The 70,181-nt window shown below is 53.4% G+C and overlaps 1 protein-coding gene, 1 non-coding gene and 1 pseudogene across 2 annotated transcripts; 2 read left to right on the plus strand and 1 right to left on the minus strand.

Moving 5' to 3' along the window:
• The first annotated feature begins 4,772 nt into the window (after positions 1-4,772).
• LOC142821510 (zinc finger protein 688-like) lies at positions 4,773-48,593 on the plus strand. The gene is made up of 5 exons (XM_075912657.1): positions 4,773-5,239; positions 34,375-34,434; positions 40,302-40,502; positions 41,732-41,845; positions 44,075-48,593. The coding sequence occupies exons 3-5, from the start codon at positions 40,316-40,318 to the stop codon at positions 44,167-44,169; spliced, it is 396 nt and encodes a 131-aa protein (XP_075768772.1). The 5' UTR covers positions 4,773-5,239; positions 34,375-34,434; positions 40,302-40,315; the 3' UTR covers positions 44,170-48,593.
• On the minus strand, positions 43,670-43,884 carry LOC142821666 (small nucleolar RNA U3). The gene has a single exon (XR_012898354.1). It is a non-coding gene; the product is annotated as a small nucleolar RNA U3 (small nucleolar RNA).
• Positions 48,594-63,007: 14,414 nt separating the features above from the next.
• LOC142821511 (E3 ubiquitin-protein ligase TRIM39-like) overlaps positions 63,008-70,181 on the plus strand; it is a 7,403-nt pseudogene continuing 229 nt past the window's right edge.

Below are 70,181 nucleotides of genomic sequence, written 5' to 3' on the forward strand. Positions count from 1 at the left end.
CATTTGAACTGAGGCGGAGATGGACATAGGAGACAGACTTGTCGGGAGTCTCTGGATGAGGTTACAAGGGGTAAAACCCATCAAATCCAGCCCCCTGATCTAGGCAGGACCAATCCCAACTAAATCAACCCGGCTTTGTCAAGCTGAGACTTAAACACCTCTAGGGATGGAGACTCCACTACTTCTCTAGGTAACGCATTCCAGTGCTTCACCACCCTCCTAGTGAAATAGTTTTCCCTAATATCCAACTTGGACCTCTCCCACCACAACTTGAGACCATTGCTCCTTGTTCTGCCATCTGTCACTACTGAGAACAGCCTCTCTCCATCCTCTTTGGAACCTCCCTTCAGGAAGCTGAAGGCTGCTATCAAATTCCCCCTCACTCTTCACTTCTGCAGACTAAATAGACCCAAGTCCCTCTGCCTCTCCTCATAAGTCATATGCTCCAGCCCCCTAATCATTTTGGTTGCCCTCCGCTGGACCCTCTCCAATGCGTCCACATCCTTTTTGTAGTGGGGGGCCCAGAACTGGACACAATACTCCAGAGGTGGCCTCACCAAAGCCGAATAAAGGGGAATAATGACATCTCTGGATCTGCTGGCAATGCTCCTCTTAATGCAACCTAATATGCCATTAGTCTTCTTGGCTACAAGGGCACACTGTTGACTCATATCCAGCTTCTCATCCACTTTAACTCCTAGGTCCTTTTCTGTAGAACTACTACTTAACTGGTTGGTCCCCAGCTTGTAACTATGCTTGGGATTCTTCCGTCCCAAGTGCAGGACTCTACACTTGTCCTTGTTGAACCCCATCAGATTTCTAGTGGCCCAATCCTCCAATTTATCTAAGTCACTCTGGACCCTATCTCTGCCCTTAAGTGTATCTACCTCTCCCCCCAGCTTCGTGTCATCTGCAAACTTGGTGAGGGTGCAATCCATCCCCTCATCCAGGTCATTAATAAAGATATTGAACAAAACCGGTCCTAGAACCGAACCTTGGGGCACTCCGCTAGAAAATGACTGCCATCCTGACACTGAGCCGTTGATCACTACCCGCTGGGCCTGACCTTCTAGCCATCTTTCTATCCATCTTACCGTCCATTTATCCAGTCCACATTCCCTTAACTTGCTGGCAAGAATATTGTGGGAGACCGTATCAAAAGCCTTGCTAAAGTCAAGGTATATAACATCCACTGAGTTTCCCACGTCCACCGAGCCAGTTACCGCATCATAGAAGCTAATCAGATTGGTCAGGCCCGACTTGTCCTTTGGGAATGCATGCTGACTATTCCTAATCACTTTCCTCTCATCCAAGTGCCTCAAAATGAATTCCTTAAGGACCCCTTCCATGATTTTTCCAGGAACTGAGGTAAGACTGATGGGCCTATAGTTCCCTGGATCGTCCTTCTTCCCTTTTTTGAAGATGGGCACTACATTTGCCTTTTTCCAATCATCCGGGATTTCTCCCGATCTCCACGACTTTTCAAAGATAATAGCAAAAGGCTCCTCAATGACATTTGCCAACTCCCTCAGTACCCTCTGATGCATTAAGTCCGGACCCATGGATTTGTGTACGTTTAGCTTTTCTAAATAGTTCCTAACCTGTTCTTTACCCACCACGGGCTGTCCATCTTCATTCCATCTTGCGTCACTTAGCTCAGAAGTCCAAGAGCCGACCTTGTCCGTGAATACAGAGGCAAAGAAAGCATTGAGCTTTCCCCACATCATCTGTCACTAGGTTACCTCCTTCATCCATGAGGGGCCACACACCCTCTCTGATCACCTTCTTCTTGTTAATATGCCTGTAGAAATCTTTCTTGTTATCCTTCACATCCTTAGCCAGTCGCAATTCCATTTGCGCTTTCACCTTCCTGATAACCCCCTGGCATTCTCGAGCTATACCTTTAAACGCCTCCCTGGTCATTTGTCCAAGTTTCCACTTTTTGTAAGCTTCCTTTTTGTGCTTAAGTTCACCAAGGATTTCCCCTGTAAGCCAATCCGGTCTCCTACCATGTTTGCCTCTCTTGCTACGCGTCGGGATGGTTTCTTTCTGTGCCTTCAATAAGGCTTCTTTAAAATACTGCCAGCTGTCCTGGACTCCTTTCCCCTTCATGTTAGCATCCCAGGGGATTCTGCCCATCAGATCTCTGAGGGAGTTAAAATCTGCTTTTTTGAAGTCCAAGGTGTGTATTTTACTAGTCTCTTTTCTTCCTTTGGTCAGGATCCTGAAATCTACCATCTACCATCTTTGGTCACTGCTTCCCAGGTTGTCACCCACCTCCACTTCCCCTATTAGTTCCTCCCTGTTTGTGAGCAGAAGGTCAAGCTGCGCACGGCCCCTGGTCAGATCCTTCAGCACTTGTGTCAAGAAGTTATCCCCAATATTCTCCAAAAACTTCCTGCATTGCCTGTGTACTGCCATATTGGTTTCCAAACAGATGTCAGGGTGATTAAAGTCCCCCATGAGAACCAGGGCCTGCGATCTGGAAGCTTCTCTCAGTTGTCCGAAGAAAGCCTAATCTACCTCATCCACCTGATTCGGTGGCCTGTAGCAGACACCAATCACAACATCACTGCTGTTGTTTGCTCCTTTAAACTTAACCCACAGACTCTCAACAGGTTTTTCTCCCTCTTTATACTGGAGTTCAGAGCAATCGTAGTGCTCTCTTACCTATAGTGCAACTCCTCCTCCTTGTCTCCCCTGCCTGTTCTTCAGGAACAGTCTATACCCTTCCATGACAGCGCTCCAGTCATGCGAGTCATCCCACCAAGTCTCTGTTATCACAATTAAATCATATTTCTTGGACTGGGCCAGGGCCTCCAGGTCTTCCTGTTTGTTGCCCAGGCTTCTCGCATTAGTGTACAAACACTTCCGGTAACCAGTTGATTGCCCTATCTCCTCCATTCGAAACAGGGGTCCTCCTTTCTTGCCCCTTCCTCTCTGCATTTCTTCCCGGTATCCAACTTTCCCACTCCCCTCAGGGTTTTGGTCACCGTCCCCCGACGAACCTAGTTTAAAGCCCTCTCACTATGTTTGCAAGCCTGCCCACGAAGATGCTCCTTCTTCTCTTCGTTAGGTGGATTCCATCTCTTCCTAACAATCCTTGTGCCTGGAACAGAGTCCCATGGTCGAAGAAACCAAAGCCCTCTCTGCTACACCACCTGATCAACCATGCATTTACGTCCTCAATTCGACGATCCCTGCTCTGTACTTTCCCTTCAATATCCCTGCAGCTGCTCAAGGCTGCTTTCTGAAAGGGCCACTTGTGAGACTGACACCCATGGGCCGGCTAGCTCGGAGGTTTGGAACGTGGTGCTCGTATCACACAGACACGTCTTAAGAGCAAGCCCCTTATTCAAACCATAATGGGCTCGCTATTCCGACATCCCTGTAAACCTCAGGGCACGAGGAGGGAGGGATGTTTTGGAATTGTGATTTATTTCGAACTAAGTGCTGTGTAGGCAGCGCCGAATTACAAAATAAGATATTTCAAAATTGACTCGAAATAAGCTACACAATGTCATTGCTTATGTGGAGCTGTGGGACGCACCCCTAGTGAGTTAGAGCCCAGATCTGCCCCTAGCTCCCTGCTCCACATACTGACTCCCTTGCTGCCATGGGGCTGTTTCCATTGGCCTCTTCTCTCATTAGTCAGGCTTCAGCCAGGACTGAGACTCAGGAAGGAGAATGTGACCCGGCTCCCTGCACCTGGGCCCTGCATTTCTCATCCCTTCAGAGACACTTGCTAGTGGAGGAATAAATCACAGTCACATGAGTGTAGATTATGAAACTTTGTTGTTGCTGTTGCCTTGGAAACTTCCCACAGACCTTCCCCTGGGGACCCTGGGCAGCCCGCTCACATTGCACAGCTCACTTCAAGGTGAGGGTGCTAAGTAAATGCACCCACCCTGTTGAGGACCAGCCTACTGGGGGGAGGCTCTGGCCACTTCCTTTCCTCATCTCTCTCAGGCTGTGTCTACACTGCAGGGCTACGTCTACGCTGCAGGCTTTTTGCGTAAGAGCAGCTGTTCTTGTCCAAAAACTTGCAGAGCATCTACACTACAGGGATGTTCTTGCACAAGTAACTTTATAGTACAGCATCAGACAACAGGGCTTCTTGCGCAAGAGTTATTCCTCTCCCCATGAAGAATAAGCCCTCTTGCTCAAGAACTCGTCCACAAGGAGGCAGTGTGGACGGGCCACAGTGGTTTCTTGCGCAGGAGAGCGTCCACAATGCTATGCGTGCTCTTGCAGAAAATGGCCATCAGAGCTTTCCTGCGCAGGAGAGCGTCCACAATGCTATGCGTGCTCTTGCAGAAAATGTGGCCCCCTGGCCTTTCCTCCTGGCTGTGCACGGGGGTTTATTTCCCTTCTGCAGCTGCTGGGGAGCCCGGCGCTGGAGCAAGATGGACACATGACCAGAAGTAAACGGTGTCATGTCACCCCTCTCCAAGGGCTTTTCCCACCATCCTCCTACCAACAGGGATTAGTTTGGCCCCCACCAAACCCAACTATCCTACAGTTGCATTAACCCAACATGTGGGACATTAACTCGGGAGAGGGCAGAGAGGCTGGTCACTGGCACATGTGGGGCCAGCAGCCAGCTGGCTCCCTGGGCTGTCCGTGCAGTTAAAACAAGCATTGCTCTGGCAGAAATGGGGCTGGGGCTGGGCTGTGGGAAATATTGTGGGGTGGCGGCTGGTGCTGACCCCCTGGGACTGGCTGTGCCTGTGGCACTGGGTGAGAGTTCGGTGATTCTTAGGGGCTGGATGAGGGTTTGTTATGACACCAGGACCAGCCCAAGACCAGGAGATGGGAAGAGGCAAGTGTGAGACCCTGGTGTGTCTGTGGGGATAGGGAGGGGGCATCTCCTGCCTGGCACAAGAAGCTCCAGACCCCAGAGAAGCTAGGCAGGAGAATTGTGAGCAAAATACTCTGTTGGTTGCTTCCCTCCCTCCTCCTTGTGCCCTAGAAGAGGAGTCGTGCCCCGAACATTCCTCTTATCAGTGTGAGCTCTGGGGGAGGGAAGGACAAGCCAGGGCAGGAAGAACTTTCTCTCTACTGGGCTTAGATGCTGGGTGTGGGCCAGGGAGGGAGGGGGATGGTGCTGAGCGGAGGGTTAGGTACAAACTGAGGGATCTGCAGTGGCCCCACACCGAGCTAGCTCACCAGAGGCGCCTCTATTCCCAAGGACCAGGCAGGAGCGCACCGTGTGTGTGTCCGGCTGCTGTGTTCTCCTGTGAGTAACTTTCCTTCCCTTCTCTGGGCCAGTAAATCATTGGTGACGGTGCCATAGGACTGGCTGCAGGCACTGGGTTTGCTTTCGGCCGGGAGGTGCCAGTGACTTGGGGCAAATGCTCCTTTGGGATGGGCAGAAACCAGAGTGTTATGGGGCTTGGGGAGGGGCAGATGTTATGAGGGCAGGGGAGGGGAGCTGTGAGGGGATGGGGGCAGGGCGAGAGGGGGAGGGATGAGGGAGGCAGGTGTTTGGTTTGGGACTGGAAACCCCTGGTCCAACAGGCTCCTGGAGGCGCCAGGCAGCACCGCTGGCCGCGGTGTTGAATGTCTGGTTTGTGGCTCCGCAGGCTCCCTGCCAGCCCCTGCACAGCCCATGGGGCAGCCCCTGAGCCAGCATGGCCAGCTCTTAGCATTGGGGTAGCTGGAGCGGGGGGCATGTGCTCCCCATTGGCTGGGCCAGGGCCAGGCAGTAACTGCTCCTGGGCAGTGTGGTGAGCAGGGCTGGCCCCTCTCCAGGCACCCTGGGGAGGCACCTCCAGCCCCTCCCCTTGCACCCAGTTCCCCCAGAGCCTGGCTGGCATGGCTGCCCCACTGCTAGCCCCACTGCTTGGCATGGTGCAGTCATGGGGCCAAGGGAAGGAGTGTCCTTGGGTGTGGGGATCAGATGAGAGTTGGAGGGGGCCTGGAGTGCAGAGGGCAGGACGGAGGGATACGGGATGTTCCAGGCCATGTCTGGCTTTAGTCACAGGTATCCCCAGGCTCCCTGACCTGCTCTGCACCCCATTTCTGCTTCCAGCATGACCCTTGGTCCAAAAAGTTTGTCAAGCCCTGAACTAGCACCATGCTCATCCCCTTATGACCCACAGTGCACCCCCCCCATCCTACCCCACCCCCTCTCTGCCTGCTGGGATGTCCTGAGACAGGCACAGGACTCTGCCTCCCTGCAGCCAGCCCCATCCCACGGGGTTCTGGCAGAACAAAGGGGGGGCTCTGGTCACCCCCCTGAGTTTCTGCCCCCCCTCAACTTGGCTTTCCTCCTCTGCCCCCGCTCTTCTTTGGGCAAGTTCCTTGCGAGGAGCCAGCCCCATCTGCCAGCCTCCCAGGGCAGGAGAGGCCAAACCACAAGCTTACCACAGGTGCCTGGCCTGACTCATCTCATTTCCCCAGACTGGCACCCAGGGGCATTCTCAACTCATGTCACCCCCCTCTATCACACAGGAGTTGGGTTTATCCCAAGTGCAGGCTGGGCAGCAGGAGCTGCCCTTACCTGGGCACCAAGGGGAGCCACCACAAAGGAAGACCCTGGCTATGTCTAGACTGGCATGATTTTCTGGAAATGCTTTTAACGGAAAAGTTTTCCATTAAAAGCATTTTCAGAAAAGTGTGTCTAGATTGGCACAGACACTTTTCTGCAAAAGCACTTTTTGCGGAAAAGTGTCTGTGGCCAATCTAGATGCGCTTTTCCTCAAAAAAGCCCCGATCGCCATTTTCGTGATCGGAGCTTTTTTGCGGAAAAGAAATCTCTGCTGTCTACACTGGCCCTTTTGCGCAAAAGTCTTTCGGAAAAAGACTTTTGCCTGAACGGGAGCAGCATAGTATTTCTGCAAAAGCACTGACAATCTTACACGAGATCGTCAGTGCTTTTGCGGAAATTTAAACGGCCAGTGTAGACAGCTGGCAAGTTTTTCCACAAAAGCAGATGATTTTGCAGAAATCTTGCCAATCTAGACACAAGCCCTGTGTTTATACCTGGCTTTGAACCAAGGACCTTTTGCATATTAAACAAATATGATAACCACTACACCACAGAAACACACTTCGGCTATGTTTAGACTGGCATGATTTTCCACAAATGCTTTTAACGGAAAAGGTCTTCCGTTAAAAGCATTTGCAGAAAAGAGCGTCTAGATTGGCACGGACATGCCAATCTAGACGCGGTTTTGCACAAGAAAGCCCTGATCGCCATTTTAGCCATCGGGGCTTTTTTGCTCAAAACACTTCTTAGCTGTCTACACTGGCCCTCTTGCGCAAATACATTTGCACAAGAGGGCTTTTTCCTGAACGGGAGCAGCATAGTATTTGTGCAAGAACACTGACAATCTTACATGAGATCGTCAGTGTTCTTGCTGACGTCAGTGTTCTTGCGCAAATTCAAGAGGCCAGTGTAGACAGCTGGCAAGTTTTTCCGGAAAAGCGGCTGTTTTTGCGGAAAAGCTTGCCAGTCTAGACGCAGCTTTGGGTGTCAAGAAACACCCCTTTATGGCCTTCTACTGCTGGATTTAAATTTGGACTAATATTCTGTTACTAATTCTTTGGCCAAGGTCTTGGGGAGAAGAGGCAGAGCAAGAGCAGGGAACAAGATACCCCCCCACCCCCACTACTTCTCTAGACATTCACTCCCAACACTGGGGAGGGGGGGGGCGCATGTCATATCCCCATCATTTTCCCCTTGCAGGGATGGACCTTTGGGGCAGGCCCAGACTCCCTGGCCTCTCACTGACCTTCTGTCACCTGCACAGAGAAACCCTGCTGGATTTTTAGTCACACACCTTAACCACTTGGCCAGCACAGCTGTGAATGCAACAGGGCCCCAGGGCCAGGGAAGCTGGTAAATAATCCCAGTGCCCAGGCCTGACGTCATCTGCCCCACAGAATTCACACAGCAAACCTGGCTCCCAACACACAGGGGCAGTTTGGGGGCTCGTTCCTGGGCCATGTGGGTGAAGCATCAAATCAGCCCCCTCCTGTGGGGCTGTGAGTGTTGCTGTCCCTGCTGTACAGACAGGGACATGGAGGCAGGGAGAGGTTCACTGAACAGACCAAGGTCACACAGTGAGTTAGAGCCCAGCTCTGCCCCCAGCTCCCTGCCCCACCCACCGATGTGCTGACTCCCTCGCTGCCAGGGGCTATTGGCATTGGCCTCTTCTCTCGGTAGCCAGGGTTCAGCCAGGACTGAGACTGGCACATTCCAGCCAGGGGCTGCCCAGGTCTGCAATGAGAACAGCGGCCAGGCCTCGCCCAACCCAGAGTGACGGGTGCAGGCCTTAGGCCTGCTGACTCCATGTTTCTGACCCTCGAGTGCCGTACCTCGGTGTTTTCGTACCTCGGTACCTTCAGTGGTCTGGACTGTCAGTGTCAGCGTCGTCTGGTCAGGGTTGTCCTGGTGCGCTCCTGACAGGACCTTTACTCCATCGGTGATAATAAACTTTTGGCTGCGTGCGTAACAATCGGTACTCCCTTTATCTAGAGTGTTAGACCCCGTGCACTTGGGTCAACACAAGAGATATCTGAGAGGCCCCGGAAACCACAGATGCAGGCAAGGATTGAAATCAATTGAGCAGGTTTATTGTCAAATGCGAAGCTCTACCAGTTGGTAACAGAGATCAGTACAATGTTACACCACTGGGCACTATGTCCCACGTTGACAAGGTACCAACACCAGGCAGGCCTATTGCCATATAACAGGTATTAACAGCAGTTAGTCAAAGTTAAGCTACTGTGCATTCTGTAAGTTTAGGCAATGACACCTGCAGTTCAGGCGCCTAGTGCGCCCCCCCCCCCCCCCAAGGTCGGCCGGAGAGCACCCTCTGCGGTGTCCTTTTATAGACAGGTACAAAAAACTTTCATCATTTCTTTACGTACCAGGTTACCACCCTCTGTTGCCTAGTTACTGTTGCATAAATTGCAAGGTTCGTCCCCTGGAGGCTAGTCTAATTTGCCCACAGAAGAGAGTCACACTTTCAGGCTGGGTCCAACTCAATTTTATTGTTTACAAACAATGGTCAGCCAAGGAGCTATTGCTCAAAGCAAAGCCGACCCCGGGCGTTGGCTAGTTAACTTCTTATATAGACTCTTAAAACTGTCGCGTATGGTGTGCTAAAACATAATTGGCTGTTTTAACTTTGCTCTTAACTTCCTTCTCAAGCTTGGTTCATTACCAAATAAGGCTTGGTACAGCATACAATAGCGCTTATAGAACAAGTATAGCAATTCTCGGAAGTTGCAGACTTAACAAGTACAACAATTCTCAGAAGTTGCAGACTTAAACGTGGAGCGTGCAGTTCTATTTTTACTCAATGGAGATGGGTTTAGCTTTCTGCTACATTACCACCCCTCATCTTATGGAAGGGGGGCTTACTTACTATCCTTCATGCTGTCAATCTCGACCCGGTCCTGAACCTAGGTCGGTATGTGCATTAGTTTTTAGGGAGTTTTTGTACCAAGACATTTCTTATTAAGATGTTCCATTACTCCCCTCTGGCTTACAGTCTGTACCCAGTGCCTCCCTGTGTCCTTCCATGCTCGACCTAACTTACACAATTGCACAGTTATCAATAGGGCTTCTTTCTTGGCTCCTGTTACTGAACCAAAGTCTTGCTCACTAAATTGCAGGCCTGTTGCTGTTTTAGGCCTGCTGACTCCATGTTACTGACCCTCAACTTACTACGTTCCCCCACTTTTTGTCCTTTTATGGGGAGGATGTTTACCCATCGTCCCGGAAAAGCATAATGTATGAACTGAAGGTGACCCAGTGGGCTAAACACTGTCATGTGGACACCTTTGTTGGACCATTCACACACTCATGCCCCATCTGTCCCTTAGTCTGCACATTCCCTCGTACGACTGATGGACAGATTTTATTTTCCAATTCTGTTAGGTCCCTTATGGTGGGCTTGGGAATGTTAGACCCGGGACCATACTGAAGAATGCAGGGTTTTTGTTTTGTTTTGTTTTGGTTTTTTTACTGAGTTTTAACAGGTCTCAAATAATTAATATGGAAATGGTGTATTTTTTGTAGAATATTTAGGCATATTTACACAGTGTGTATATGTATAAAAAGCATAACCTTATAACCATTTGTAACTTGGTATTGTGATTTGGCTCGTGTGGTATTGCTGATAGCCACACACACCAATTAGGGCATGTATAGTTACCGTTTTTACTATTCTTAATAATAGACTGAGTGTTTTTTAGTGATTTTAAATGTTGGTATAAGCATTGTTAGAGTGTGTCTCACAAGATTATATATATAAGAAGCAAAACAGAAATTTGGAGTAGTGACATTATAAATGAGGCCTTTTATAATAAATGTTTTGTACTCCATTACTACCCAGTGCTGTCCATTCATGTTATACATCAGCCTTACTGCTGGTGGTCACCCTCTGCAATAGACTTTTCTATGCAGGAACCAGGAATGGCTAGCATCTCTGTTCCAGTGGTTGCAGTGCTCTGTGACACCAGTCAATTGTTTCTTATGGATTATGTCTTCCAGACAACTTACTGAATGGACAGTAACCTGTTTATTAATTATTGCTGTGTCAGGATTCGGTATTGGTCCCAGACACCGAACAAAATTGTTTGGAATAATATGTGCCTCAGTTTGGGTCCAATGTCACTGATCCAAATCATGACGGGTAATAACAGGGTTTTATTTTTTAACTCAAGTTGTAGTTTTATACACTTAATTTTCTTTTGTGATTCTTTCTCTATTTTTTTAAACCCTTTTTTATGTTTGCTTCTAGTTGTTGATTTTTCACCTATTATGGCTAAACAATTTAGTAGTGCTATGCACATTGTAAATTATGTACAGCAAAAAAAAAAATACAATAATAATACAGTGATACAGCAACAATAGTGGTACAGCAAACAACAATTGGTTTTACATAATAGCTAAGTTTAAATGAACTAACAATGATTTCGAGCTGATTGCCAACTTAATTGTCCATATATGGGACATTGAAGTGAACCATCTTTTATTTATAAAGTACTTCATTTTTCTTCTCTTTTCTTGATGCTTAGGCATTTCTTCACTGTGTCCTGGTATCTTTTAGGGTATGTCTAAAAGTACAGCATCAGACAACAGGGCTTCTTGCGCAAGAGTTATTCCTCTCCCCATGAAGAATAAGCCCTCTTGCTCAAGAACTCGTCCACAAGGAGGCAGTGTGGACGGGCCACAGTGGTTTCTTGCTCAAGAAAGCCCTACAGCTAAAATGGCCATCAGAGCTTTCCTGCGCAGGAGAGCGTCCACAATGCTATGCGTGCTCTTGCAGAAAATGTGGCCCCCTGGCCTTTCCTCCTGGCTGTGCACGGGGGTTTATTTCCCTTCTGCAGCTGCTGGGGAGCCCGGCGCTGGAGCAAGATGGACACATGACCAGAAGTAAACGGTGTCATGTCACCCCTCTCCAAGGGCTTTTCCCACCATCCTCCTACCAACAGGGATTAGTTTGGCCCCCACCAAACCCAACTATCCTACAGTTGCATTAACCCAACATGTGGGACATTAACTCGGGAGAGGGCAGAGAGGCTGGTCACTGGCATATGTGGGGCCAGCAGCCAGCTGGCTCCCTGGGCTGTCCGTGCAGTTAAAACAAGCATTGCTCTGGCAGAAATGGGGCTGGGGCTGGGCTGTGGGAAATATTGTGGGGTGGCGGCTGGTGCTGACCCCCTGGGACTGGCTGTGCCTGTGGCACTGGGTGAGAGTTCGGTGATTCTTAGGGGCTGGACGAGGGTTTGTTATGACACCAGGACCAGCCCAAGACCAGGAGATGGGAAGAGCCAAGTGTGAGACCCTGGTGTGTCTGTGGGGATAGGGAGGGGGCATCTCCTGCCTGGCACAAGAAGCTCCAGACCCCAGAGAAGCTAGGCAGGAGAATTGTGAGCAAAATACTCTGTTGGTTGCTTCCCTCCCTCCTCCTTGTGCCCTAGAAGAGGAGTCGTGCCCCGAACATTCCTCTTATCAGTGTGAGCTCTGGGGGAGGGAAGGACAAGCCAGGGCAGGAAGAACTTTCTCTCTACTGGGCTTAGATGCTGGGTGTGGGCCAGGGAGGGAGGGGGATGGTGCTGAGCGGAGGGTTAGGTACAAACTGAGGGATCTGCAGTGGCCCCACACCAAGCTGGCTCACCAGAGGCACCTCTATTCCCTTGGGCCAGGTAGGAGCGCACCGTGTGTGTGTGCGTGTCCGGCTGCTGTGTTCTCCTGTGAGTAACTTTCCTTCCCTTCTCTGGGCCAGTAAATCATTGGTGACGGTGCCATAGGATTGGCTGCAGGCACTGGGTTTGCTTTCGGCCGGGAGGTGCCAGTGACTTGGGGCAAATGCTCCTTTGGGATGGGCAGAAACCAGAGTGTTGGGGGAATTGGGGAGGGAGCAGGCTGTCTCTCACTCAGGGTGTCCTGCTGGGGTGGGGGGAGGAGGGTTCCCTTGAATTTATTTCTCCCTATGTGTAGAATAAATGTTGTTGTGTGCACCAAGGCAGGTGCAGATGTGCACCACCCATAGAAACACAGGCTGCTGCCTGGGGTGGGGGGATGGGGGGAGGCTCTGCTAATCACCTGGGCAGCACCTGAATCTCTCCTGAGTGGCTGCTAAAGTGCTCAGCTTACAGGGAACATTGGTGGGGGGCCCATGAGCAACCCCAGCCCATGTCCACACCCCCGCCCAGGGCAGGTGGAGTCTGAGGCTCCCTACAACTGCCCCTGTGGTCCTTACCCCATTCACATTACAGTAAGAGCTGGCTGGGCAGTGGGGGGCATCCATGGACCCTCCATGTGCCCTGGGCAGGGGCTGCTAGGACCGGTCCATCAGCCAGGGGCAGCTTTTGAGCCCCCCCATCCCCAGGTGGATGGTCCTGTGATGGCCCCAGCTGCATTGGCATCTCAGGGCTTCTCCTCTCTGGGCAGGGCTCCAGCTTCTGGCCAGGGTGGGGCGGGGGCAGAGCGCAGGGGGAATGGGGAGGGGCAGGGGCGTCTGGGAAGAAGAGGCCAGGCCAGACCTGTCCACATTCAACACTGGGGGGGGCCCTTGGCCTCCTGTTCTGGGCCCCCCCCCCCAGGGGATGGGCAAAGGCAGAGGTTGCTCATTGTGACAGGAGTGTCCTGTATCCATGGCAACATTGCACCCCCTGACCTAGGGGCTAGCGACATGTGGGGTGGGGCAGGGATGGGCAACAGCAGGTGGGGCTGGTAATGTCTCAGCTCCCAGCCCTGGAGCAAAGGCTGGAGAGAGGCAGGAGGGGAAACTGACAGATGCACCTCCCCATCCCCACCTGTACCCCTGGGCCAGTGAGTGGGGAGAGGGGCCCCACTGGGGTGGGAATGTCCCAGCTCCCAGCGCACTGTCCAGGGGGCTGCAGGGTGCAGTGACCAGCAGAATCAGCAAAGGGCAGGAGGCAGGTGTGATACCAGCTCCCAGTAGCAACCCCCACAGCAGGGAGTCCTGGGGGGCAGAGGAACTGGGGGGGGGGGGTTCCTACAGCCCAGGGCAGGTTAATTGACTCCACAAGAACCCAGAGGAGCAGGAGCCATCGCCCCGCAGCTCCATGGCCCGCAGGGGGGAGCAGCTGCGAAGCCAGGCACACGCGTGGGGCAAAGAGCCCAGAGATCGCAGGGCGCTAGGACCCAGGGGGCGTCGGGCGGAGCAGCGGGGACACAGGCGGGGACTTGCAGGCGCCCTCGCTCCTCGCAGCCCCTGGGGAGAAGGGGAACCGGCGGGGGGAGGGTGTGAAGGGGCGGGGCTGTGGGCCTTTGGGGCGCGGGGAATCGGGGCGGGGAATAATTGTGGGACTGGGTGCAGAGTTGGGGGAGGGCGGGTGCGAAGGGGGCGGGGCTGTGGGCCTGTGGGGCGCGGGGAATCGGGGCGGGGATAATTCTGGGGCTGGGTGAAGAGTTGGGGGGGGGCAGGCTGAGCAGCCGAGCCCGGAGCAGGGAGGGAGCCTTGGAAACGGGTGTGAAATGGACCCAGCCCCCTTTGTAAACTCCCCCAAACTTCCCCCTTCACCGGGGGGGGCAGGAAAGTACCGCACCGCTCGCCCCATATCTCCCCCAGCCCAGAGCCTGCCCCCAGCTCCTGCCCCACACTCTGCACCCCCAGCCCCTCCCGCACCAGAGCTCCCAGAGCCCAGCCCCGCCCCCTGCACCCCGATGTCCTGGCCCCGCCCCCTGATGTGTGACCCCCCCCCAAGCCGCGCTGGCTGCGGCCCCTGCAAACGCCCCCCCCCTCGCGTGGGTCCGGCCCGGCGGCTGCCCCAACCCCGCCCCCATCTCGGCCCCGCCCCGCGTGTAACAATGGGGGGCGGGGTTTCGTCACAGCCGGGCTGGGGAGGCAGCGCCACGTGCCGGGGGGCTGGGCTGGCGCGCACTGCTGTTCGGCTCCCGCCAGTCGACATGTGGGGTCTCCTCCACCCACCCAGCGCGTGCCGATACTGACACGTGACCAGCCCCCACCCCCTCCCGCCTCAGTGCTGGTTGGTCCGAGGGGCGGGGCTGGGGCTGCAGGGACCCGCGGGGACACTCTCCGGGAAGGAATGAACAAACACTCAAACTATCTTACCCATTACCAAGATAGCTTCCCCAATTATCACCTCTAATACCATTAGCTCACAGACATTCCACTCTCCCCACCTCTAATATCATCAATTCACAGACACTTACCTTCCTTCCTCCCTCCCACCCCCCCCCCCCCACATTCCCCTCCTGTTCTGAAATGTGATTTGTCCTTTTCATATGTGTTCATTTTTTTTAATTGTATCCTTTGGTATATATGGTTGTGACTATTTTCTTCCACTATTTGATCTGAGGAAATGGGTCTAGCCCACGAAAACTCATCACCTAATAAACCATCTTGTTGGTCTTTAAAGTGCTACATTATCCTGCATTTTGCTTCTGTTGCTTTAGTCCTTATGGGTATGTCTACACTACCCCGCTAGTTCGAACTAGCGGGGTAATGTAGGCATACCGCACTTGCAAATGAAGCCCGGGATTTGAATTTCCCGGGTTTCATTTGCATAAGCGGGGCTCCACCATTTTTAAATCCCCGCTCGTTCGAACCCTGTGCTGCGCGGCTACATGCGGCACGAACTAGGAAGTTCGAACTAGGCTCCTCGTGGAATGAGGAGTAACGGTAGTTCGAACTAGGAAGCCTAGTTCGAACTACCTAGTTCGTGCCGCATGTAGGCGCGCGGCACAGGGTTATGCAAATGAAGCCCGGGAAATTCAAATTCAAATCCCGGGCTTCATTTGCAAGTGTGGTATGCCTACATTACCCTCCTAGTTCAAACTAGGAGGCTAGTGTAGACATACCCCCAGTGAGTTAGAGCCCAGCTCTGCCCCCAGCTCCCTGCCCCACCCCCCGATGTGCTGACTCCCTGGCTGCCTGTGGGCTGTTTGCGTTGGCCTCTTCTCTCGGTAGCCAGGGCTCAGCCAAGACTGAGACTGGCACATTCCAGCCAGGGGCTGTCCAGGAACAGCAGCCCATGCTGGGCTGCAATGAGAACAGCGGCGAGGCCTCTCCCAACCCAGAGTGACGGGGACACAGGGTGGTCACCTTGCACTGACCAGGGACCAGAGTGACCAGGTGTCCAATTTGAGACCAGGGCCCACAGTGCGCAGGGGGAGGGGGTGGGGATTCTGGGATGATCAGGGGCAGGGCGTGGGGGTGTGAAAAGGAAGTAGGATTCCCATGGGTGGGGGCCAAGGAGAAGGGGAAGGGGGCTGGACAGGAAGCAGGGGCCAGGGGTGGTGGTCACAGGGCCAAGAGCACAGCAGGATGGGTAGCAGGCTGGGGTCCCAAAGGGGCAGTCAGGGACCTTGGAGTACAGGGGCTCAGTAGGACTTGGGGATCTCGGGGGCAGTCGGAGGGTGCAGGGGGGATTGGCTAGAGGGTGGGGCCCCAGGGAGTCAGGGGGAGGGACCATGATAAGCCTGGCTCTTTGGGGAGGGGAACAGCCCCCCCCCCCCAGCTCTCCATAGTTTCCGTACCCGACGTGGCTCACAAGCCAGAAGTTTGCCCACCCCTGGACTAGCCTTGCTCAGAGCTCAGCAGGTGGCTGCTCAGGGCTGTGTGGGGTGCCCCTCCCCAGCTGCCACCTGGCCCCCTTCTCGTTTTTGTCGTGTGCTGGGGCACGAGTTAAGGCACATGCGTCTGTTGCCCCTTTGCCAGCACCCAGGAGTTTGGGGTCTGTGAATCCGCATCTCAGAGTGCGGGGACAGGCAGAGACACAGTGGGTGAGATGGGACAGGAGGTTGGATAGGGAGGGAGGCAGTGAGGGGGTGAGGAAGGGGGTAGAATAGGGAGGGAGAAGAAGTGAGGAAGGTGGGGCAGGAGGTGGGATGAGTAGTGAGGGAGTGGGGCAGGAGGTGGGAGGAGGAGTGACTCAGCGGGGGTGGGAAGGGGCCACGCTTCTGAACACTCCAGTGGTGCTAGTTCAGGGCTTGGAAAACTTTTAGGTCCAAGGGCCATGCTGGGAACAGAAATTGAGGGGCGGGGCAGGTAGAGAAGCCTGAGAGAGGCTGTACCCCCCCACAAGCCAAACATGGCCTGACCCATCCCCCTATCCTTCCCTCCGCACTCCAGGCCCCCCACCCAACTCCCATCTGCTCCCCACATCCAAGGACACTCCTGCCCTTGGCCTCATGACTGCACCACGCCGAGCAGTGGGGCTGGCATTGGGGCAATCTTGCCAGCCAGTCTCTGGGGGAATGGGCGGGGGGCAGAAGAGAGGGGCCGGGATGCCTCCCTGGGAGCCTCGCCAATGGCCAGCCCTGCTCGCCGCACTGCACAGGAGAAGTTCCTGCCCAGCCCTGGCCCAGTCGATGGGGCCGTACTTGTGGGCAGGCAGTGGGTAGCACATTCCCCACCCCCCAATTGTCCTAATGCAAAGAGCCAGACATGCCAGCTCAGGGGCTGCCCACAGGCTGTGCAGGGCCTGGCAGGGAGCCTGAAGAACCGCAAACCAGACATTCCACAGCCCGGCCAGCGGTGCTGCCTGACGCTTCCAGGAGCCTGTTGGGCCAGGGGCTTCCTGTCCTAAACCAGACACCTGCCTCCCTCATCCCTCCCCCCACCCTTGCCCTGCCCCCATCCCCTCACAACACTCCTCCACCACCCTCATAACTTCTGCCCCCAGCTACGGAGACCCTGCCTCAGTTTCCCCACCCGGCAGAGACAGAAGGAGATGAGGATCCTGCACCCCAGGAGCTAATCCGGGGGCTGAAAGCTCTCAGGTGGGCCCCACTCCCTCCTCTGCCCACTCCAGGTGTGTGAGGCTCCAGCCTAATTCCTTGGCCCAGGGTGCAGCGAGGGTAGCCAGTGGTCAGGGCAGTGAGTGGTGTGTGTGTGTGTGTGTGTGTGTGTGTGTGTGTGTGTGTGTGTGTGTGTGTTATACACCCGAGACTTCAACTGCTGGGACTGGGGTCCCTTCACAGCAGGCAACCTGGAGAAGGTTGATGGGTGCCCCAAGAAGTTTACAGGGAGAGCTTATTAAACCTCAGATTTTTATTGCTAGGATACACGATCCCTTCGCAGCGGGTAGCCTAGGGAGGCTGAGAGATGCCCCAATGGCTCTGTCCTCTGGAAGCGACATGATCCAATGCTAAAGCTTTCCCTGTATCTGTCCCTTATGACCGGCTGGAATTCTTTTGTTTTTGTTTGGTTCAGGTACAGCAGCATGGGTTAAAGTCAGAAACTTGACACGCACTGGCTTATTTGCAGGAGAAAGAAGAAAGAAAATAGAGAAAACTTGGTTCAATATATATATATATATAAAGTGAATGAGGGCACCAACTTATTTTCACTTTAATTTACGCAGCGGTCCGAAAGCAAACCGCGGGGATTTGATTGACAGAAAAATGGTTTCTCGGGGCTTTATAAATGGCTGCCCAATTTATAAATGAAGCAAAATGGCTGTTGCACCTTTGATTGACAAGCTAATGATTTTCCTGTGGTCTGATTGGATAATTGCTGACTGCTAGTTTCCAATGAAACAAAATGGCCACTCGGAGTGCTTCCATTAAGGAGGAAGTTTTCTTAAGTGTGATTGACAGACTAACAAGATACCGGCATTTACATAGAAGGGAACAGGGGTTCTAATAGAAGTTAAGTGTTTATTGCAGTTTACAGATAGATACAAAGACTCCCGGCAGTTTGATTGACAAGTTAATTGGGTTCCACAGTTTATAGCTAAGTGACCTTACCAAAGGCAGTTTTACAATAGAGATGAAGCAGTTTGACTTAAGAAACTGTAATAGAGGAACTAAACTTATAACATAGTAACAATTAAAGTGTACACATAAAGAAACACATTGCAGGTATAATTCTCACCCCTGCATTCCAGACTTGGCGTGGCCAGCGTCTTTCCCTCAATCCCTCGGGAAGAAGTAGGGCGAGGTTGGGCATCCCACGGACCTCGGGAGACAATCAATACCTGCCAGCAGGTGTAGGTGATTGGAGCTCAAATGGGGTGGGCTACTAAAGCCCTCTTTATACCCCTTGGGTCATGTAGGCTTCTTCCTGGTCTCAAGTGGCCAATTAGGAAAAATGGCTTTGAATGCCAAGTTTCCCACGAAGGGTGCAAAGCATAATTCACACCTGGGAAAGTGTGGACAATAGGCACTTCTGGTATGTGATGGGCAAAGATTCCTCTCCTGGGACAGTGCGGGCGTGTCAATTACTGGTACTAACCATCAGGGTGGCGGGAGGCCCCGGGTCGTCAGCTAGCCCATTTACTGTCTGGTTTCTATTTATAGTAGAGTCAGGGACAGGCAGCACATCTGTGTTCTCAGGGCATCAAAGGCTGACTGCCTTTCTCTTGCTCTCTGGGGAGGGGAGAGGGGGGAGGAGGAACACGATGGGGATCATGTCTGGCTACAGGCCTCTGGCCCCAGGAGAGGGGTTCCTAGGCTGAGTTCAGCACCTGTCTATTGCAGCAGGGAATTAGTCACCAAGCTCCATGAGAGCCAGGACTTAGGTCACATGCTCTGTGGGGGGCTCCCGTTGGCTGGCTCCGGTGGCTCCCTGCTCGCACGTTGGTGTGTGTGGGGCCCATTCTGAGGGGGTGTCTCTCCCGTTTCCTTACCCAGGGAGCTCATGGGCCCAGCTCAAGCTGGGTGGGTCCCGGCGCGTCCTGTGACTGGGCAGGCGCTGGTCAGTGAGGTGCCTGGCGATTGGTCTCAGCCCCTCAGGGCTGGTGTATGTGGCCCCCAGGCCTTTCCTCCCAGCTGCGCAGGGGTTTTATTTCCCTTCTGTAGCCTCTGGGGAGCCCGGCGCCGGCACGACTCTGGCGCAGACACAGCGAGGGGAAGGCGGGCGGGGACGTGACTGAAATAGGAGCAGCGGGCAGGGGGCTCAGGTGTGGGGCCTGCAAAGACACTTTGTGCTGATGGGGTATCAGTGGGTGTAGACCTGATATGCAGGGACATTGTGATGCTGCCTCCTCCTCCCCCCGTCCAGATGCCAGCTCCTGCCCAGGCCCCAAACCTCCCTGGACACTGGCACATGCCAGCCGGCAGCCAGTTGGCTCCCTGGGGTGTCCATGTGGTTAAAACAGGCCTTGGACTGGCAGAGACAGGGCTGGGAAATACTCTGGGAAATACTGGGGGGTGGCTGTCGGTGCTGACCCCTGGGACTGGCTGTGCCTGTGGCGCTGGGCGAGGATTCGGTGTTTCTCAGAGGCTGGATGAGGGTTTGTTGTGACACTGGGAGCAGCCCAAGGCCAGGAGAGGGGCACAGCCAAGTGTGAGACCCTGGTGTGTCCAGGGGACAGGGGAGGGGGCATCTCCTGCCTGGCACAGGGAGCTCCAGACACCAGACAAGCTAGCCTGAAGCATAAGACTCTGTTGGCTGCTCCCCTCCTCTGCCTGCCCTTGAAGAGGAGCCGGCCCCAAACCCTCTTATCAGTGTGAGCTCTGGGGGAGGGAAGAACGAGCCAGGGCAGAAAGAACTTTCTCTCTCCCAGGCTTAGACACTGGGGGTAGGGCAGGAAGGGAGGGGTATGGCTGTCAGAGGAGGGTTGAGCACAAACTGAGAGATCTGCAGCTGGTGGGCTGGTGCTACAGAACGCACCGAGCTGGTTCACCAGAGGCGCCTCTATTCCTTTGGGCCAGGCAGGAGTGCGCCGTGTGCATGTGCCTGTTTCCGGCTGCTGCGTTCGCCCTGTGAGTAACTCTCCTTCCCTTCTCTGGGCCAGTAAATCATTGGTGATGGTGCCATAGGACTGGCTGCAGGCGCTGGGTTTGCTTTCAGCCAGGAGGTGCCCGTGACTTGGGGCAAATGCTCCTTTGGGACGGGCAGAAACCAGAGCGTTGTGGAGCTTGGGGAGGGAGCAGGCTATCTGTCACTCAGGCTGTCCTGCTAGGGCAGGGGCAGGGTTCCCTCAAATGTATTTCCATATATGTGCGGAATAAATGTTGTTCTATGCACTAAGGCAGGTGCAGATGTGCACCACTAAAACCCAGGCAGCTGGCTGTGGGGACTCTGCTGATCAGCTGGGCAGCACCTGAATTGCTCCTGAGTGGCTGCCCAAGCACTCAGCTTACAGGGAACACTGGAGGGGGGCCCATGAGCAGCCCCATCCCATGTCCCCGCCCCCAGCCAGAGCACGTGGAAAGTCTGAGGCTCCACTCAACTGCCCCTGTGGTTCTTACCCCATTCAAATCACAGTAAGGGTATGTCTACACTACCCCCCTAGTTCGAACTAGGGGGTAATGTATGCATACCGAACTTGCTAATGAAGCCCGGGATTTGAATTTCCCGGGCTTCATTAGCATAAAGCCGGCGCCGCCATTTTTAAAAGCCGGCTAGGGCGAACCCCGTGCCGCACGGCTACACGCGGCACGGACTAGATAGTTCGGATTAGGCTTCTAATCTAAACTATCTGTACACCTCGTAGAATGAGGTCCCGAGGCCCCGAGGGTTATGGGCAAAGGCAGAGGTCGCTCATTGTGACAGGCGTATCCCATATCCGTCAGAACATTGCACCCCTGCCCTAGGGGCTGGTGACCAGTGTGTGGGGTGGGGCAGAGTGGGGCAGCAGCACATGAGGCCCACCCATCCCTGGAGGAAAAGCTGGAGAGAGGCAGGAGGGGAAACTAACAGACCCCCCCCCCCTCCCAGCCTGTGTCCCTGGGCCAGAGGGGAGAGGGGCCGCACTGGGGTGGGAATGTCCCAGGTCCCAGCGCGGCCCAGGGGCTGTGGGGCTGGAAACAAGAGAAGTAACAAAGGGGGCGGTCAGGTGTGATACCAGCCCCCAGCAGCAACAGGCCAGCACAGAATCACGGGGGGGGGGGTTGCTATTGGGGGAATGGCGGTTCCCACATCTGGGGGTGGGTCAATCCAACTCCACAGGAACCCAGAGGAGCTGGAGCCATTGCCCCGCAGCTCCATGGCCCGTGGGGGGGGGGGGGGGGGCAGCCAGGGACACACGTGGGGCAGAGCCCAGGAGCCAGGCAGAGAAGCCAGGGTATGTTTACACTACAAAGTTAATTTGAACTAACAGACGTTAGTTCAAATTAACTTTGATATGCGCTACACATACAAACGGCTAGTTTGAACTTAATTCGAACTAGCGGAGCGCTTAATTTGAACTAGGTAAACCTCATTCCACGAGGACTAACGCCTAGTTTGAATTAAGTAGTTTGAATTAAGGGCTGTGTAGCCACTTAATTCGAACTAGTGGGAGGCTAGCCCTTCCCAGCTTTCCCTGGTGGCCACTCTGGCTAACACCAGGGAAACTCTTCTGCCCCACTCCCGGCCCCGGAGCCCTTAAAGGGCCACGGTCTGGCTTCAGTGTTTGTGCCAGTTGCAAGCCTGCCAGCACCCAGCCAGCAGACCCTGCACCTGGCACTCCTGAGCCAGTCACCCGTTGCCACCCAGCCCTCTGCCTCTTCCCAGGACCAGGCTGGTGGCTCACAGGAGCCTGCCCGGGTCCGCAAGAGGCAGGCGCCCGCCTGGTCAAGTGCGGAGATCGTGGACCTCATCAAGGTTTGGGGGGAGGCCTCCAATGTCCACGATCTCCGCACTAGCCACAGGAACGCAGCTGTCTACAGCCGCATGGCTGACAGCCTGGCCGCCAGAGGATACCTGCGGACCCGGGAGCAGGTCCGCTGTAAAATCAAGGACCTGTGGCAGTCCTACTCCAGGGCATGCCAGCCAGGGGCCAACCCAGAGGCCTACCCCCACTTTCAGGCCCTGGACCGCATCCTGGGGGCTTACGCTGTCCATGCCCCCCGGATGGTGATCGACCCTGGGGCAGAGGGATCTGTCCCGGACATGGAGGAGGAGAAGCAGGAGGACGCCAAGAGCCAGGAGCCTGCAAGGAGCCTGCCTAGGACCCAGGACCCCCGAGGCACCCCACAGAGCACATCGCCTGTGTCATCTGAGGCCGGGGAGGCCTCCACATGTGAGTACCATCATGCTCCCCTTATGTGTATGGGGGGGTGGTCAGAGAGGGAGCCCAGGGACCATGCACCTGGGCCTTGCCCACCATGGAGCAGCAGCTGGGTGTCATGCAGGGGCCCTGGCCTTGTAGAGTGGGGCTGGGTTTCACCCACCTTGTCCCCAGGGAGAATTGACCGCTGCTCTTGTTTCACCACAGCCGCAGCACCTGGGACTGCAGCACGCACCCCTCCCCCGCAACAGTCACCCGCACCCGGGCCAGCAGGCATGCCAGGAACCAGGAGGAGTACCAGCGGCAGTGCCTGAGGTTCCTGGATCACCAGCTCCGCACCCAGGACCACTGGGTCCGGGAGGACCTGCAGCTGTGGCAGCGGAGTTTGGAGGCACTGGAGGAGCAGGGCCGTGCCCTCAGAGGCCACCTCCAGACCCTGGTGGACAGGTTCCTGCCTCCTCCTGCACCGACCCCTGCGGCCGTCCCAGTTCTCGCTCCTCCTCCCACTCCTGCTCCCCCTCCCGCTTCCTCCGCACCCCCTGTCCCTCCTGCCCCACCCTCCACACCCAATCCCCCCCGACACCCCCACACCTGCAGTGCTGCGAGACAGGAGAGCCAGCAGGACTCCTATGCCTGAGCTTTCCCTTCCCTTCCTCCCCTTCCTCCCCCTTTCCAGCTCCTACCTCCCAGGTTTCCCCTCTCCTCTCCCACACTCACTCCTCCCTCCCCCCACCCCAGTTATGTAAAATAAAATGAGATTTTGATTGTTAAAACAGGTGTCTTTATTTGACATTAGGAAGGGGGGTTAGGGAGGGGAAGGAGGGAAGGGTGGAAGAAGGCCCCAGTGGGGCATGCAGGGAGAGTTCAGTCCTCCTCCTCCACCTGGAAGCTCTCCCGCAGTGCTTCCCGGATCCGGACGGCCCCCCGCTGGGCTTCCCAGATGGCGGCGGTGCAGGGCTGAGCATAGTGGCCAGTCATGAGGTCAGCCTCAGCCATCCAAGCTGGCAGGAAAGCCTCCCCCTTCCTCTCACACAAATTGTGCAGCACACAACATGCTGCCACCACGGGAGGGATATTGTGCTCGGCGAGGTCAAGGCGGGTGAGGAAGCACCTAAATCGTGCTTTCAATTGTCCGAAGGCCCCCTCCACCACGATGCGGGCCCTGGTGAGCCTGGCATTGAAGGCCTGGCAGGAGGGGTTGAGGTGCCCTGTGTAGGGCTTCATGAGCCAGGGCTGTAGGGGGTAGACCCTGACGTGGCGGTCGGGGAAGAAGGTCCTGGCCTGCAGCCTCTGGCACACGGAGGAGTTCCAGTACACCCGTGCATTGTGTCCCTTGCTGGACCAGCCCACATTAATGTCTGTGAACTGTCTCCGGTGATCACACACGGCCTGCAGAAGCACGGAGAAGTACCCCTTTCGGTTGATGTACTGGGAGGCCTGGTGTTCAGGGGCACGGATGGGGATGTGTGTCCTGTCGATGGCCCCTCCCCGCAGTTGGGGAAGCCGAGGGCGCCGAAGCCCCGGATGACGGCGTCCGGGTCAGCAAGGCCACCCTGCGGAGCAGCACCCGGTTGATGGCCTTGACCACCTGCAGAGGGACACAGCAAACTGCGAATCACTGGGGCGCCCAGGTGGCTGGGACTGTTCGTGCCCTGGCACTGCCCCGCGCCCAACTCCCAGAAGCAACCCCCGCGGGCAGCATGTAGTACGGCTGGGACAGACCGACCCCTCCGGTGCAGGGCACTTTCGCCTCCTCCCCTCCATTTTCCCTGGGGCAGCCCATCCCCTCCTTGCAGTCCCCCTCCCCCTCAGCCCAGTGGCCGGTGAGAACCATACCTGTATGAGCACTGCTCCGACGGTGGATCTCCCCACGCCGAACTGGTTCCCGACGGATCGGTAGCTGTCCAGCGTGGAGAGCTTCCAGAGGACGATGGCCACACGCTTCTGGAGGGGGATGGCAGGCCTCATCTGAGTGTCCCTTCTGCGCAGAGCAGGGGCGAGCCACTCGCAGAGCTCCAGGAAGGTGTCCCTCTTCATCCTGAAGTTCTGGGTCCACTATCTGTCTCCCCAGCGCTCCAGGATGATGGGGTCCCACCAGTCCCTGCTGGTGTCCAGACGCCAGATGCGGCAGGCACGCCGGCGTCTGGGTGCTGCTGCGGCTCCTTCACGGCCTCCAGGGAGGCCAGGCGGAGAGGCAGGGGGCTGACGTGCACCAGATGGTGCCAGGCAGCCTCCAGCCATTGCTGGCAGGCTTGCAGCAGCAAGTCCAAAAACTGCACCAGAAAGCCCAGGGCGAGCTCTGGCTCCATGTTGCCAACTGCGATGGCGTCTCCAAAGGGAAGCACCGACACAGACAGGCGCAGAGAAAAAATGCTTTGCTGTTGTCACGTTGCTGGATCTTGAGGGGAGCAGCCAGATCACTGATGCACCCATAGGTGGGAGTGTTGGCCCCAAAAATGGTATAGGAGGGGGCCATGTGAGGTATTGAATAGAAACTTATTATCTGATAATCCTATGTATGCTGTTCTTGTGTTTGTATAATGTTTGTGTGTGCAAATATGAGCATGTACTTGTATGGACACTGAAGATTTCCCTGCATGTGGTTAAGCATTGGGCAGGGCCGAGCCTGTGGACATGCTAATTACTGAGGCCCTGTGGAACAATGGCTCTCAATGGGCTATGGACACACCCAAAGAATGGGGGCTGTCACCTGAGAGCAGCCAGCAGGAAACACAGAGATTGGCCTCTGACCAGGTGACCTGCTACATACAAGAAGAGGCCAGGAAGGAGGTATAAAGAGGCCATGTGGTCGATGCCATTTTGTTCTCAGCTCAGCACTTCATCCCAGAGGCAGCACTGCAGGGATCGAAGAGCCCGGAAGACCTGTGAACCCATCCTGACCCTAGGATGTGCAACAAGAACTTTTAAACCAGCAGCTGTAACATCTCTGCTAGAGCCTGCATCGAGGATTGGGGGTATGTCTACACTACAAATTTAGTTCGAACTAATGTCCGTTAGTTCGAACTAACTTTCCTAGGCGCTACACTAGCGCTCTGTTAGTTCAAACTTAATTCGAACTAACGGAGCGCTTAGTTCGAACTAGGTAAACCTCATTTTACGAGGATTAAGCCTAGTTCGAACTACCTAGTTCGAATTAAGGGCTGTGTAGACCCTTAATTCAAACTAGTGGGAGGCTAAGACTTCCCAGGTTTCCCTGGTGGCCACTCTGGCCAACACCAGGGAAACTCTATTGCCCCCCTCCCGGCCCCGGAGCCCTTAAAGGGGCACGGGCTGGCTACACAATTTGTGCCAGTTGCAAGGCCACACCATGAGCCAGCCACCCGAGGACACCCAGCCCTCCACTGCTCCCCAGGACCAGCCTGGCGGCTCCGAGGAGCCTGCCCGGGGGCGCAAAAGGCAGGCGCCCGCTTGGTCAAGTGCGGAGATCATGGACCTCATCAAGGTTTGGGGGGAAACCTCCAATGTCCACAATCTCCGCACTAGCCACAGGAACGTGGCCGTCTATGGCCGCATGGCTGCCAGCCTGGCTGCCAGGGGCCACTAGCGCAGCCGGGAGCAGGCCCGGTGCAAAATTAAGGACCTGCGGCAGTCCTACTCCCGGGCCTGCCAGCCAGGGGCCGACCCGGAGGCCTGCCCCCACTTCCACGCCCTGGACCGCCTTCTGGGGGCTCATGCCGTCCCTGCCCCCCCGGGACGTGATAGACCCCGGGGCAGAGGGCCCGCTCCTGGAGACGGAGGAGGAGGAGGAGGAGGGCTCTAAGAGCCAGGAGCCTGCCGCCAGCCTGCCCAGGACCCGGGACCCCCGAGGCACCCCACAGAGCCGCTCGCCTGTGTTGTCCGAGGCTGGGGAGGCGTCCACCTGTGAGTACCATCGTGTTCCCCTTATGTGTACGGGGGGCTGGGGCGAGAGGGAGCCCCGGGACCGTGCGCCTGGGCCTTGCCCACCAAGGAGCAGCAGCTGGGGATCCTGCAGGGGCCCTGGCCTTGCAGAGGGGAGCTGGGTTTCACACACCTGGGCCCCTGGGGTAATTGACCGCTGGTCTTGTTGCACCACAGCTGCAGCACCTGGGCCTGCAGGGTGCACCACACTGCCTGCAGCAGCTGCCCGTGCCCGGGCAAGCAGGAGAGCCAGGAACGAGGAGGAGTACCAAAGGCGGCACCTCCGGTTCATGGACCACCAGCTCCGCACCCAGGACCACTGGGTCCAGGAGGACCTGAGGCTGCGCCGGAGGAGTCTGGAGGCCCTGGAGGAGCAGGGCCGTGCCCTGCGAGGCCACCTCCAGAGCCTGCTCGACCGCTTCCCATTTCCTCCTCCCCCTGCTCCCCCTGCTCCCCCTTCTCCTCCTGCTCCCCCTGCTCCTCTTTCTCCCCCTCCTGCTCTCGCTCCTGCTTCCTCCACACCCCCTGTCCCTCCTGCCCCCCCCCCCACAACCATTTCCCACCGACGCCCCCGGACCCGCAGTGTGGCGAGACGGGAGAGGCAGCCGGACTCCCACCACTGAGCTTTCCTTTCCCTTCCTCCCTTCCCTCCCCTTCCAGCTCCCTCGTCCCAGATTTCCCCCTCCCCTCTCTCACCCTCCCCCCTCTCTCCCCCCACCCCACTTATGTTAAATAAACAGACGTTTTTGTTTGAAAAACAGGTGTCTTTATTTTACAGTAGATAGGGAGGGGAAAGGGGAAGGGGGGTAGGGTGGAAGAAGGCCCCAGTGGGGCATGCAAGGGAGAGGTCAGTCCTCCTCCTCCACCAGGAAGCTCTCCCGCAGGGCTTCCCGGATCCGGACGGCCCCCTGCTGGGCTTCCCGGATGGCGGCGGTGCGGGGCTGACCGTAGTGTCCAGCCACGTGGTCAGCCTCAGCCATCCAAGCTGGCAGGAAAGCCTCCCCCTTCTGCTCACACAAATTGTGGAGCACACAACATGCTGCCACCACAGGAGGGATGTTGTGCTCGGCCAGGTCCAGACGAGTGAGGAGGCATCGAAAGCGGGCTTTCAGTCGCCCGAAGGCCCCCTCCACCACGATGTGGGCCCTGGTCAGCCTGGCATTGAAGGCCTGGCGAGAGGGATTGAGGTGCCCCGTGTAGGGCTTCATGAGCCAGGGCTGCAGTGGGTAGGCGGCATCCCCCACCAGGCACACGGGCATGTCCACGTCCCCGACCCTGATGTGGCGGTCGGGGAAGAAGGTCCCAGCCTGCAGCCCCTGGCACACGGAGGAGTTGCGGTACACCCGGGCGTCGTGTGTTTTGCCAGACCAGCCCACATTAATGTCCGTGAACTGTCCCCGGTGGTCACAGTCGGCCTGCAGGATCACAGAGAAGTACCCCTTGCGGTTGACGTACCAGGATGCCTGGTGTTCCAGGGCACGGATGGGGATGTGCGTCCCGTCGACGGCCCCCCTGCAGTTGGGGAAGCCGAGGGCGCCGAAGCCCCGGATGATGGCGTCCGGGTCGGCGAGGCGGACCACCCTGCAGAGCAGCACCCGGTTGATGGCCTTGACCACCTGCGGAGAGAGACACAGCAAAGCGCCAATCAGTGGGGCGCCCGGGTGGCTGGGAGCGTTCGTGCCCTGGCAGTGCCCCGCGCCCCACTCCCGGTAGCAACCCCCCTGGCGGCATGTAGTACAGCCGGGACAGCCTGACCCCTCCAGTGCGGGGCGCTTTCGCCTCCTCCCGTCCCCCCTTTGTCCCTGGGGCGGCCCATCCCCTCCTCGCAGCCCTCCTCCCCCCCGGCTCGGTGGCCGACGAGTGCCATATCTGCATGAGCACCGCTCCGACGGTGGATCTCCCCACGCCGAACTGGTTCCCAACGGATCGGTAGCTGTCCGGCATGGAGAGCTTCCAGAGGGCGATGGCCACACGCTTCTGGAGGGGGATGGCGGGCCTCATGCAAGTGTCCCTTCTGCGCAGGGCAGGGGCAAGCCACTTGCAGAGCTCCAGGAAGGTGTCCCTCCTCATCCTGAATTTCTGGGTCCACTGTCGGTCCTCCCAGCACTCCAGGAGGATGCAGTCCCACCAGTCGGTGCTGGTGTCCAGACGCCAGACGCGGCGTGGCACGCCGGTGCCGGGACACCGCCGCGGCTCCTCCACGGCCCCCAGGGCGGCCAGGCGGAGAGGCAGGGGGCTGACGTGCACCAGGTGGTGCCAGGCAGCCTCGAGCCATTGCTGGCAGGCTTGCAGCAGCAAGTCCAGAAAGTGCACCAGAAGGTGCAGGGCGAGTTGTGGCTCCACGTTGCCACCTGCGGCGGCCCCCCTGAAGGGAAGCACCGACACAGACGGGCACAGAGACCAATGCTTTGCTGTCCCTCTGCGAGGTTGGCAAGCAAGCAGGAAAAGAGGAGAACCGGCTGTCCAGGGGGGGTCCCTTTAAGCTGAGCCTCAGACAGCAGCCACACAAAGCAACTACTGACCTGATGCCCTGCCAGAACCGGTTTCAGCTGCCCTTAAATGCCCCCCTGCGTCCAATCAGTGTGGACGCGCTAGTTCGAATTAGCAAAACGCTAATTCGAACTAGTGTTTAGTTCTAGATGCGCTAGTTCGCATTAGCTTAGTTCAAATTAACTAATTCGAACTACGTTAGTTCGAATTAGCGCTGTAGTGTAGACATACCCTGGGAGATTCGGTGCATGTAACGTACTATTCTTTAACAACCTGACTCTCAGGCTTTTCTTTCTTGTGATAATAAACGTTTAGTTTTAGATTCTAAAGGATTGGCCCAGCGTGATTTGTGGGTAAGGTCCAGAGGGTAAATTGACCAGGGATCTGTGGCTGGTTTCTTGGAACTGGACAGAACTTGTTCGGGGTAGGTGGGATTGGGTGCTAGGACCCCCCCACCTGTGTATAGGCCCAGGGCCATCTGGGGCACAGATACTGCTGGGGTGTTGGAGGGGTTTTGCTCTTGAGGCTTCAGGCAGGCAGCTGAAGCACTCTGTGGCACTGGTTTGTGGCCTGTTTGGAGAGGTCACCAGTCTGGGGGCTGTAAGGAGCCCCGGATTTGAGCAATTCGCCCTGAGCGGATGCCCTCAGTAGTGCCCAGACACGGCCCAGTCCGTCACACCTGTCCCTCGGCAAGGTAGGCAAGCAAGCGGAAAAGCTGAGAACTGGCTCTCCAGGGGGGTCCCTTTAAGCATGAGCCTCAGATAGCCTCAGACAGCAGCCACACAAAGCAACTACTGACCTGATGCCCTGCCGGAACCGGTAGGACGCGCTAGTTCGAATTAGCAAAATGCTAATTCGAACTAGTTTTTAAGTCTAGATGTGCTATTTCAAATTAGCTTAGTTCGAATTAACTAATTCAAACTAAGTTAATTTGAAATAGCACTGTAGTGTAGACATACCCCCAGGGACTTGCTGGGAAGAGGGTGAGTGACCAGGAAGCTCCCGGTCTGACCTAAGCGCTGGCACTGGACTCATAGCAGAGTCACTGACTGTCTGCACATGCGCGATCTCATCAGGCCCCTCCATTCGTTAGCGCCGGGGCCGAGTTTTCGTACTTTCCCACCCATCACTCCCGGCCCGCAGCATCGTCTGACTCCGCGAGTGAGTAGAGGGAGGCATCGAACTTTGCTACGGTCACTGAGCATGCGCCACGCGCCCTCAGGCAGTCCTTGGTGCCCTTATTCGCCGCGCTGCTTCAGAGAAGCGGGGAGCAGAGCGAGGTGGGCGGGGTTGGGTAGTTAACACTGGGGGTGCCCTGGGGGCGGGGCTCTGTGTGGATGGGGGAGCGGGGCTGTTTGTTTCTTTCTTTCTTTCTTTGTTTCCCTCCGCGGTGCCTCATTGGCTCCCGGGTGCTCCCGCTTCTCACGGAGGCTGGGAGAGCCCCGTGCCGCACATGCATGAGTTTCACGGGTGGGCCTATGGCTGCCGGGGGCCTTGCTCCTGACCTGCCTCCTCCTGTGTCTGTGGAGCGGCCCTTGCTGGGTGCGTGGCTGCGCCTTTGTTCCGGCAAGGGGAGGAGGGTTGTGGGGCAGGGCCTCAGTGGGGGGGGGGTTGTGAGAGGGGCTCACACAGGCGGGGGGGGAGTTGGCCAGGCAGGGTGAGGGGGGGCTGCAGCTCGGCTTATGGGAGTTGGGGGAGAGGCACAGCTGGGCTGGGGGGCGGTGCTGTGACCCACCTTCCTGTGCTGCCTGTGGGGGGCTGCTCCGGCCGGGCAGGGGCCTCAGGCTGCTCGCTGCTGCCCCCTCTGTGGCTGAATGTTGCACGTTCTGTGCAGGGCCTGTCGGGCCCGTCTGTCTCTGGTTGTTGGTGCTTCCAGACGCTCTCGCTCGACACAAGCCGAGAGGCCGAAGATAGTGGCCGAGTTTCAACAGCTGCGGCCGTTCCTGGAGGAACAAGAGCGACTCCTGCTGGCCCGGCTGGAGAAGCTGAATGAGCAGATTGGAAGGCTCCAGACTGACGCTGACGGAAAACTCTCCGCACAGATTTCCCGTCACAGCAAGCGGATCAGTGAGTTGGAGGGGAAGTGTCAGAAGCCAGCGAGTGAATTCCTGCAGGAGAGACAGAGGGAAAAACATCCCAGCTTCCCACACAGGGGGTATGTCTACACTACAATGTTAATTCGAACTAAGCTAATTCGAACTAACGGATCCAGACTAAAAAACTAGTTCGAATTAGCGTTTTGCTAATTCGAACTAGCATGTCCACATTAAGTGGACCCTGAAATGGGCTTAAGGATGGCAGGAAGCAGTGCCGGCAGGGCATCAGAGGAGGACTTAGAGCGTGGAGATGCTGTCTCAGGCTAGCCGAGGGCTGTGCTTAAAGGGTCCCGACCCCCACCCCGAACAGACAGTTCTCAGGGGTGCCCCGCTTGCAAAGCAGTCCTGGCTTGGAGTGCCCAGAGTACCCACACTGGGCACATCACAGCACTCAGTCATCAGACAGGCTGCACTTGCTGCAGGCTGCCATCTGGGGAGAGGGGGCAATTGGGGGGCTGCAGGAGAGCTTCCACCCCCAGAAGCCCACAGAGCCAGCCCAGTCCTCCCCATCGGGGGCTCATACCCCATTCCTCCCTCACCTCCTTCCACTTACCCCTCCCTAGCCCCTCTTCTTGATGTACAAAATAAAGATAACGTGTCTTCCAAAATGGAATCTGTCTTTATTGAACAAAGCTGGGGGAGACTGGGAAAAGGAGGTGGGAGAGGGGAAGAGAGAGGGTGGGAGAGGGGAGGGCAACTAAAATGATCAGGGGTTGGGAACAGGTCCCATATGAAGAGAGGCTAAAGAGACTGGGACTTTTCAGCTTAGAAAAGAGGAGACGGAGGAGGGGACAGGATAGAGGTCTCTAAAAGCAGGGGTTGGGTGGAGAGGGTGCATACAGAAAAGTTCTTCATTAGTTCCCATAAAGAAGGACTAGAGGACACCAAAGGAAAGGAATGGGTAGCGGGCTTCAAACTAGTAACAAAGTTGTTCTTCACAAAGCAAAGAGTCAACCTGTGGAACTCCTTGCTGCAGGAGGCTGTGAAGGCTACAACTAGAACAGAGTTGAAAGGGAAGTGAGATCAAGTCATGGAGGTTGGGTCCATGGAGTGCTATTAGCCAGGGGGTAGGAGTGGTGTCCCTGTCCAAGGTTTGTGGAAGGCTGGAGAGGGATGGCACGATACAAATGGCTTGGTCACTGTCTTCAGTTCATCCCCTCCAGGGTCCCTAGGGTTGGCCGCTGACGGCAGACAGGCTACTGGGCTAGATGGACCTTTGGTCTGACCCAGCACGGCCATTGTAAGCTCAGGGTTGGGGGTATCAGTGGCCCCCTTTGATTCTCTTGCACACGTCTCCTGGGTGGCCAGGCTGGCAGCTCTCCTGCCATAGCTGGCCACTTTCCTGTGCCTAGTGTGGAGATCGTGGATGAGGTCCAAGATGTCTGCACTAGCCCAGGTGGGTGCCCGCCGCTTGTGGTCCTGGGCAAGCTCCCGGGAGCTGCCAGCCTGGTCCCGGGAAGAGGGGGAGGGCTGGGGGGCATCGGGTGGGTGGCTCGATCCGTGCCAGGTGCAGGGTCTGCTGGGTGGGTGCTGGCAGGCTTGCACCTGGCACGGACACCGTAGCCAGCCCGTGCCCCTTTAAGGGGTCTGGGGCCGGGAGGAGGGCAGAGAGTTTCCCTGGTGTTGGCCAGAGTGGCCACCAGGGAAAGCTGGGGAGGGCTAGCCTCCCACTAGTTCGAATTAAGGGGCTACACACCCCTTAATTCGAAGTAGCTAGTTCGAACTAGGCTTAATCCTCGTAAAATGAGGTTTTCCTAGTTCGAACTAAGCGCTCCGCTAGTTCGAATTAAATTCGAACTAGCGGCGTGCTAGTGTAGCGCCTATGAAAGTTAGTTCGAACTAACGGATGTTAGTTTGAACTAACTTTGTAGTGTAGACATACCCAGGGAAGGGAGGTTCCTGAATCACAAGCGTTGAGGTCCAGCCCTCAGATCTGGGTGTAACTCAGAATGTGCATTGCTACCATGCGAGTGACTCTTGTGCTTTGCAGAGTCACAGGCACAGACCTGTTGGAGATGGCAAAGCCCCATTAGCTCACAGAATCTATGGCCCTGGGGCCAGGTCAGGGCGTCTCTTCTCCATATTTGCAAAATGCCTTCCCTGTGTGTGCCCAGTGCAGCTGAGATTCTTTTCTGTCTCTTTACTCTAGGACGTCAGAAACAACTTGAGCAGGTAGGTAGCTCGCACTCCTGTCACACTGCACAGCACAGGGAAAGAGCTTGGAGCTGATGTTGGCACCACATCTCCCCGGGGCTCTACAGCCAGATGTTGGATAGAAATGTCTCTGAGGGTATGTCTACACTACCCCGCTAGTTCGAACTAGCGGGCTAATGTATGCATACCGAACTTGCTAATGAAGCCCGGGATTTAAATTTCCCGGGCTTCATTAGCATAAAGCCGGCTCTGCCATTTTTAAAAGCCGGCTAGTGCGAACCCCGTGCCGCGCGGCTACATGCGGCACGGGCTAGATAGTTCGAACTACGTAGTTATTCTGAACTATCTGTACGCCTCGTGGAACAAGGTGTACAGATAGATTGGAATGGCTACGTAGTTCGAACTATCTAGCCTGTGCCGCGTGTAGCCGTGCGGCACGGGTTTCGCACTAGCCGGCTTTTAAAAATGGCGGAGCCGGCTTTATGCTAATGAAGCCCGGGAAATTCAAATCCCGGGCTTCATTAGCAAGTTCGGTATGCATACATTAGCCCGCTAGTTCGAACTAGCGGGGTAGTGTAGACATACCCTCACTCACTTAATTCTGAGGGTCTCACCCTCACACAGCAGACTCTGGAATTCCCCATTCAGTGGCACAGTCTGACTTCAGATATTTCCTAGAGCTGTCACCTACCCGGGGACTGGCTGCCTCAGGACTGTGGGGCTGGAATATGGGTCTGTCACTGCTGGGCACTGGGCACATTCAGCCCAGGGCAAGGAGTGAAGGATTGGCCCCCAAGACTCAATAATAAAGGTATTAGAAACTATTGAATCTGGCCTCTAAAGCCAACCTTCCCCTGTCTCAATTCCCACATGGAGAATGACGGCCCCATCATGCTGCTCTTCTTAGAGGCACTGAGCAAACAGACCCAACTGCTTGCAAATAAAGCCAGGGGTTTGCAAACTCTAAACCTCCCCTTGGTGTCAAGGGATCAAAATAGGTAAAGTTAATGTCATAACAACGTGTTCCCCCAGCGCAGCTCTAGGTTATGACGAGAGGTGGTAAGTGACAGAGAAACCAGGTGAGGGGATGAGGAGGGAAAAGTAAATCTCACTTTCAGTTTGTGTCTCCTGGGGCGGGGATGAGGCTGCAGAGATGTTGGCTCCATTGTTGGGAGGTGCCCAAGCGAGAGAGAACACGGGAGGTTTCAGACCTTTTCATACTAAACACTGGAGTTTGTCTCTGGTCTCTGATACAAGTGAAATGCAGAGTTCAGCATGGGGACATTGTTATAAAGAGGAGAGCCTGGAATCTCACCTCCCTTATCTCTTCCCCCTCCAGACACTCTGCCCTTGGCACTGGAGAGAGCAAGAGGAAAATCCCTGGGAGCGTTCAGACAGGGTGAGTTTGCAGGTGGAGATTCTTTAAATGAGAAAATTCCAGTGAAAACATCTTCATGGGATTGTCATTGAAGTTACCAACCAAACCCAGTGACCACGGTGCACACAGCCCTAAATCTCACCCACTGATCAGTGAGGAGACCCAGGGGCACTGCATGGGGACCTGTGAACACTTTGATAATCACTGATCTACGGGGTGTGATGCTAAAGGGGTGAAGTTCAAGCACACAACAGACGGCATCTTCAGGCTCGGATTTCGCAGCTCGGTCAGTTTCAATATGGGGTTGGCTTCAAACAATAAATAGGCTGAAAGGCTGGGAGCTGTCTGGCTTCCACGGTATCGGTTTGTTCATGGTAAGAAACTGCTGTATCCCCAAGGGCTCTTTAGTCTAGTGCAGGCCTGGGCAAAATACAGCCCCGTATCTAGCTCGCCAGGCCATCGGATCTGGCCCACTGATGCTTGGCGAGCAATGGGCTTCTTCCGTGCTTGCCACTTCCCACCTGCAAGCCACTAAAAGCGAAGGTGAGCCTGGAGGTGAAGGGGGAAAGTTTCAGGCACTGCTTCCACCCCCAGGACAATCTCATTGGCTGGTGTCTGGCCAGAAAGGAAGCACCGTGCCTCCTCCCCTCCGGCTCATAGTTATTCACACACCAACATGGCCCCGCAGCCTGTGCGAGGGTTGGGCAGGCTCCCTGCCTGCCTCAGAGAGGTGCTTGGCTGCTGGCTGGGAGTCACTCAGGTAAGTCTCCTGGCTAAATCCTGCCTCTGGCACCCCAACCTCTCTCTCCCCCTCCTAATTTTCTGCCCCCCACTCCTGCCCCCCACTCCACATACCCAAACGCTTTGTTCTCTTCTTGCATTCAAGTATGCAAACTCTTCATGGTCAGAAACCCTCAGCCCTTATTTGTCCACTCAGCCACTTCTCTAAATTAACTTTTCTTTAAATATCTCATGAGTAGTTTGCTAATCCAGTGCTCCAAATCACATGTGCCTCCTTCACCCAAACTCCTTCCACTGTCCATCCCATACGCTTTATTTCCTGCTTAATGTCTTGGAAGAGTGCAGCTCTCAACCACTTTCCAAAATCTTGGAGTTCTTCCCTCCCCTCCCCCGCCATCCACTATATCCCTGGTCTAATGGATATAGTTCAGTGAGAGCCAATAACTGAAAGCTGCAGCTGGAAAATTTCAGGCTAGAGAAAAGGCACAAATATTTGATGGGTAAGAGGATTCGCTGCTGAAACAAATGAGCAAAGAACTGGTGGGTTCTCCATCTCTTGATGGCTTCATATCAACACTAGGCGACTTTCTAGAAAACATGCTGTGGGGGAACAGAGCTTTGCGCCTGGGTAGCTGGGCTAAGTGTAATGGCTTGTGCCACAGAGGGGACAGACTGCATGACTAAGGATAGCTTCTGATGCCTTGAATTCATGAATTTTAAGGTCTTATCCTGCAAACACTCAGCACATGTTTTTAATAATATGAATCTGAATACTCATATTAACTTCACTTCTTCTCTGTTGTGGAGAGAGTATATACAGTCTCTGTCAGATGAGAGAACCAAAGTTTGGGCTGCAAATCAATGCATGAAGAGTAAGGATTATAAATACTGCAGCCCAAATTAAATTAAACCTATGTCCATGTTCAGGCAGATGAATATGTGGCTTGTTAGCAGAAACATTGGGTGCTAAGAACTGAATCCCATTGTTGCAGGCAAGGTAATGTAACTGAAGCCAGATATTGAGAAAAATAAATGTGGCTTTCTGATCTAACTCATGTGTGGTGTTTATGGAATATCTAGACTCAGCATTTGCCCAAAACTGCAGAGTCCAGCATGTGTGTCACCAGCAACAGAGCCTGGGCAGAATTGGGGTGTGGAAAGGATTAAAGCCCTTTTTGAAATGTCTTCAATTCCCCTTCTCCGCCTGTGTCAGCCGATGGTCAGGGCAGTGTGTGTGTGTGTGTGTGTGTGCGTGTGTCACACTCGAGTCTTCAACTGCTGGGACACAAGGCCCCGGCGTAGTGAGCAGTTTAGTAGAGACAGACGGGCATCCCGAGGAGTTTAACATCCGTGTCTTAGTCTGCTAGGATTGGGATCCCTTCGCGGAGGGCAGCCAACAGGCTGACAGACGCCCCAGAGTTTATAGGAAGAGCTTATTACATCTGAGATTTTAACTGCTAGGATACAGGATCCCTTTGCAGTGGGCAGCCTAGGGAAGACTGAGAGATGTCCCTACAGATCTGTCCTCTGGAAGCGACATGATCCAAATGACCCAGCTCTTCCTATATCTGTCCCTTATGACCTGCTCAAGTTCTTTTAAATTGTGCTTGGTTCTATTACAGCAACTGAAGGAGTCAGGTTACAGCTTAAACAGTTACAGGTTTATTAAAGAAGCTTATAAATCATATGGTTACAATGCCTATTGCTCTATTTCTTAACTGCTAGCAAATACAGATCTTATGGTTACATAGGAAGAAGGAAGATAGAAAATAGAAATAATGGTACCAAGTGACAGCTTAATCTTTAAAGAGCTCTATTCTATGCATGCACTAAAACAAAAGGACACATATGGGTACAATTTTTACCCCCTTCTGCATCGCTCGATCCCAGCGTGTCAGGCCAGGATCGGTCCCTCAATTCCTCGAAAAGACGAAATACGAGGTGTGCATCCCCGTGGACCTCGGGAGGTCAATCACCTAACCCGACCAGCATATAGATGGTAGATTGACGCTCAAAGTGAGTGTGCTGCTGGACCCATCTTTATAACCATGGGGTCCCGTATTTCTCTTTCTTATCTGTGATGCCAAATGGTGCTGGTCCGTCTTTGTGACACCAGTTCTTACAAGGGAGTTGTGAACTAAATTTGCACTGGTGGGGGTATGTCTACACTACAAAGTTAGTTCAAACTAACGGATGTTAGTTAGTTACTTATTGCCTTAATCGTTCTTTCTCATATCTATGTTTTCAGCTTACCCAGGGTCAGATGAGCCGGCATAGCCTGGCCTCGCATCGAGGCTTCAAAGGCTATGCTGATTTTATTGCTCATCTCTGCCCTGCATTCTCCAGGCACATCAGAGGGGCAAACAAGATGGATGTGATGGGGGGGGGGCTGTCTAGCTACATTCCACCCCCTGATACGACACACCAGTCCTGGGAATGCAAGACAATGGAGTGCCAGCACCTCTTGCCCACCTTGGAGGAATCTAAAAGTACCCAATGGCCTGATTAGAGTGCTTGTGGTCAAGGAATTGGCTGGGATCTTTTCCCAGCGCTGTATATCGAATGTGCGCAGAGGAAATGGCTGCATTAACCTAGTATCTTACAACACACAATATTATACAAAAGGCAATTACTACAATCAAAATAATCAAAACAGTGGTTATGATAGAATGTAGGAAAGGAGTTAAGGAGAGTCCCAGCTGTTGGGCTAACCAAGGGTACGTCTACACTACAGCGCTAGTTCGAACTAACTTAGTTCGAATTAGTTAATTCGAACTAAGCTAATTAGAACTAACGCATCTAGAACTAAAAACTAGTTTGAATTAGCGTTTTGCTAATTCGAACTAGCAAGTCCACATTGAGTGGACTCTGAACAGGGCTTAAGGATGGCCGGAAGCAGTGCCGGCAGGGCATAAAAGGAGGACTTAGAGCATGGAGCTGCTGTCTCAGGCTAGCCGAGGGCTGCGCTTAAAGGGTCCCGACCCCCACCCCGGACACACAGTTCTAAGGGGTGCCCCACTTGCAAAGAAGTTCTGGCTTGGAGTGCCCGGAGTACCCACACTGGGCACATCACACCACTCGGACATCAGCCCAGCTGCACTTGCCGCAGGCTGCCATCTGGGGAGAGGGGGCAATCGGGGGGCTGCAGGAGAGCTTCCACCCCCAGAAGCCCGCAGAGCCAGCCCAGTCGTCCCCATCGGGGGCTCATACCCCATTCCTCCCTCACCTCCTTCCACTTACCCTTCCCTAGCCCCCCTTCTTATTGATGTACAAAATAAAGATAACGTTTCTTCCAACATTGACTCTGTCTTTATTGAAAAAAACTGGGGGAGACTGGGAAAAGGAGGTGGGAGAGGGGAAGAGAAAGGCTGGGAGAAGGGAGGACAACTAACATGATCAGGGGTTGGGAACAGGTCCCAGATGAAGAAAGGCTACAGAGATTGGGACTGTTCAGCTTAGAAAAGAGGAGACGGAGGGGGGACAGGATAGAGGTCTCTAAAAGCAGGGGTTGGGTGGAGAGGGTGCATACAGAAAAGTTCTTCCTGAGTTCCCATAAAGAAGGACTAGAGGACACCAAAGGAAAGGAATGGGTAGCAGGCTTCAAACTAGTAAGAGAATGTTGTTGTTCACAAAGCAAATAGTTAACCTGCGGAACTCCTTGCTGCTCCCGGGAGCCGCCAGCCTGGTCCCGGCAAGAGGGGGTGGGCTGGGGGGCATCGGGTGGGTGGCTCTGTGCCATGCCAGGTGCAGAGTCTGCTAGCTGGGTGCTGGCAGGCTTGCACCTGGCACGGGCACCATAGCCAGCCCGTGCCCCTTTAAGGGGTCCGGGGCCGGGAGGGGGGCATAGAGTTTCCCTGGTGTTGGCCAGAGTGGCCACCAGGGAAACCTGGGGAGGGCTAGTCTCCCACTAGTTTGAACTAAAGGGCTACACAGCCCTTAGTTCGAACTAGCTAGTTCGAACTAGGCGTTAGTCCTCGTAAAATGAGGTTTACCTAGTTCGAACTAAGCGCTCCGTTAGTTTGATTCAAATTCGAACTAGCGGAGCGCTAGTGTAGCGCCTAGGAAAGTTAGTTTGAACTAACGTCCGTTAGTTCGAACTAACTTTGTAGTGTAGACATACCCCAACTTAGCCATGAGATTTCTCCATCTTTAGTTACGGCATGTAACACTTTAACTTCACCTTTTATGGCAGACACATCCTGTTCAATCTGCCCTGAATGATTTACATAGAAACAGCAAGACTTATTAATTACAGCACAGACTCCTCCTTGTTGAGCCAAAATTGCATCTAAAGCTATCCTATTTTGCAGGGCAAAGCGGGCCACTGATTGGATCTGCTCGTTGAGCAGGTCTAGGGCATCTGCAGTGTGATTGAAAGCTATTTCTAGTTGCCCTAACCAATTTTCTATGGCTTCTTCAAGTTCAGCTACAACAAGGCAGTAATGCACGGGTAAATCGATGAAAACCTGTGGGGCATCTCACAAGAGGGTTAATAGTAAATTTCCTCTTGGATCGATGCAGGAAGCTTCCAAGGTTTGTAATACCTGGAGCTGCAATGTTTGGGTGTACCGTTAATCCTCCAGGCACAGCATGTCCTAGGGAACACCGTCCTGTCCAATCCACTGGCAGGTATTTCTAAGCCTTTACCCCACAGATGAAAAATAGTCCAGGTTCTTTGTTAAGGATAGGGGAATATGGTACCTTATACCACCCCCTTCCCATGGGCCTTTCTTTAGGGGCATGGTACACAGCACAATAGCTGCTATTAATGATGGAGCACTGGAGAGGGAACAACAGATCCTGTAGGATCTGATCTGGTCGAAAAAGGTCTGCCCTAGCACACTGGCCAGGTAGCAGGCTATTGTTATACACCAGTGTGGGGTGGTAGATGTGTCTGGTGCTGGGAACTATAAAGAGGGAATTATTGTACCAGGCGCTGCTCTCTGGAAACTGACTAAAGTTTAAGGAGACAATAGAGGCATTACTAATGCCAAACAAAGGTCTGTGACCAAGGGAGACATTGATAATATTCCCCCAGCAATGTAATGTCTCCTGGTGGGTATAATTATTTTGGTGTGAGTAAATTTTGGTGTGGAAATTATTAAAGCCCTTTTTGAAATGTCTCCGATTCTCCTTCTCCCCGACAGGCTGCAGAACACCCATGTCTGACTCCAGCTCAGCCCCTAGCCTGCAGAGGTGGGGACAGGAAATGACCGTGGCAGAGCCGGTGACCTTCGAGGAGGTGGCTGTGTATTTCTCTGAGGAGGAATGGGCTCTGCTGGACCCGGGCCAGAGAACACTCTACAGGGATGTGATGCAGGAGAATTACGAGGCTGTGAGCTGGCTGGGTGAGGATTCCTGTCTCCTTGTGTAACAAAAGCTGGGTGGGTTCTGGAGCAGCTGGGTTGGGTTTGGTTAAGGCTCCCTCATTGCCCGAACCCCCAATATCAGCATTATCTGCCCCAGTAATCCTGACTCCTGTGTGAGAGGTGGTTCAGTGACATAATAGCGGTGCTGCTCTTCCCACAGCGAAGGTCTCATTGTGGGTCCAGCCATCTTGCCCATGTTGTGCCTTGGCCGGAGGTGTCAGTGGAAGGGCCCAGGCAGGAACGGCAGGGACCAGAGTTGTGGGGCTGGCTGCAGCTGCTCTTAGCGTCTGCAGGGTCCCCTTGTGGTATTGTTCTGAGCCCCTGGAAGGAAGACGCCAACTCAGAGTCCTTCCCTGCCTCTGGTAGATTCTGTGCAAGCCAGAGAAGCACCAAATTGCAGGTCCGATTGGCCACAAGAGGAGGGCCGCTGTTGCTGGCAGAGTAGAACCAAGACTGCAGAAGGGGAGCTAAGCTGCAGGAGCATCTAAAAGCAGCAGAGAGGCAGCCCATCCTGTCTCCACCTTGGCTGGCCACAGGAACAGGCCGGCACTGCCCTTGCTGTCTGCAGGACTGACAGCTGTTGTGGGCTGCTGACAGGGCCCACCAGTCAGTCAGGATCAGGAGTGTTGACCATAGGCAGGGCCTGAAGTGGCCAGCCAAGGATTCATTTTCCTGATCAGACAATTCCCCTGCCTCCTTCTGGCTCAAGTAGAGCATCTGAGCCCAAGAGCAGGGCAATTCCAGCCCCCAGCCAAGAGCTTTGTGGGCAGAGCCAATAGGGCTCTAGAGCTCTGCTGGATCCTTTCCCTCCCAGCCCCAGAGACCTAACATGTGTCAGCTCAAATATGAGCCCTGGGTAGGGGCGTCTGTCAGTCCTGAAAGTCTTAGAGTTCTCTCCTTATGAGCAGTGTGTTCCTGTCCTGCCCAAGTATGGGACAGGCCCTAAAGGAGATTGAGTTGTATCCTGTAAGAGTGCAGCAGAGCGCTCAGTTCCCCATGGGAGTCAGCTGGGCTATTCCCAATATGGTAGTGGGTGGGGGGAGGATGGAATTAGTGTGTCCTGGGATCTTGTACCAGCCAGAGACCAGTCTCTGGAAGGTGGGGAAGGAGCCTGTCTGGGTAGGAGACTCAGATCCTGGCTTTGGAAGCAGTAATGGCACAGACCTTAATGAACAAGATCAGCACTTGGTTAATTGCTCCCCGAATAGGATTTCCAGTCTCCAAAGCTCATGTGATCTCCTGGGTGGAGCGAAGGGAAGAGCTGCTGATCCCAGATCTCCAAGGCTGTGAGGAAGGGGAGATTATAAGTGACACCCACACAGGTGAGAAATCAGCTAAACTGACTCAAACCAATGTCTGTGTTTGCATAGCAGATGTAGGTTGTGTGTTTTCATCAAGTCTGACTGGTTCTTCAGCCTGTCTCAACTCCAGTCTGAGAGTGCTGGTTGGGGAAAGAGTTATGGGAGAGCAGGGTGAACTCAGCTCATGATTATTGAATCTTTCCAGCCATTCTTTGGGTTTCTCCCCCATTTTCTGTTCACCACTCAGAATTTTTCTTTCAGTTCAGCTCAGGGAATGACTCCTGTGTGCTTTCTCTCTCCATCCCAGCAGGTGATGGGATGCTGAATGAGAACAGTGATCAGAGTCTTCAGGAGGAAGGACCTGAGCAAATGGCTCCATGTGGGGTGTTAGTGGGAAGATCTGAAGGGCATGTTTCCCAGATACATGAGCAGGGAGAGACTTAAGAAAGTCAGCATAGACCAGAAAGGCAGCATGGAAACCATCCAGGAGAGGGACAGGGTAATTCCAGTCACGGGAGCAGAGGGGAGAAAAGAAACACAGAAACTGTTGAACAGAAAATCCCCTATCAACAGTCACCCTGCATTTGTAGTGATGGTGAAACTCTTATTGAACTTCAAAGAGCCCATATGAGAGAGAAGCCCTTTAAGTTCTCTCACTCTGGGAAAAGCCTCAGTCAGCACTCTCACTTTACAAACCATCAGAAAATACATACAAGAGAGACACCCCATAACTGCTCTGATTGTGGGAAAGGCTTCAGTAGAAGCAATCAGCTTGTAAGACATAGGAGGACCCACACAGAAGACAAACCTTTCAATTGCTCTGACTGTAAGAAAAGCTTCAGTTGCAACTCACACCTTGTTATCCATAGAAGAACGCACACAGGAGAGAAACCTTTCAATTGCTCTGACTGTGGGAAAAGCTTTATGGAGAGATCAGACCTTGTTAGACATAGGAGAACCCACACAGGAGAGAAATCATTCAGCTGCTTTGACTGCGGGAGACGCTTCAGTCAGAAGTCAGTGCTTGGTAGACATAGAAGAAACCACACAGGAGAGAAACCCTTTACCTGCTCTGACTGCAGGGAAATCTTTAGTCGGTGCTCCTGCCCTACTAACCATCAGATAAAACATACAAGAGAGTCACCTCATAACAGCTCTGATTGCAGAAAAGGCTTCAAACACAGATCAAACTTTAACATAAGAACGGCCATACTGGGTCAGACCAAAGATCCACCTAGCCTAGTATCCTGTTTTTCGACAGTGGCTAGTACCAGGTGCCCCAGAGGGGGTGGACCAAAGATCATTATCAAGCAATTTGTCTCCTGCCATCCTTCTCCAGCCTTTGACAGAGGCCAGGGGCACCATTCCTTACCCCTGCATTAGAGTAATTGGCTACTGCCAGCAAGATTTTGCACAAATACTCTTTAACACAAGAATTTTTGCATTAGAGTATTTGAGCAAGAGGTCTACACTGGCATGTGCCTTTGTGTAAAAAAAATGTGCCATTTTAACCACGGGGCTTTTTTGCGCAAGAAATTCATGTTGCCTGTCTACACTGGCCTCTTGCGCAAGAACACTTGCAGAAGAGGGCTTATTCCAGAGCAGGAGCCTCATAGCTCTTGTCCAAGCAGCATTGTTTTCACACATTAGAGTGTCAGTGTTCTTGCGCAAGTATTCCCTGCCAGTGTGGACAGGCAGCAAGTTTTGCACAAAATCATGCCAGTGTAGACATTGCCAAATAGTACAATTAAATCCAGGAATTAAAGAAAAGCTGGGACAGAATGATAAAGTGAAATCCCTGCTCTTCTCTACTTCAAAACTAACTTAACTTTTTGACAATAACCAACCATTCAGCCTGTTCTTTCTTCCTCCAGCTTCCCAAAAGGAAAGAATGAGCAATCATCAATAGCAGACAACTATTACATTAAAGCAACACTGTCTGCTTGTTTCCTGCTCAAAGAAAACACTGTCACTCATTCTCATGGTTAGCAAGACCAATCACTTTCAGCTATATTTCTTTAGTTACCAACTATAGAAATGATCCTTGAAAGTACAGTCTTAACAGGCCTCTGTTTGCAACACACCCACCCTCATGTGCATTCACTTTCTCCTCATGGGGAATGTTTTCACAGAACACTTAGAAAATTCAAGAACAGAAATAATATTAGCAAAGTGCTTGTCCCATTCAAACACACTCCACCAGATTTAGAAATCTGTATATTAGAATATGCTCTGTGTCCCTGTTTACAGAAACATGCCTCCTGATTAGCATGTGGAGCACCTGGCAGCCAATCAAAATCTCTTGCTGTTTCTTCCTGAAACTGCAGTTCCTGAGGCTCCTCTAAGTCAGAGGTAACAAACTGCCAATCTGCAGACCAGCAAGGGTCCAAGAACCCCTGCATGCCAGGCAGAGGTGGAAAGTAAGTAGAAATACTTGATTACACGACTCAAGACCTTTTTTGGGTATTTGTACTTTTCTCAAATAATTTACTTTTGTCACACTTTGACGTTTAATCAAGTTGGGATTTTTTAGAAAATATTGTACTTTTTACTCCACTCCCATTTCCAGAAGTGCTGGGTTACTCACAACTTGTATCATTCTTATTTGCTAAAGCACAGCTGCATCTGCAAGCACCCAGTCATCCAAAAAATACCCAATCCACAAACACAATGCCTTTGCCAAGGAAGAAGCCTTTTAATAAACTGCATCAACATCTTGTCATTCAAACCTAGTATTTCTGCAGACCCTGGTTCTTGTTCTTCTGCACAGCACAGCCTGTGGAGACCAAGGACCTGCCATTGGGCTTCCAAATCACACCCTTGTTGAAAGGATGGAAACAGAATCCAGACACACAGCAGGTTTGAGCTGGCTCCAGCTGAGGGACAGGTTTGTCTGGTTTATGTGCATTGGCACAGGACAGCAGTAAGAATTTGTATTCATTTAAAGAATCCAAAAAATAGAAACCTAGAATATAATTGAATTGGAGAAATAAATGGTCAGTTGGATTTGAACCAACAAGCCTACAACTTGCAGTCAAACGCTCTACCACTGAGCTACACTCCCTGATGTTTGCAGTGTTAGGAGCTGAGAAGGGAACAAGAGGCCTTCGTACCCCACACACCTCAGGTAGGATGGACTCTCACTGACCCCCAGATTGTGACTGGTCCTAAGAAGGGATTTGCCCTGAAAGCAGCAGAGCTGGGGCAGGACGGAGAGTCCTGAGATGAAGCTGATGGAGGGAAGGCAGGAGAGCAGTGTGTCCCAGTTGCCCAAGACACCAGTTGTAGGTCCCTTACGGTGAAATATGCTGCTGCCACTTTGCCACCTCTGCCTCTCACTGACATTCATGGGTGTTCTTTTGTGCTGCCCAGTCTCTGTTCCTCACATGAACAACTCAGCCCCCGGGGCCTGTCTCCATCACTTCTACCTCTGCTAGGTGAAGGGAGGCCGCTGGGCCCAGCATCTTTCTCCCCAACCAGGGCTGGCTTTTGGGGAGAGGAAGGGGCCACTGGAGGCACTTGGTCCCCTGGCTGTGTCCATGGAGAGGTGGCTCTGCTGAAAGCCAGACTGGTTTTCCTATTGTTAGGCAGGACCCTGCAATCCATGTTCTCTCCTGCTTTTGTAGCCTCTGTTGCCTTCTCCATGTGTCCTTTCTGATGGGACAGGCATGTTCTTCTCAGGGTTTGGGTACCATCTTGCCCTAGGAAGGGGTGTGGCCAAAACACAGGCCTCACTGTGAGCAGGATTTGAACCTGCACAGGGAAACCTTATTGGATTTCGAGTCCAACGCCTTAACCATGTCGTGAGAATCACAGGTCTGATGATGCATGCCCAAAGGGGGAAGGACAGAACCAGGTGGACAGTTTTATCAAATAAAAAATATTTATTTATGACAGTGGTGAATTTATAGTATTTATTCTAAGATTTTTAATAGACCGTGTTGATAATAAATTTACAGTATTTATTCTATGATTTCTAGTTAAACGTGTCAGAGATGTAAGGATGGGAATGGCAAGGGAAATAGTGTCTAATCTTAAAATATCCAGCTACACTAATTAAATAACAGTGATAACTACAAACTCTATGTACTACCCAAAAACAACTACAACACTAAGCTTATACAACAAGAAAAAATCAAATCATACATACCAACTTACACAGCACATGGAACATTTCACAGATATCGGTTCGGTTGCGAAGTCCTTGGTTAAGCCCGAGAGTCGGGGGAGGTGGCTGGTCCGTTGATCAAGCCGGCAGCGCTTTGAAGTATACGAGAAGGCACATGCACAGTGGTACGTGTGTTGTGAAGACCTCTTCGAGCGAACTGTGCGATGGGTATTTATCCCCAAATCTGCACATTGCTTTCCCGTGCTTGCATATTACCATATATGGCCCAATGGTCACCAAGTGGGGGGGTCTGTGTCCCAGGGGTTGGGCCGAAACTGCAGGTTTCATGCGACCAGGTAAGCCCTGCAGTTCTCACACCAAGGTGACAGGCAGGAGAATCTGAGGCTATTTTCCCCTTTTTACACCTTCCCTTTTTCTAAAGGCAATGGTATGCAGGAAGGGTGCGGCCGGTTTCTCTCAAGGAGTACTGCAGCCCACTATAACAAAAGCGGCCTGGCCAAACTTTTTTACTGGGGGTACAGTTTCTTTTCTCTAACCACTCAGCCATCACAGCTGCAGGAAAAAATGAGCCCGGGAAACTGGTAAATATTCTCAGTGCCCAGGCCTGACATCACCTGACCCACAGAATTCACACAGCAAACCATTTCAATGGTCATGCAGCAGGTCCTGGCCGCTCTGGTCTGAGGCTGACTTGGAGGTGAGTTCTGCTTCCAGGTCTTCCCCCCTCCTTCATGGTCTTCTTCCTTCCTTTCCCTCCTTCTTCCTCTTCTCTTGTCCTCTTTTCCTTCTTCTCCCTGGTCTCCTTGGACACCAGTTTATATAGTGGAAATTGAGTCCTGCTTAACTAATTCTTTTAATATGATTTTACTAACCAAAGCTAACATACTATTATGATTTACCTAACCAATCATACTCCATCACCTTTATTGATTTTCCCCCAGCAAAATTAATTATACAGCAGACAGAAACAGCTACAATTCAGACAGCGATCACACAGACAAACAATAGGAAAGTGAGGACAATAATCCTAGAATGCCAATTGCACAAACACAACTATTGATAAGCAATTTTATGCCAGACAAAATGCTGTTACCTAAGTTTTCTCTACCCATCCTGAGATCTGTTTCTTCCTTGGTGACAGTGGGTGTCATTAGGATCGGACCCCTAGATCTCATGGTCTAGTGTGACACTATTTAAATGTCATTTAGATTGAATGTGACTCTATACTTTACAGCTCATTGCTGCCGCTCTTCAGTCTGGCTACAGAAGAATGCTTTAGTTTAGGCTCACCAAATAGCTACAGGCCTTGCAAGAGGACTATAAAAAAACCATATTGTTGCAGGTACAAGGTAGCAGGACCCCAAGCACACAAAACACGACTGTAAAGGAGCACATACCCTCAATCTTCTGATCCAAAGTCAGATACCTTATCCATTAGGCCATGCCATCTTAGCAATGGGTAGCTAGACATGTGTAAGTAGGGAGTAGTCTAGAGAGGCCATCTGGTTTTATTATTTTCCTTGTGTGGGGGCTTAGAAATCATGTCTGAACTGGTGAATTATTTTTAATTGGTTTAACTAAGGATTGCAGCACAGGGTTTTTCCTGAGTCTATGTCTCTTCATGGCTCTCTACCACCTAGGATATCTCTATACTGCACCTCTCTTCCACAAAAGTATATGGAAATTAAGCGCTGATTGCCATGCTTAAGCATATTGCCATGCTTTAGTTGCATAATTAATTAGGGTCCATTTTTGCACAAAAAGTAGCTGTGTAGACTGGGGCTCTTCCTGACTCCTGCTTCCCTTGACTCCAGTTTGGCCCTGGGCCTCTTCACTTTACAGGCTTTCTGTTGGTCCCATGGTGTAGGGGGCAGCATTCAGGACTCTGAATTCTACAATCTGAGTTCAAATTTCACTGGTACTTTCATTGTCTGGTTGCTGCAAAACCCTCCCATTCCATGTGCTTTAGCTTCCTTGCACTCAGGCTGATGAGAAGAGAACTTTGTGCCTCCTGCTGGGTGTCTAATGCCCAGTGGCGCATGGTGTTGTGTCTGGCTGGCTCAGCAGAAGGCTGGGATGTGCTGGGGCCATGGAACCTACCAGCCTGGCTAGAAATGCAGGGGGCTGAGTTTGTGTTTCTCGCTGATGTTCTCACATCTGTTTCCAGCAGCTGCCAGGCTCTGCCTAGTGCTCCCTTGCACTAAAGGGAGGGAGTCTCAGGACGGGGCCTCAGAGAATGTGTGTTCCCAGCTTCTGAGAAAGGTGAAGAAACCTGTTCTACTCCCTTCGCTGGCTCTAGGCTGAGGGAAATTGATGCCTTGTTGTAGTCTTTGCTCCCATTTTCCTATGTCCTTCTGGAACACAGAAGAGGCCTCCCCTGACCACCCATGGAACTGCTGGTTCAGGAAAAGGCTGATTGGAAAGGAACGTTGGGAAGAAGGAAACCACAAGCCTGGAGCTGGTGCAGAGGTTGCTGTGACTGGCACTAGCAAGGCAGGGCTCTGACTTCCATTCTGAAGCCCTGGGTACCACAAACTGGCCACTGAGTCCTGCTCCATGGTCGTCCCAGTGCTCTGGGAGCAAGCAATGTGCCTGTAACTCCCTGCCTCCCCCCGCCCAACGGGTGGTGCCCAATAGAACAGTCCCTGTAAGAAATGTGTCACTTTCACCCCTGGGAGCAGCTCAGCCAGGCAAAGGGGCTGCCTGGGGCAGGACATTAGCCCTGGAGGGCAGGGGTGTGTCAGTGACGTCACAAGGACCTTTTGCTGCCCCTCAGCTTACTGGGTAATGGAGTTTGGGAGGCAGTGACCTCACAGAGAGTCCATGACAATGGCCAGGTGGGACAGGCTGCAGGGCAGGGGCCATCTCAGAGACCCCCCCCCCCATGGCTTTGCTGTAGGGAGTCTCCTTGAGAGTTGCCCTTGTGGCCTTTTTGGAGCCTTCTCCTTTCCCACGACTAACTGACCTAGAAGGCAGACGTCTCTGTAGAGAAGGTAAGAACCTCCAGGAAGGCCCCTGCTAATATAGCAGGAGAGTTAGCTCAAAGTGCTTTCTTTGCATGCAGGAAATACTAGGATTTATGCCCCCATTCTCCAATAAGGGGGAAAATCCCAATTTTTCTTTTTATTGTCAGAGCCAGCCAGGGGGCTAAGTGGCTCCAATAGCCACCCCCCCCTTTCTACTTGCTCTCCCCAAAATCCAGCCATGTTGAGGCAGAGAGCTGCTGGACACCAGCTCTCCTGGGCCAGACAGTGGCAGGAGCACTGGAGACAGGTTGCAGGTAGGGCAGAATTAGCTGCATTGGAAAAGTGCTGCCTTTGCACATGAGAGGAAGCAGGATTCCCTCCCATCTTCTCCCACCAGCTCGCTGGTGGTGAGGGGCTGGCCCCTTTCCTGCTGCCCCAACTCTTATTCCCACAATGCCCCTTACACCATGGTACCTACAGCTGACACCCAAGGGTGGCACCTGGGGCTCTCAGCTATCAGGCTGGTCTCTGTTCTCCTGGCTTCCCTCCATCCCCTTCATCACTCAGGACTCTCTGTCCTGCCCCAGCTCTGCTGCTTTCAGGGCAAATCCCTTGTTAGGACCAGTCACAATCTGGGGTCAGTGAGGATCTGTCCCATCTGAGATGTGTGTTACACAAAAGCCTCTTGTTCCCTGCCCTGTTCCCAACAGTGGCTGCATATATCTGTTTCCGTGGAGGGTGTAATTCAGTGGTAGAGTGTTTAACTGCGCATCAAGCGGACCTTGGTTCAAAGCCAAGTACCACCTTGGAGAAAATTCCTTCTAGTGGCAATATTTTCCTTTCCAGTTCCATCACACTCTGGCTTTACATTGCTTGAGGTTCTTGACATTAATAAGAACCCTTAATGCAGAGCTACTCAACTTTGGAAACCCAGGGGGCCACAATGAATGGCATTTCACCAGGATGGACAGGGCAGGTGTCCCTAGCTGGTGTATTCCAGAAGCTGGGAATGGGTGATGGGAGGGATCATGTAATAATTGTCCGTGCTGAGGATTCCCTTGGGACAATGAAATTGGCTGCTGTCCTGAGACAGGATCCTGGGCTAGTTGGACAACTGGCATGGCCCAGTCTTGTTGCTTTGATGTTCTGTTTGGCTGTTCTTGTCCCCTCTGGGCAAGGGAGAATGGACCCTCTCCCGCATCCTGAAGTGGACAGAAAATGGCCTGTGAAAGGCTAGTGTATGTGAGCAAAGGAGCTTGTTTCATGTGTCCCTGGTGGTTTAGTGTTTAGGATCCAGCACTCTTACTGCTCTGGTCTGGGTTTGATTCTCAGTCAGGGAAGCCAGCCTGAACTTTCACATAACAACTGCCTAGTCATTTTTCTCACCTCATTACCAAATGTTACAGCAGCTGTGACCCAAGAGTTTACCTCAGGGCCCCTTTTCCCCCTCTCCCTCACTGCTAAGACAACACTTGTCATTTTCAGAAGGGGCAGAGCTGGGTGACTCAAACTGCCCCTCCCCTCTCCTGCATGGGCAACACTACAGGACGCTCTGTGGCGCACTCAGCAGTAGCCCAGTGGGGCTGGGGAAAGCACTGTGGACTGGTGGTGGATGGAGTCGTGGTTCGCATGGCAGCCGGACAAGCAGTTGGGCTGGGTTTGTGGATGTTCTTTACTGCTGCCCTGTCTCTGTTCTCTGACTCGCCCCTTTCCCATCCCCTGGCCCTGCCCAGCTCTGACTCCTGCCTGGCTGCCTCCCTCATGGGCTGAGCTCAGGGGCTGGGCTGGTGACCTGCTCCACCGACACCTCCTGTCAGTCTGCTCCATCACTCAAAGCATGCCAGGGAGCTGAGTGATTGTGTCCTTGAGTGGCATTCTCAGCCAGCCAATCAGCTTTGTGAGGAGTTCATAGAGGCGGGGCAAAGAGCTCTCTTGTTAGGCCAGCAAGGAAGCAGCCAAAGCTCCACCCCCAGGGATCCAGCTGGAGACCATGTGGAGGGAGCTGCTGCCTCTCCCCTGTGTAGCAGGCACTTTCCCAGGAGGCAACTCTGCCCCCTGGGGCCTGTCTCCATTGCTTCTGTCACCGCCAGACAATGGAAGGCTGAGTGCCAGCAGCTTTCTGCCCCAGCCTGACTGGCTTTTGGGGAGACAAAGTAGGAAGAGGGAGGGGCCACTGGAGACATTTAGCCCCCTGGCTGGCTCTATGTGTGAGAAGAAAAATGGGGATTTGCCCCATTAGTGGAGAATGTGGGCATTGATCCCACTGCCTGTTGCATGCTAAGCAAGCACTCTACCACTTGAGCTAATTCCCCTGCTGTATCAACATAGCCCCTCTTCGAGGCTCTTCCCTTCTCCACGGGGACGTCTGACTTCTACATCAGTCAGTGGAGGGAAAGGAGAAGGCTCCAACGAGGCTCCTCCTCACACTAGTGCTTGTGACCCTCATTCTCTCTCTGGCCTCGAGGTCAGATCTCAACCAGGAGACTCCCTGCAGCAAAGCCATGGGGGGCTCTGAGACTCCTTGCAACAAAATCTCTGAGGTTTCCTCTGCCCTGCAGCCTGTCCCACCTGGCCATTGTCATGGACTCTCTGTGAGGTCATCACCTCCCAACCTCCTTTAGCCAATAAGCTGAGGGGCTGCAAAAGGCCCTTGTGATGTCACTGCCACACCCACCCCTGCCCTCCAGGGCTAATGTCCTGCCCCAGGCAGCCCCTTTGCCTGGCTGAGCTGCTCCCAGGGGTGAAAGTGACACATTTCTTACGGGGACTGTTCTATTGGGCACCATCCCTTGCATGAGGGTGAGGCTTAAGACAGGAAGTTGGGGGAGGGGTTGTGATAGGACAGTACCTGTAAGAAATTAAATACAGGACTATAGCACTTTAAAGACTAACAAGATGGTTTATTAGATGAGCTTTCATGGGCCAGACACACTTCGGGTCTGGCCCACGAAAGCTCATCATCTAATAAACCATCTTGTTAGTCCTTAAAGTGCTACATAGTCCTGTATTTTGTTTCAGCTACCCTAGACTAACACGGCTACATTTCTATCTCTATAAGAAATTACATTGTGGAGTGGAAGATGGGAGGCTCAAAGTAGGGGTTTGGGGAACTTGTGAGTGGGGGGTGGGGCTCAGGCAGGGGAGAGGATGTGGGAGGTTACAGAAGTCAGGGCACAGGATTAGGGATATGGTGGAGGCTTGGGGCTGGGACTGTGTGTGTGTGTGTGTTGAGGGGATCAATGAGACTAGATTCCCAGCTCCCTCTGCTCTGGGCTCCCTGGGGCCCTTTAACACACAAGGGCTTTCTCTCCAGCGTACTGAGTAGGGGAACCCCTGAGGCAGTGATGCCGCTTTGCCCAGGTTGGCAGGGACAGAAGGAAGGCCGGGTGCCCAGTAACCCCAGTCAGATGTGCACATCTGCATGTGAGCAGCAGCTATTGTGGGATTCTAGAAATCTCCCCCTAGATCTAATTCCCCACGAGCCAGGCACCAGTCAAAGCCAGGGCTCCGGAGTCTCACTGCGGGGGGCGGATACGTATCTATTTGAGGCAGGTTCCTCACTCCCACGTCCCAGACATAAACTGTGGCACAAAGACCAACGGTCCCTGCACAAAGTGTGTCCCAGGGATAAGCGTTAGCCCTGGGAACAAGCATCACCCTGCAGAGGAGACACCCCTGGTCTGGAGCCAACAGGCCCAGGAGCCACCTGCTAAGGATCCCCAGGTGCACTGACACAGACTCCCTGGCACAGGAGAATCCCAAGCCTCAGTTCTTCCGGCCAGAGTTTTCCCCTCCTCCCCTGGCCACCTACGGAACTGCTGGTTCAGGAAAAGGCTGAGTGGAGAAGAAGGAAACCACAAGACCCAAGAGGTTTCTCCCCCCCAGGTGAGAAGCTCCTCATGCCCACAGACCCTGACTCTCCATGGCTGCAGAGGTTGCACCCTCATGGGTCCTGACCCCCTCAGGAAATCACAAGGATGTGTGGGGCTGGCTTTCCTGTCTCAGCAAGTACAGTCAGAGCCCTGCCTGCCAGTGCCAGTCACAGCAGCCTCTGCACCTGCTCCAGGCTTGTGGTTTCTTTCTTCCCAACACTCCTCCCCAATCAGCCTTTTCTTGAGCCAGCAGTTCCATCAGTGACCAGGGGAGGCCTCTTCTATGTACTAGAAAGGCACCATTGGGACTTGAACCCAGGATCTCCTGTTTATGAAGCAGGTGTTTTAGCCAACTGAGCCATAATGCCCTCCTCCAAAGTCTTTTTAAAATGGCTCTTTATGTTTCCACACAACACTTTTGACTCCCAAAGTGCAGACGTTCCCCATTCCCCACAGCCATCAAGCCCAGGCTGTATCTGGCCCCCTGGGCACAGAAAGTTACAGTTCCGTGTGCAGGGGGCTTTGGCTGCCTTGCCCATGGGATGCTGTTGCAGGAAGGGCTGCTCAGCAGGGACGGGGTTCACCTGTTGAGGAAGGGAAGAGTATTTGGGTGCAGACTGGCTAACCTATCGAGGAGGCTTTAAACTAGGTTTGATGGGGGCAGGTGCCCAAAGCGCACAGGTAAGTAAACAACATGGACACCTGGGAGATGGGCCAGAAATGGGAGAGAGCAGGGGCTGTAACCGCAGAGATAAAGGAGGTATGCGGGACCACTGGGAAGCAAAATCTAATCTGTGTCTTAGATGCTGGTATAGACACACAGGACTATGGGTAGTGGAGAGGTTTGAGCTCAAATCCCCCTCCTGACACACCCACTTCTTTCCCCACAAGGAACGGCCCCATTTCCATCTCTCCAGTGACAGGAGAAGGGGCCGGTTTCAGGATTTCTTGCGCAAGAACCTCCCAGTGTAGACCAGCCCTGCAGTCAGAGTTCGAAGGCTGTACCAAGTGGCCAGGAATGACATCCCTTGTTTCAGTATTTTTTCTTCTATAAAATTATAAAGCTATATTTAGCTAAGCTGTTTCTGAGTAACTTGCGGGTACCACAGTAGCCCACATCTGCACATCTGCACAAGCCCAAACAACCTCACTAGTGGTGCACATTATGAAAACTCACTCCGCCCATGGATGGAAAGTCTCAGAGGGAACATGACCCCCCACGCATCTTCTTCCCTGCATTGGCAGCCACAGTCCCTTTCAGCCACTGGAACACCCCGGGAAGAGAGGCAGGAATGGGGCCAAGTGCAAGGCAGTCTGAGGGGGGCAGGCAAAGCTCATATTGCCTTGCAGGGCTACTGGCAGCAGCATCTCGCTTGTATATTGGTGCGGAGAGAACATGCCTAAGAGAAGCATGGGCCTCAGATCCCTTGAAGCAGTTGCTGAAGTAGCTCAGTTGGGAGCTCATTAGACTGAAGATCTAAAGGTCCTTGGTTCAATCCTGGGGTCTGGCAGAAGGCTTAGTCTCTTTTGGCATCTCTTCATCTCTGGCAGGCCAATATCTGCAGTCAGAGTTCAAAGACTGTATCAAGAGGGTGGGAATGACATAATAAAGATGATGATATTTCAGGGTTAGAAACTGGAGAGGGGATTTCATGCCACCTCGGAGATTGTTGCCGCAGTAGAACAGGGCTCTTGGCTTCAGCTGCTCCCAGCCTTGCTTCTCTGTTTTTAATTCCATGCCCCCAGAAATGAACATTAACAGAGCCTGCCTCGGACTAAATCTGAGGCTTCCCCATACTGAGGTCACACTATTTCTATTTTCTTAGACTGGAAGTTATTATATTGATTTAAGCAATTTCAAAATAGTTTCCAAGTATACACATGCCCTTATAGTCCTGGTCTTCACAACATCCTCTGACAAGGAGTTCCACAGGTTGACTGTGCGTTGTGTGAAGAAATACTTCCTTTTGTTTGTTTTTAACCTGCTAATATCATGGTGCATCCTTAGTTCTTCTATTATGGGAACAAGAAAAATACCTTTGCTTATTTACAGTCTCAGCAACAGCCATGATTTATAGACCTCTATTTTATTTCCACTTTGTCTCCATCTTTCTAAGATGAAAAGTCCCACTCTCTCCTCATGTGGCAGCTGATCCAACCCTTTCATCATTTTTGTTGTGCTTGTCTGAAGTTTCCAATGCCAAGATATGGTTTTTTTTCAGGGGGAGAGGGGCATAAGGCAACCACATTTCCAGTCAGTGCTCAAGTTGTGGGTACAGCATGGATTTATAGAGATGTAATATGATAGTCACTGTCTTATTGTCAAGGCCTTTTAAAATAATTTCTAACATCCCATTTGTGGCTGCACATGGAGTGGATGTTTTCAGAGATCTCTCTAGCTGTGACTTGTTGTAGGCAGATTTGTTTCCATTTAGTATGTGTGTTACTAATTGTTTATACTAATTATAGGGATTAATTGCCAGACTCAGAGCTCACAGCAATTTTCCATTCAAAGGTGTTTTCCCCTCCCCATCATGGTGCTGGAAAAAGAGTTAGTAACAGAATAGTTATCCAAGTTTAAGCACTTTCGTGGCTTTCTGTGGAGTAGCGGGTATGATGTTTGCCTCACATGTTAAAAAGTCCCTGGTTCACAGCCAGGCAGGAACAGATGGTCTGCTTTCATTGCAGCTCCTCTTGGTGCCCAGGAAAGTTCAGGTCTTGCTGCCCATCTTGTGGCTAGGTATGGGGACAGCTCTTCCTGGTGCCTCCTTGTGAGATTGGCCCAAGGAGGAAGCAAGGCAGGAATAGGACAGAGAATGGAAGCCAAGCTGAGGGAGGCAAACCAGAGGCTCTGGGACTCAGTGGTTGAGGAGAACCCTCCCTCTTGTTCTACCAAATCCTGTGGGGGTGGGGCTGGCTGTGGGGAGGCAGAGGCCTGGGTTTGTCCGAGGGATGCCCCTTGCAGCCCAGGAGAAGAAGGGGGCTCTGGGTGGAAGGAAAACAAGCAAAGCTGGTCCCAGTGGGCATGAGCTGAGGAAGTGGTGTTGGGTGTAGGTCCCATGGTGTAAGGAGCAGCACTTTGGCCTGGGAGTCCTGCAAGCTGAGTCAAAATCTCAGTGGGGACTGCTAGTGTTTGGCTGCAAAACCCTCCCACTTCCCACTTCCACTGCTTTGCCTTCCTTCCCCTTAGATTGCGAACAGGTGATTGCTAACAGGGAGTTTTGAGAGGGAGTTCTCCAGGTGAAGGAGAAGCAGATACAGGACTCTTGAGGGAAGTGTGTTTTGTTATTGGGGCTTTCTTAGTGTGTGCAGAGCTTGTGTTTGTTTGGTGTGTGGTGGTTTGTGGGGTTTTTTTTTCCCTTCCCCCCCTTCCCCTTGATAGAGTTTGTGCTGTGATTGGTAGGGGCTGTGATTGGCAGGTGGAAACTGTTGGCTTCTAATTAAAGTTGAATTCTAGAAGCCTCTGCTGATTGGCTGAGCCTTGATAGGGGGAGGGGCTTTATAAGGCAGTGGGCAAGCGACCAAGGAGCTTGCGAACAGGTGATTGCTAACAGGGAGTTTTGAGAGGGAGTTCGCAAGGGGAGAGGGAAGGGCGGGAGGTTCTCTTGTCTTTCTTTTTAAATCCCTTCTCCAGGACAGCAGCGATGGTTGATGATGCGTCTGCTGCTGTTGTTACCTGCACGGCGTGTGCCATGTTTGTCTTCCTCCCGGAAGAAAGAACGGATTTCATCTGCACCAAGTGCAAGCTGGTCGAGATTTTGGAAGAAAAAATTAGAGGACTGGAGGCCCAAGTGTCGACCTTACGCTTGATCAGAGAGGATGAAGACTTCCTCGATAGAAGGCAGCAATTGATCCTTCAAGCATGGCAGGCAGAGGAGCCAGTGAGGGCAGTACGCGACCAAGAAGAGAACTGGCAGCATGTAACTTCTAGAAGGGGAAAAAGGCCAGCACGGGATTCCCCCGATGCTATAGAGGTAAGCAATCGCTTTCAAGCTCTCTCCACAGGCTCTGCAGTGCTGAAAGCTCTGGAAGGGACCTCACAAGGTAGAAACCAGAAGGGAGCACTATCTACTGAAAGGCATGGGATGCGTAGTCCTAGGGATGGGGGTTCTACGGCCACCACCCCCAAAAGGAAACGACGGGTGGTGGTGGTCGGGGACTCCCTCCTAAGAGGGACTGAGCCATCCCTCTGCCGTCCGGACCTGGAATCCCGAGAGGTGTGCTGCTTACCGGGAGCTCACATTCGGGATGTCACTGAGAGGCTTAGCAAGCTGATCAAACCTTCAGATCGCTACCCCTTCCTGCTTCTCCATGTAGGAACGAATGATACGGCCAAGAATGACCTTGAGCGGGTTGCTGCGGATTATGTAGCGCTAGGAAGAAGGATCCAAGACTTTGGAGAGCAAGTGGTGTTCTCGTCCATCCTCCCTGTTGAAGTGAAAGGACTGGGCAGGGATCGTCGAATTGAGGACGTAAATGCGTGGTTGCACAGGTGGTGTCGCAGAGAGGGCTTTGGTTTCTTCGACCATGGGACTCTGTTCCGGGCGCAAGGATTGTTAGGAAGAGATGGAATCCACCTAACGAAGAGAGGAAGGAGCATCTTCGCGGGCAGGCTTCCAAACCTAGTGAGGAGGGCTTTAAACTAGGTTCGTCGGGGGACGGTGACCAAAACCCTGAGGGGAGTGGGAAAGTCAGATACCGGGAAGAAATGCATAGAGCAAGGAGCGAGAAAGGAGGACCCCAGTTTCAAATGGAGAAGATAGTGCAATCAACTGGTTACCTGAAGTGTTTGTACACTAATGCAAGAAGCCTGGGCAACAAGCAGGAAGAACTGGAGGCCCTGGCCCAGACCAAGAAATATGATTTAATTGTGATAACAGAGACTTGGTGGGATGACTCGCATGACTGGAGCGCTGTCATGGAAGGGTATAGATTGTTCAGGAAGAATAGGCAGGGAAGAAAAGGAGGAGGAGTTGCACTATATGTAAGAGAGCACTATGATTGCTCTGAACTCCAGTATAAAGAGGGAGAAAAACTTGTTGAAAGTCTATGGGTCAGATTTAAAGGAGCAAACAGCAGTGATGTTGTGGTTGGTGTCTGCTACAGGCCACCGAACCAGGTGGATGAGGTAGATGAGGCTTTCTTCGAACAACTGAGCGAAGCTTCCAGATCGCAGGCCCTGGTTCTCATGGGGGACTTTAATCACCCTGACATCTGTTGGGAAACCAATACGGCAGTACACAGGCAATCCAGGAAGTTTTTGGAGAATGTTGGGGATAACTTCTTGGTACAAGTGCTGAAGGATCCGACCAGGGGCCGTGCACAGCTTGACCTTCTCCTCACAAACAGGGAGGAACTAATAGGGGACGTAGAGGTGGGTGACAACCTGGGAAGCAGTGATCATGAGATGGTAGATTTCAGGATCCTGACCAAAGGAAGGAAAGAGAGTAGTAAAATACACACCTTGGACTCAAAAAAGCAGATTTTGACTCCCTCAGAGATCTGATGGAAAGAATCCCCTGGGATTTTAACATGAAGGGGAAAGGAGTCCAGGACAGCTGGCAGTATTTTAAAGAAGCCTTATTGAAGGCACAGAAAGAAACCATCCCGATGCGTAGCAAGAGAGGCAAACCTGGTAGGAGACCGGATTGGCTTACAGGGGAAATCCTTGGTGTACTTAAGCACAAAAAGGAAGCTTACAAAAAGTGGAAACTTGGACAAATGACTAGGGAGGAGTTTAAATGTATAGTTCGAGAATGCCGGGGGATTATCAGGAAGGCGAAAGCGCAAATGGAGTTGCGACTGGCTAAGGATGTGAAGGATAACAAGAAAGGTTTCTACAGGCATGTCAACAAGAAGAAGGTGATCAGAGAGGGTGTGCAGTCCCTAATGGATGAAGGAGGTAACCTAGTGACAGAGGATGTGAGGAAAGCCGAAGTACTCAATGCTTTCTTTGCCTCTGTATTCACGGACAAGGTCGGCTCCTGGACTTCTGTGCTAAGCGACGCAAGATGGGAAGAAGATGGACAGCCCTTGGTGGGTAAAGAACAGGTTAGGAACTATTTAGAAAAACTAAACGTACACAAATCCATGGGTCCAGACTTAATGCACCCAAGTGTACTGAAGGAGTTGGCAAATGTCATTGAGGAGTCTTTGGCCATTATCTTTGAAAAGTCGTGGAGATCGGGCGAAATCCCGGATGATTGGAAAAAGGCAAATGTAGTGCCCATCTTCAAAAAAGGGAAGAAGGACGATCCAGGGAACTATAGGCCGGTCAGTCTTACCTCAGTTCCTGGAAAAATCATGGAAGGAATCCTAAAGGAATCCATTTTGAGACACTTGAATGAGAGGAAAGTGATCAGGAATAGTCAGCATGGATTCACAAAGGGCAAGTAGTGCTTGACCAATCTGATTAGCTTCTATGATGAGGTAACTGGCTCAGTGGACATGGGAAAGTCAGTGGATGTTATATACCTTGACTTTAGCAAGGCTTTTGATACGGTCTCCCACAATATTCTTGCCAGCAAGTTAAGGGAATGCGGATTGGATAAATGGACGGTAAGATGGATAGAAAGATGGCTAGAAGGCCGGGCCCAGCGGGTAGTGATCAACGGTTCGATGTCAGGATGGCGGTCGGTTTCTAGTGGAGTGCCCCAAGGTTCGGTTCTAGGACCGGTTTTGTTCAATATCTTTATTAATGACCTGGATGAGGGGATAGATTGCACCCTCAGCAAGTTTGCAGATGACACTAAGCTAGGGGGAGAGGTAGATACGCTTGAGGGCAGAGATAGGGTCCAGAGTGACTTAGACAAATTGGAGGATTGGGCCACTAGAAATCTCATGAGATTCAACAAAGACAAGTGTAGAGTCCTGCACTTGGGACGGAAGAATCCCAAGCATAGTTACAGGCTGGGGACCAACCAGTTAAGTAGTATTTCTGCAGAAAAGGACCTGGGGGTTACAGTGGATGAGAAGCTAGATATGAGTCAACAGTGTGCCCTTGTAGCCAAGAAGGCTAATGGCATATTAGGATGCATTAAGAGGAGCATTGCCAGCAGATCCAGAGATGTCATTATTCCCCTTTATTCGGCTTTGGTGAGGCCACTTCTGGAGTACTGTGTCCAGTTCTGGGCCCCCCACTACAAAAAGGATGTGGACGCATTGGAGAGGGTCCAGCGGAGGGCAACCAAAATGATTAGGGAGCTGGAGCATATGACTTATGAGGAGAGGCTGAGGGAGTTGGGTCTGTTTAGTCTGCAGAAGCGAAGAGTGAGGGGGGACTTGATAGCAGCCTTCAACTTCCTGAAGGGAGGTTCCAAAGAGGATGGAGAGAGGCTGTTCTCAGTAGTGACAGATGGCAGAACAAGGAGCAATGGTCTCAAGTTGTGGTGGGAGAAGTCCAGATTGGATATTAGGAAAAACTATTTTACTAGGAGGGTAGTGAAGCATTGGAATGGGTTACCTAGGGAAGTAGTGGAGTCTCTATCCCTAGAGGTGTTTAAGTCTCGGCTTGACAAAGCCCTGGCCGGGTTGATTTAGATGGGATTGGTCCTGCCTAGAGCGGAGGGCTGGACTTGACGACCTTCTGAGGTCTCTTCCAGTTCTATGATTCTATGATAAGGGGATGGTTGGATGAAATAACATGATCTTGGTAACTAATTGACCATTCATTATCAGTTGGAAATAGGTCAATGGAGGGATGATAGGAGTTGCTATAGGGAACTTTCTGGGTGTCTGGCTGGTGAGTCTTGCCCACATGCTCAGGGTTTAGCTGATCGCCATATTTGGGGTCAGGAAGGAATTTTCCTCCAGGGTAGATTGGCAGAGGCCCTGGAGGTTTTTTGCCTTCCTCTGTAGCATTGGGCACAGATCACAGCTGAAGGACTCTCTGCATGTTGGGGCCTTCAAAGTATTTGAAGGCTTCAATATCTGAGACATAGGTGAGAGGATTATTCTAAGAGGGGTGGGTGAGATTCTGTGGCCTGCACTGTGCAGGGGGTCAGACTAGATGATCATAATGGTCCCTTCTGACCTTAAAGTCTATGAGTCTATGAGATTCATGAGAGACAATTTCTTACCTCATGCTGGGGCTACGTCTAGACTGGCATGATTTTCTGGAAATGCTTTTAACGGAAAAGTTTTCTGTTAAAAGCATTTTCGGAAAAGAGGGTCTAGATTGGCATGGATGCTTTTCTGCAAAAGCACTTTTTGCAGAAAAGCGTCCGTGACCAATCTAGACGCACTTTTGCGCAAAAAAGCCCCGATTGCCATTTTTGCGATTGGGGCTTTTTTGCACAAAACAAATCTCAACTGTCTACACTGGCCCTTTTGTGCAAAAGTTTTTCGCAAAAGGGACTTTTGCCCGAACGGGAGCAGCATAGTATTTCTGCAAGAAGCAGTGATTTCTTACAGTAGGAAGTCAGTGCTTTTGCGGAAATTCAAGTGGCCAGTGTAGATAGCTGGCAAATTTTTCCGGAAAAGCAGCTGATTTTCCAGAAAAACTGGCCAACGTAGACACAGCTATTGAGTCTCCCTCTGTGCCTTGTGCTAGGGAGCCTGCCCCCTGCAGGGAGCCTTAGGGCAGCCACTGCTACAGCAGGAATTTGGGCATCAGGTCACCCCACTGGGGACAATGGAGGGAAAAAAAGAGTTTTCCCTGCTATTGGGGGAAGCCAGCCAGGCCAAGGCCCTTTCAGCCAGTGGGTCTGTGCAGGTTGGAACCTTCTCCTACCAGTTCTCTGGCCTGAGTCCTGCAAACACCTGAACCTTTTGCTTGTTTCCCTCTCCATAGCAGGAGGCAAGTCACTAAACCAAACAACGCTGTGGCTTGAACTCCTGACCTTGGTGTTAGTAGTGCCACACTCTAACCAACTGAGCTAGCGGACCAACGAAAGTGCAACTCACAAGTGGCCCTTTCAAGAAAGGTGTCTCACACAGCTGCAGAGAAATCTCTGCAGCTGCCAATGGCTCTTCTCTGACGGGGCCACTAGCGACTCACTGTGATGTGGGCTGGCTAGTCCAGCTGGTCTGAGGTTCAGTCAAGGTGGCTGGCGGCTGGCATGGCGCAGTGAGACCCAGGGAAAAGAGGCAACCAGAATCTCTTGCTGCCAGCATCTTGCCTCCCAGCTACTTCCCTGTCAGCAGCAGCCACAGCCACTTTCGACCACTGGATCAGCGCAGGAAGGGAGTCGGGAATGGGGCCACGCCATTCCGCTCACAGTGCACTACATCATATCCTGCACGTGCAGGCTGTCTGCACACAGCATCCCAGCCTGCACATGCTAGCAGCCGGCCGCTGAGCACAGGGAGTGGCTCCGGCAGCGGCGAGGGCTTCATGTGCAGTGGCAGCTCACATTTTCCTAGGTCCTCCTGGGACATAGAAGAGGCCTCCCCTGGCCACCCATGGAACTGCTGGATCAGGAAAAGCCAACTGAGCCATGGTGCCCTCCTCAGGGATAGAAATGTAGCCGTGTTAGTCTGGGGTAGCTGAAGCAAAATGCAGGACAATGTAGCACTTTAAAGACTAACAAGATGGTTTATTAGATGATGAGCTTTCATGGGCCAGACCCATTTCCTCAGATCAAATAGTGGAAGAAAATAGTCACAACCATATATACCAAAGGATACAATTAAAAAAAATGAACACATATGAAAAGGACAAATCACATTTCAGAACAGGAGGGGGATGCGGGGGGGGGGGAAGGAAGGAAGGTAAGTGTCTGTGAATTGATGATATTAGAGGTTAGGAGAGTGGGATATTTGTGAGCTAATGGTATTAGAGGTGATAATTGGGGAAGCTATCTTGGTAATGGGTAAGATAGTTTGAGTGTTTGTTCATTCCTTCCCGGAGAGTGTCGAATTTTAACATGAATGACAGTTCAGAGGATTCCCTTTCAAGTGCAGATGTAAAAGGTCTTTGTAGCAGAATGCAGGTGGTTAAGTCATTGAGAGAGTGTCCTTTCTGGTTAAAATGGCAAGAAACTGTTTTTTCTTTGTGATCTTGTCTGATATCTGTTTTGTGGGCATTAATCCTTTGGCGAAGTGTCTGAGATGTTTGTGGAATGAGGAGTAACGGTAGTTCGAACTAGGAAGCCCAGTTCGAACTACCTAGTTCGTGCCGCGTGTAGCCGCACGGCACAGGGTTCGAACGAGCGGGGATTTAAAAATGGCAGAGCCTCGCTTATGCAAATGAAGCCCGGGAAATTCAAATCCCGGGCTTCATTTGCAAGTGCGGTATGCCTACATTACCCTCCTAGTTCGAATAATACTGGGGTGCTGCTGAGGCATGTATGTGACTCACCCATCACTAATAATCATCAAAGCCAGGACCCATTTGGGGACCAGTGTCTCCCAGCTGCTAAGGCAGGGCTGCCCCCCCCCCCCCCCCAACAGGCTGTTTTACTGCCTCAGGTGGGGTGGAGAACAGGGGTGATAAGGGCACCACCACCACATTTGGTTGCTGTCTGCTTTGCTGCCCTGTTTCCCTGGGCAGGACCCAGAGTGGCCACAGACACCTGCTCCAGCCCCTCGCGTTCCCCTGCCCTCAGGCCACACAGCACCAGGGGGTGGCTGCCCCCAGTTCTCAGACACAGCCAGTGCCTGGGCAGGCACGTGGCTGTTCTGTGCCAGCGACAGGGCACAACTGGGTCACTGGGGTTGAGGGCAGAGCCACCCTCCCCACTGAGACTCAGCCCTACTTTGCCCATCTCAGCTGCTGCCCCTCCCCCGCTGCTGTTCCTCCCACTGCCCTGGAGTCTTCTGGCTCCATCTCCCCCCCTTCCCCTGGGCTCCCTCCTGCCTGGGTCAGAGGCTGAGCCAGGCATGGGGGGAGGGGTGTGGGTATCTCAGCGGTTCCCAGTGACTAACTCTGTTTTGATCCGACCCCCCCGCAGTTTGCCCTTTTCTGCCTGACTGTCGGATACTCCTGCCCTCCCGTTACTACTCGCTCTGTGCCCCCCCAGCTGCCTCCTTGACACTGGCTGTGACCCCGCTTTGGGTGTCCCCAATGTCAGATCAAGGGCAGCTACTGCCTGGTGGGGGATGTACATCCCAGACGCTGCTTACTCTGATTGGGAAACAAAACCAACCTGCAGAGCATGGTTGCGGAGGGGTCATGGCTGCCGGGTAGCTGGCCAGCAGTTTCCAGGACGAGGTGACATGTCCCATCTGCCTGGAGTATTTCACAGACCCAGTGACCATTGAGTGTGGGCACAACTTCTGCCAGGCCTGCCTCAGCCAGTGCTGGGGGGAGTCGGAGCCCAACTTCTCCTGTCTCCAGTGCAGAGAGACTGTACCACAGAGACACCTGCGGCCCAACCACCAGCTGGGGAACCTGGTGGAGCTGGTGAAACACCTGCGGCTCCCGGCGGGGCCAGCGCCTGAGGCTCAGCCAGGGTGCGAGAGGCACCAGGAGGCCCTGAAGCTCTTCTGCCAGGAGGATCAAGTCCCCATCTGCGTGATCTGCAGAGAGTCCCGGGCACACCAAGCGCACAAGGTGTTGCCCATCGAGGAGGCTGCCCAGGAGTGCAAGGTAGGGACCAGGCTCTGCGGGGCGGGTTCTGGACCTTGGCGCTCCCTGCGGTGTGAGCTGCCCATGTCACCATAACATCAGCCTAATTATGTCGGTGCTGACTCTACAGCCAGGGCTGTCCCCAAAGGGATATGGGATCTAGGACACCCCCTGCCCCCCAGCTGCATCCTGCCTCTGCTCCACCCCTCCCCCCAATTCCAACTCCTGCTCCGCCCCATTGTCCTCTGACATGAGCCAGGTGTCACTGGGTGGTCTGATGTGGGGCAACAGCAGGGGGTCGGCCGCATTCCCGCTCTTCCTGTGGTGGTGGGATCTGAAGTGTCCCGGCAGCCTGCTCTGCCCTGCCACCCTCTCTTAGCTGGGGCCCCCCCTTCTCCATGGTACGGAGAAGTGTAGTAACCGTGGCCGGAGTCACTCTGCTACCGCAGTGACGCTGGGCACAGCTATCCGGAAGACCATAGCGCGGCAGAGTTGGAGCAGGGACGTCCTCAGTGTCCCTGCTGGAGCAGCCTCTGTCCCCATTAGGTGCAGGGGTCGAAGTAGGAATAAGATCCTCCGGCGCTTTTTCCGGAGGATCGGGGCCAATGTAGACGCTCTTTTCCGGCTTTTCTAAAAGCCGGAAAAAAGCGGCGGACATTTTTATTTAAATGCCGCGGGGGATATTTAAATCTCCCGCGGATTTCCCTATTGCGATCGCTGAAATTAACATGCCCCTTCCGGAAAAGGGGCCAGTGTAGACGTAGCCGGGGATGGAGATGCCCCGAGTGGCTGCAAGAAGCAGAGCCCCTGCTCAGAGCCGGGTATCTCTGCTCCCAGGGTGCCTTTGGGGATGGCAGAGCCGAGTGGCTGCCTCGTTCCAGGCTGGGTCCCCACTTGTGTGTGGAAGGCCGGTGTGTACAGCGCTCGCTGCCCATTGGCTGTTTGTGCCCGGCAGTAGAAACTCCAGGGGGCCCTGGGCCTGCTCAGGAATCAGCTGAAGAAGGCCGAGGCGCTGACGTCTAAAGAGAAGGAAAAAACCATAGAGTGGCAGGTGGGTGTCTGGGTTTCTCTCCCCGAGCTCTTCCCCCGGCAGGACCTCCAGGGGTGAAGGAGACAGAAAGAGCCAGGACAAGCCTGTGAACCTACTCTAGCAGATCAAGGCCACTGCGATGGGACCCTCTTCCCTTTCTCCCCCCCCCCCCCGAGTGACCAGAACAGGTTGGATCCCAGCCTCTGCTGCCATCGTGTGGACCCATCATCCCAGTCACCTGCTGCTGCTCCTGTGACCTTCCCTGGCCTTGTCTGTAGCCGGGGCATGAACGTCTGGTTCCCCGGCCTGTTACAGAGAGAGCCCCGCTAGGGGTGTAGGGTGTGAGGAGGACACTGGCTGGTTGCTGGACGCATGGGCACAGGGCACATGGCTGGGTTGGGTGAGGCCAAAGCCAGCCCTGGCAATGCTACAAAGGCCCAACACCCATGTGAGCCCCTGGACCACACCCAAAGAGCTATTGGCACCAGCCCCATGACCTGAACATGGCAGCCCTGGGAGCCTGTTGTCAAGAATGAGCATCGCCCATATCCTGCTGTGACGGGTCCTCTTGGTGTGTGTGTGCCCAGCCCTGTGCACCCAACTCTCCTTCCCCATGGATGCCCTGTGCAGCCCCCTGTAAATCTCTCCTGTTCCCTCAATTTCTTCCCTCTCCCTCTGGCCATCCCATGCCACCTGCAATAACAGACTGTGGCTTTACCTAGCCCCCTGGACAACCCAGCTGCGGAACAGGCCCTTTCACTCTGAGCTAAAACCAGCCCTTTATGATACAAACAACAAGGAATATGGATTCCTTGCTGTGTTTGCTGAAGCAGCCTGACACAGCTACCTCGCTGAAACCTCCTGGTGTGTTTCCTAAAGAAGTAATTATCTGTACAACCTCTCACAGATCTGATTCTCCCTGCTTCATGGGCATCTGGCCTGTGGTTTCCTCTCTTTTCCTTTCTCCAGAGGACAGCGCAGGCAAAGCGAGTGACAATTGCCGGTGAATTTAACAAGCTGCACGCGCTGCTGAAGGAGGAGGAGCAGCTGCTTCTGCAGAGGCTGGCGGAGGAGGAGAGGGAGACTCTGCAGTGGCTACAGGAAAATGTCTCCAAACTCTCCCAGCAAAGCTCCTCTCTGCAGCAGCTGATCGCAGAGATCGAGGGGAAGTGTCAGCAGCCGGTTGCTGAGCTGCTGAAGGTGAGACGGCATCAAAACTCTTCCTCCAGCCAGAATTACAGCTCGGATCCATGGGTTTGGAGCCCAGGAGTGAGAGTAAATGTGCTATGTGGATGATGCAAAATGATACGGGGCTAAACCCATCCCTGCTGTGAGTCCAGAACAATGAGCTCAGCACAGTCGCTAAACACAGATACGGATGGGCTGGGTCCCTAGGAAGGAAAGCTACTGAGCTAAATTCCTGCCTCACTTATACAAATGAAACAAGTGCTAATGGAAAACAGTGGAGGAGATTTTCCCATCAAACCAATGAAGCCCAAAAGTGTTAATTTATTTTCTCCATGAAAAGTTGGTGCCCAGAATGGAAAGTGCTCCATTTCATGCCCCCAATGCTAATACAGAGCATCGATTCTCTTTCTCCTTTCAGGACGTGAAAAGCACATTGAGCAGGTGCGTGTCCCATTTTTGCTGCCCTCCTATTCCTGGTGGGGGCCCTGCGGTGATGCTGGTGCAGAGCAGCTGATGATGCTGGGACATTTGCTTCCTAGGAGTGAAAACATGAAGCTCCAGGGACCCTAACCCGTTTCTACTGGCCTGCAGGACGGATATAAAATTTGTCTTGATATGAGGGAAGCTCTGAACAGATTTGCAGGTGAGTGGAGCTCCTGGGACATCGAGCTGTTTCATTCCGGGAGCTGGGGGCTTCTGTCCTGCTCTGCCAGTGGCCCCCGTAGCTTGTCACTGGGCTGCTCCTCTTGCTTGGGCAGGTCCAGTAAGAACCTGGCACGTGGGCCTGCACATGGCAGAGCTGTTCACTAGCCCAGTCCGAGCTCCTGTCATACCCCGCTTCTGGGACCCTCAGAAATGCTGAATCCCATTTACCTTCTGCCCCAGAGCCCTGGCCCAGAGAGCCAGCTGTGCCCTAGCACTGCTGGCTGCATCATTTCTCAGTGGAGTCCTTTCAGGCCGCTCCAGTGCCCCAAACGGCCAAGCTGTGAGTCTGGGGTGGGTCAGGTATTGCAGATAAGCCGTGGGGCATCTGAAATCCCTGGCTGGCCTCTCCCTCTGACCCTCTTCCGTGCAGTGTGCTGGGTTCCTGGCCAGACACCCGCTTGGGAGAGCGAATGTCCCACGGGCTGGAGTGTGTCTGGGCCGTGCTGCTGTCAGCCTCCTTGGCGAGCCACAGAGCCGGCATGATGGACACCAGCTGGTGGGGTTTGTCTTGCAGCATTAAACATGGCTGGGTAGATGGTGGGGCTGAACTTCTCCCCCTGCCCTGCCCCCCCAGCACAGGGCAGCTGGGGGTGGCCAGGACTTAACATGTCAGGGGAGAGGAGCCGGGCACCAGCACGTTTGTTATTTTCCGAACTGATGCAGCAAGAACCCTGGGGCAGGGCTGGGAACCACTGGGTCCAGATGGGCCGGGGCTTAGCCCTGGCAAACCATTGCAAAAATGAGACGCTGGAGGGTGGGTCCCCTCCCCCAGGCAGGCCCAGTCCAGCTCTGCTGCTGCCCGTCACTCAGACACTAAAAGGGTCCCAACATTTCCTGGCCCCACATGGCACCTCAGTGGTTTATGCCCAGCCCCGGGCAGCCCAGCTCTGTGGGGTGGGCCCCAGGCAGGGCAGGTGTGTCCCTGGCAACACAGGCTGAACCTGGCACCTCCCCTACCCGGCTGTCAGGGGGTCTCATGCAGACCCTGCTTCCAAACCAGCAGGAAACGAGCCGATTGTCCAGGGCATCCGGACCAGCCCCACTGGTACCGGCACAGACAGCAGCTGGGAGAGCTCGTCCAGGCCCTGCTGTCACACCCGCCCTGCACTCTCAGCCACAGGTGTTTTCCCACAGGCTGTGTCTGTTCTAAATAGGCAACACTGCCTGTAACGGGGGGGGGGGGGGGGTTCTGAGGAAATTCGGGGGGGTGGTTTCTGAGGAAATTCACCCTCCAGGGGAGTGGGTCTAGGAACCCACCATCCCTTCACCCATCACAGCCCTTATGGTGCTGCTCCTCTTGTGCCCCATGGCCCCCTTCTGTTCCTGTCACCTGCCCCTCCCCTTCCCTCTCCCAGCATCAGCCAGTTCCCTCCCCCCACACACACTGTCTCCTTCCCACCCTGCCCCCCTTTCCTGCCCTTCCCCTCCTCATTGTCTCCTCACAGGCAGAGGGGCCCTGACTCCCCTCAGACAACCCCCCCCCCCCGAGAAATTAATGGGGAGGCAGGTTAATTTCACTCTGAGCCCAGGGACCAGCCCCTGCCCCCGCACTGACTCTGTGACTCTCTCCCCAGTGGACGTGACGCTGGATCCAGACACGGCAAATCGCTACCTCGTCCTGTCTGAGGATCGGAAAAGTGTGAGACACAGAAACAGGCGCCAGGCTCTGCCCAACACCCCCGAGAGATTTGTTACTTACCCTGAAGTTCTGGGCACCGAGGGGTTCGCAGGCGGGAGACTTTACTGGGAGGTGGAGGTGGGAGACAAGCCTGAGTGGGAACTGGGGGTCTGCAGGGAATCTGTGAGCAGGAAGGGGGAGAGTGAAAATTCACCTGGGAATGGATACTGGGTTATGTTGCTGAGGGATGGGGAATACGAGGCCTGCACCTCCCCCTCCACTCCCCTTCCCATGAGTGCCAGGCCCAGTCGGGTGGGGGTTTTCCTGGACTACGAGGCAGGCGAGGTCTCATTTTACAATGTGACTGACAGGTTCCATCTCTCCACCTTCATCAACACCTTCTCCGGGATGCTCCGCCCGTATTTCTACACTGGTTACAGTGATAATGGTGCAAATGCAGCTCCCCTGACCATCTGGCCGATTCTGGCCCAGGCCCGAGGGAATGGCAGTGCGGCCAACTGAGACTCTCCCCTCCCGCTGCCCTGGGTGGGGGTATGCACCATGCGGAGTCAATGGGAGACATTCTCCAATCAGCTCCCTTTGCTCTTCCCATCTGGATAGAGCACTGGGGTGACTGCAGAGCAGCCTGCATTCTATTTGGGGGGGGTCTTCACCGCACCCCCTAAATCCAGTGCCGGGGGTTGATCTCAGAGTGTGACCCCAGGCTGTTGTGTAGCTGGAACCAGCAACCCCCTTCTCAGCACTGACCCCAAGCCTGTTCCCATGGAGATGGGACCAGAGACATCACCTCCCCCCCTCCACCACCACCTTCCTCTCTGTTTCCAGCTCCAGGCCAGTGAGCTGAGGGAGGGGAGAGGGGCAGAGAAGGGGGTGGGAGAGTCAGCAGCTGGGGTAGTGGAGGAGAAGGCAGCTGGCTGTATGGGTGCGGGGGCTGTGGTGGTGGGTGTAGGGACAAGATCCGTGCGGACACAATGTCGGGGTAACTGCTGTGGCCAGCAATGGGGAGAGGGTAAACTCTCCCCCAAGGAGGAAGAGCCCCAGCAGAAATGACAGAGCGGGGCAGAGGAGCCCAGTGTCACCTAAAGTCTTCCTAAATTGGTAAAATAGGTCTCCATCTGGGAAAGATTGGGAACCGCTGCTGTAGGGGCTGCTCTGTGCTGTGAACTCACCTCTGTGTTGGGGGAGCTGGTCCCAACACGATGGAGGGAGGGGAGGGATGAGCTGGTGAAGGGCTGGGTGAGGGATGGGCCCAGGCTGGGTCACTGGAGCCCCCACTCATGGGACAGAGCCCAGCAGATTTTGTTCCCCTCTTTTACAGC

Source organism: Pelodiscus sinensis, chromosome 31 (genome assembly GCF_049634645.1).
Source record: "Pelodiscus sinensis isolate JC-2024 chromosome 31, ASM4963464v1, whole genome shotgun sequence".
In the NCBI taxonomy this organism is placed as follows: domain Eukaryota; kingdom Metazoa; phylum Chordata; order Testudines; family Trionychidae; genus Pelodiscus; species Pelodiscus sinensis.

Bases quoted from the DNA above. Each gene is read 5' to 3' on its own strand.
- LOC142821510 (XM_075912657.1), top strand. From the start codon at position 40,316: ATGTCTGACTCCAGCTCAGCCCCTAGCCTGCAGAGGTGGGGACAGGAA. The intron at 40,503-41,731 runs GTGAGGATTCCT...CTCCCCGAATAG, and splicing joins CGAGGCTGTGAGCTGGCTGG to GATTTCCAGTCTCCAAAGCT. The intron at 41,846-44,074 runs GTGAGAAATCAG...CCCTGTTTACAG, and splicing joins TATAAGTGACACCCACACAG to AAACATGCCTCCTGATTAGC.